Here is a 71,895-nt window from a genome sequence, read left to right on the forward strand (position 1 = left end):
CATCTAGGTCCTTTATTATTCCGCTCCAATGCGCGCATCGATGAACTCATGGTTAGATACGCAACGGAAACCAAATAAAGATGCCTGTCATACCCCATTGCTTTAGATGGTGTGGGAAAACTTCTTCGACGGAAACCATTTCCCGCAACTTCTGTACTAAATTATATTATTATCTTTCGTCAAGATGTCGGGTGAAATTCTATTAGTTGAGGTCCCTTCTGTTTATCTTTAGATTAAGCTAGCTGTAAGGTTTTCTATTGGTTTAAATCTTTTTTAAATGTGATGTCCATTCTTTTATTTTTTAAAACGTTTTATTTATTAAAACGGTCTTTTTACGAATTTCAGATTGAGAGTGCGCAGAAGAAGGGTTGAAAAATTTACCTGTTCCTGATAGTACAATACATCATCTCTAAGAATATTCCAGGAAAATTTTGCGTATCTTAATGACATTTTTATAGTATTTCTAATATTTTGAAGAACTTCTTTAGTAGAGGAAACAAGAAAATATCTTAAGATGCAAATTTTATTTATTTAATAACTTTCTTTCGAAAAATTTTGCATGGAATTTTTAAGCTGTACAGCTCTTGGAAGTCAGGTCGTAGTGTGAATTTGCACCACAATCCTCTAATATACGGTCACCATTTTTGCAGAGGTAGTATTTGCTCTTGTCAGTATCAGGAGCATATTCTTCATATTTTTTCGCCGCATCACTTGTCAAGAAGCTTTCGCAAGTGCATGAGCTGGGTTTGGTCTTAGTGCAGCTTCCGTTGTTGAAGTACGTTCCTGTGGGGCAAAAGTCTTGGCGTGGAGTCCCATCACCATTGCAATAAATGTAGGCATTGCATAACCTAGGATCCGGGATAAACTTGCTTTTAACTCCATTGCACACGGTGTCCCAGTCGATTGCTGTAGGGGTTGATGTGGACGACGATGATGTTTTGATTGGCTTGCATTGGGCCAGCGAGCTCTTGTATACACACATTTGTCTTGCAGGATCAAAGTAATATCCTTCAGTGCAAGAGCCTTTATAACGTTTGTCGTCGTCGGAACAGTAATAATAGCTGGCACAATCTGCTTTATCGGCTATGAATTTTTCTTTGTACGCTTTATCAAGAGAACATTTTGGCATAGATTCATCTTTTTCACAAACAACTGTACCTTTCGGAACACATTCCTGACGCATACGATCCCAATCTTCTGATCCGCTGTCGCATTGGCCATTTGGTGGATCGCAATCATTTGTAGGATTGCTTTCAGTATCTGATTCACCAGCTCCGCTACAACCGTCCACATCGCTCGTCCAGGTGCAACTTTCTGTGTCTGGATCGTAAGCCAAACCAAGAGGACAAGTAGTTACATTCCACTTTCCTTGGGGTAAACACTCAACGTATTTTTTACAGTCGCTGTCGTATTTGAAACGAACATATGCACCAAGATCCAAACATTGATCCTGGTAATCGTCTGGTTCAGACTGACCTGAAGTAGTTGAACTAGGTGAGGTACTTTCTGTGGATTCACTTGAACTGCTATCTGAGACTGAACTTGCAGATGAACTCTCAGGTGTACTCTCAGATGTACTCTCGGATGTACTCTCACTTACTTCTTCTGCTCTACTGAATGCAATTGTTAACACCAGGCACAGGAAAACGAATCCTTCAGTATTAAAAAAAAAGAAAACATTAAAAAAAATTAAGAGTATGACTTATTTGACATATGTATGTAAAAGTCTACCAAAACCATGGCCTTTTCAAAAAGATGTATCAGATGATATCATTCACTCAAACGAACCAAAGAATTCAACCCTGATCAACTGTCAACAGCGATCGGAGACAAAGAGATGCCCGATCATGCATCCTTTTCAATTTGACCTTGAAAACAATGATCCGTGACGTTAATTCAAGTTCCAGAGCCACTATCCTCCGTAAATCCTAGCTAGGTGGATTTGTTGGGAACACTGACTAACAATGGAACGACCCAAGATGAACAAACCGCCTTCATCCAGATCGAGCAGCTGATATGAGATCTTGAGGTGTACATTAATGAAGTTAAAACGAAATACGTGAAGACAACGTCAGCACCAAAACCAAAACTACCGGCATCGTCCAATAGCATGCATTGCTCAACCAACAACCTCTAACATGCAGAACAATGGTCTTGCCAGTCCTCATATATTCATCAAAGAATTGGATTCCAATAGAGGAACAACCTCTTAGCTATGTTCCAAAGGAGAATTCCCAGTCCCCTACAGGAAGATCGACGATTCCGTAACCTATATAATGATAGAATTTGTGAGTGATATCATGACCGTTTGGTTGTGGATAAAATCCTGTTCAAAACGCTGTGGTGGTGAGGTCACTTAATCCGCATGTGCGGGGACGATCCAGTCAAAAGAAAATACAAGCGACATACATGGTAGGAAAATAAGGCGTAGCCGACCCTGCCCCAAATGTAGCGTTGGCCTAGACGAGGACGCCAAAAATCTGGTAGTATAATGCTTCCTATTAAAGTCTATCCTACTTGATGGATCTAGGATAAACTTAAGGGGGTTCGCAGTGAAATCTTCAAAATGTAATAATGTACAATTATTAACTGATATCGTAACAGGAAGTACCTTGAGGTCTATATAAAATAGGCAGGGACAACCATAAGCTTTTTCAGATTTTTAGATTGGATAGTTTCTGAGAATGGGTCCTTGAAGTGATTGATCCTTTCAGACCGTCGCAGGTAATGTCAAAACTATTATTTAGGTCGAAAAGAACTAGTCAGATATCCGGAACTTATCGGATACCCCATGTGATTACATTCGGTGGAAAAAAAATTTTACACTCTCCTTTTGTATGGGGGGCCTTTAAAAACTCAAGGTGGAACAATGTTACTCGCTGCATGCAAGGGGATTCGCAAGTTTTACCTTCTCACCAAATATCGTATCAATAGGAGTAACCGTTTCTGAGGAAATGAGTGCGACCGGAAGCCGGAAGCGTGTCCCGAGTTCAAAAGGACGCTAAATGCAGTTGAAATTCCAAATCAACCGAAGGTACAAGAAACTATAATAAGCGAACCCTATGGGAACCCCAGCAATAATGGATGGGTGGCCGAAACCACAGGTGGGGCGGCTTAGTAGGCATGCGGAGACCAAACCATACAGAAATATATGAGACAGCCCACAAATGGCTTCAAATGGGCAAACATATTATAGATGGCATATACGTCTATAGTCGCTAAGCTACTTAAAGCTTGACGTTGGCTGAATTTCAGGGCATGTTGGACAGATTCGTCTCGGACGCAAAAGAACGGAAACCAAAAGTGATCACCGGTGACTTCAATGCATGGAACATAGAATTGGAAATCCTATTGACGAATGCAAGAGGGCGTTCTCTCTTGAAGCCTTTAACACAGTTGGATATCATATCGACTAACGATGATCAGCTTAAAACTTATCGGAAAGAAGGGACCGGTTCGGTTGTAGATCTTACTTTTATTAGCCCTTCACTAGCTCACAATATGACCTGGACAATCGTCTTTGACCTGAAAAGCAAGTCATACGATGGCGACCTGCTCGTCTACGAATGAGGAGAACGTCAGGTCAGGACACCATACTAGACACACCCTCGGAGAGAGCTCTCCATATCACGGAATGTATCGCGGCTGCATGTGGCTCTTCCATGCTGAGACATTATACTTTCCCCCGCAGAAGACCCAACTGCCAGTGGAATAGCGAATTTTCTAACCTTTGGTCGGTGTGTTATCGTGGCAGGCGAGCGGTCCAGAGAGCAATGACTAGGATTGAATAAGAGGTGAAGTAGCGGTGTTACAAGGAAGCTCAAAAAAGTCTGAAGCTAGCTGTATAGTGAAGTAAGAGGGACTCCTTCAAACAACTTAGCGCAGAGGCGGATACAGGCCGATGAGGAAGCGCCTACAAGGTTGTCCTGGGATGATTCAAAGGCCAGGCTGCTCCACAAATTACATCTCCGAACCTCTACTATTCCCAGGATTAGTTTTCTGAGGAGAGTACGAGCGGTTACAGTCTTCAAATATCTTCATATGAAGAAAGAAGAAGAAGAAAAAAGAATTACTAATTATTTGCGGTAGGCTGGAAGACAACAAAGCGCCGGGCCTCGACGGTGTATTAAACAAAGCCCTTATGTTGCATATATTTATAATTGTTTCAAGCATGCTAGGCTAATGGAATATTTCCTAATACATGGAAAAGACAAAGGCTAGTGTTACTGCCTAAACGTTGTAAGCCTTCTGGTGAACCCTCATCCTATAGGCCTATATAACTAATGGGGAAAATTCTGGAGTAAATAATCAGATGCCTCCCGGCTGCTGAGAGTCTGGAAGACTTATCATACCGACAATTCAGCTTCTGTACGGCTAGATCAACCGTTGACGCCATCAAACTGGCACTGGAAACGGTTGCACTTACAAGTAATACGCAGTGATTAGCCTTGATGAGTAAAATGCGCTCAACTCTACCAGTTGGAACCTTATAAGGAGATCTTAACTGCTTTTGTGGACGACAGAGAGAATAAATTTTCTCCGCCGATTTTCCACAGAGCTCTGTTCTGGGACCGCTATTGTGGGGCATCATATAGAATGATGTCCACAACATTCCAGCTGCTAACGAGAGGTATGTGAGTTACGACGATGACATGGCGGTGATTGTTATGGCAAAATGGCTAGAGATCTAAGGTGAAACGAGCAACGAGGTAGCCGGAATGATGCCGATCAACATTTTGGTCGACGAGGTGACGTGCATCTATGATGGACCCGAATCTTACTTTGATTTGCACTTGGAAAAATCCGAAAGGGAGGAATCATGGAGCAAGTGGCAACAACGGTTGGGACGGGTGGGAAAAGGTCGATGGACCCATAAATTGGTTCCCAGCATCAAGGTATGGATGCAGGAAAATAAATTATGATCTCATACATTTTCTTTCACGGGACATAGAGGATACCGCTGTTTGTGGGTTGGAGATATAGATGTATCCCTAATTGATCTTCTTAGCCATCTTCTTTTTTCGCTTCACGTTTACGAAGAGACTCACCCCGGTTTCATCTGTTTTCATATAATCCGTCCTCCATGCCGCCGGATAAAAGAGGTAAAAGATTCCAAAGATGATCCAGCCCTCAAAGTTTAGAAAGACAATAACAATAGTAGAAAAAGAAGACGCGGCAGAGGCCATAGACCAGGACGCCAGACAGCTGGAAGGAGATCGACAAGCAGGAGGATCTGAAGGCTTCACTATACAGCTGGAAGGAGATCGACAAGCAGGAGGATCTGAAGGCTTGACTATAGTTGCTTGTGTGGATGAGCGTCATGCGCATGACCTCCGGTACCGTCCTAAATAAAGCATAGCGTGCGCCGTAAATGAATTACATCATTAAGATGGTGAGATAAGCTAGGGCTAGCCAGGGTGAGAGGAACTAGCTTCCATTATGCAAGGTGAATAAAAAGATTGCGAGATTGCAAGGAGAAAAAGGTGGGGCAAACTACGAGCTAAGGATCCTCCTTCAATCGAATAATTCGCTTGCAAATAAAGCCGAAGCTTTAATAACTACGAACGCTATTCTTGGACCAGAGCCCAAGCTATGACCACAGGTTCGCCTCAAACTGATCAAGTGAAATAATAGGGAAGCAACGCAATTGATGAGAGAACTTAAATGGGGATACAAAGGGAACTCTGATAAATATTCCCATTTGGTGGTACCTTATACCAGAAATACCTGGGAAACCTGTGCATGTACTGACCCATTTCTATGATCTTAGTTATCTTAGACTAGAGAGAGGAGCTTAGTGTCAACACGAACAGCAAACAAACCACTAAAAGAAACTAACTAAGCCTTGCAACTGGACTTGTTGAGAAAGAGGAACCTGGAGGTTTCTTAAGAGAGTTGGGAATAGAGAAACTAACAAAATTACTGTGATCCAAAGTGTAACGGCCTCTTCGCAGAGGGTCCACCTTTGGTTAAACATAAAAGACTCAAAAATATCAATGGCCATCGAAGCCTTCTTCGACTGGCATAGAAGGGTGACATTAAAGAGTCTTCTACTCTTGAACACCGAATCATCTTTAGCAAACGAGGATTAAGCTCCAGAGAGACTTTTTCTTATTCTGACCCTGCAACTACGGAAAACGCATGGACACTTCTTTCGCAAATGAGATATGAAGCACAAGTAGAAACAGATCCCAGGTCACCTTTCAATTGCACAAAGGTTTCCAATAGAGCTGAAAAAAATTTCTTAGCCCAACTTTCTTGCCTAGGCGAAACCCATATCAAAAATCACAACCTCATATCATACCAAAGGACACTAGCTAGGGCCTAACACTTATCAGGAATTTCGCTGATTGAAGGACACTTCAAAGCAGATTGCGAATTAAGAAGGAGTTCTTTTGATCCCTCGATTTCTAGACTCTCTAGTTCATAGACTGACTAGAACCCTAGAAACCAAACCTACACCTCGAAATAGAACTCCACGAAACCTGACTAACACTTTCTAGGATATCCACTTTACTGACGATTATCACTTCGACCCCTTTCTACCACGACAAACAACTGAAAACTCAAAACACTCAAGATCACTTTCAGTACTTTACCTTTCCTCATTTTGAATGGCAATTTTCTGTCCTTTAAGTTGATGAAAGTTCCGCTTGGATGAAGACTCTTAAGCCCGGAGGCACTTGACTACCATCCTGAGTATTTTGGATGGCCTTATATACTTCAATCCCAGCTTATCCACATAACGCTGTTGTCTTCACTTTTAATCAACCGGAACAGCTTAATAACCGATGCATGAAAAGATAATCCGGAAAAAAAAGATATTCACGGTCAAAATCTGAAATTCGAATCAGCCGATAAAGGTAATTTTGAACATATGAAAGTGATTAGGCAATGTAGTCTTTGAAATTAAAGTGCGGAAATTGAAGAACACTAACTCTTCGGGCGACAATTATCTTGTGGTAGATCATGTTAGTGATTATACCAGGAATTTAATTTCCTCGTGGATGTAACCAGAAACTTCAGAAGCAATTTACTCTTAACAACTGGAAAGCTAATTTAACAAGGGCCCAAGTTAAAACTGATTTTTTTTACTGAACAGCGCCATTACATTCGAAAAGGCTCAAAGGAAGCTATTAGTGCTTCGTCCTTTTCAAAATTGAGAGACCCCTAAAGTCCTAAGCAACAAGCAAGCAATAGGTACCCGCAAACCTAATTGGTACTTTCCATTAAACCCCTGAACTCTGGAACCATTCTTCTGACCTTGAATATGGATCACAGCCATTATCCAAGTAAGTCCTTTTAGACTTTCAGATGCTCAAATTTTGAACCTCCATCTCTTCACGGCCCAACTCATTGCAATCTTTTTTTTGGTTTTGGGTAGAAAGGTAAAATGCATTTGCGCACAATGTACCGGACTCCTGTCCCAGACAACACTTCCCTGATGCATCTAGAAACCGTTTGACACATTACCTCAGGCAATGTAGCGAGCCTCAACAACTTCGTGTCTCTCCTATTCATCTCTCTCCTTTTGCCTTAAGAATGCCTTTAGGGAAACATGCTACTCTGCTCCACATGTTCTCGCTCGGCATCATAGTCTCATTTATGGTGTCCAAGGACACTGAAGACTCTTCCGTCAACAGGCAAGGGCGATAGCACTTGAACCTTGTGAAGGAAAAAATGGTATTCCAGGCTTCATCGGCCACATCCTTAGAGTAAACGCAGCCGAGCTTAATAAGATACGGGCTCCATCTACTCTTCGATTCTCTCTCCAACAATTGCTGATATGCGCTGAGGGTGCGAGCTCTCCTTTGACAACCGAAGGCTTCCTTGCTTGCCTCACCTTTTCTGAATTGTATAGTCCTCCAATCAGAAGCACGGAGAGAAGAATAAGTCCTGATATCACCATCACTACTGGCTTTGGGACGGTGCGATAGGCAGACGCAACTCACAAAGCCCTCGCCGTTGTAGTTGCATGGCGCTTGCCGTATATCCCCTTACTGCAATAATTTGGAACCGTAAACAAAAGTAGCCTAAACACACTCACCAATAAACGACGCCTACTGAATAAAAATCCTCCAGGATTGGGCACATCACAGACATTTTAGCTCCAGCCTTGTCTACAACGTTGCGAATCTGCTCGAAGAAGCTCATCTCCATGTCTATCATGTGCCACCGGTATCGACATGACATTGGTTTCACGAACCTGAATAAGGAGAACTGTGCGAATCCTCTCCTTGGTCAGGATGACTACTTCGGTTTTCTTCCGAGTTAGGGATACAGGGAACATCATTCACATATCCGAACATGTGTGATTCATCAGGCATCTCAAATCGTAATAGACTATCATATTAGGCTTTCCAAGGGTTCGGACCAAGGATAGAGCCGTGAGTTGCCCCTGGTATGACCTTCATTCTTTACTACCCTTCTCGGGTATCATAGAGCAGGTCGCTGTCTTCTAAATAGTCCCTCAATATCCGCAAATGGTAGCTTGAAATATGAAACAATTATCCAGCACGTTGAATATGTCCCACCCCCTCGCTAAATAGAAGGCGTTTCTTACATCTAGTGTCACAAGGAGCACCATTTTCTCGACAGAGGCGTCTCATCGTTTGGACCACTTCCTCAGTCGCATTCATTGTGAATCGCCCCGTTCTAAAACCATATTGTTTTGGTTGGAAGTCTTCCGCTGCACACATTACGTCAATCTTGGCTTGATGAGCTTCTCAACTAGTTCCCCCGTTATGTCTAATATTTTGAGAAAACGGTACACCAGCGATGCCTTGGGACCGTCTTGGCCCTTGCTTAACAGCACTAGCCTCGAAACCTTCCAGCGGTGGAAAAGCACCCAGTGTCAAGCATGCGTTGACTGCACTGAGTCGCTTGTTCAACTTATACTGGAATACCAGTGTCAGCACCTCGCTGGAAATACCATCCCTTTCTGATACCTTTTTGTCCTTCGTGGACCACTTCTTCCAGTTCCTTTGCAGGGAAAAACTGACATTCCTCAGTAATCTGCCTCTCAACAACGGCGTCGTCTTGGATGGAGTGGGCAGGAAAAAACGCCCGGACACTGTTTCCATGTAACAGGGTGAACGGCAGGCACCACGATTTTTGGGAACGAACTCATACTCGAGGCTCTCAACTCTTGTCAAGAACATGCCTTTCGGCCATTGATTTCGTAGCGGAGTCAATTTTTCGCTTTCTTCTATTCTATAGGCCTAAGTGATACCTCATTTACTCGCTAAGCAATCTATCGCAGTCTGAGGCAGTTCCTTGGTAAAATTGTATATTCAGCCTTCCGCAAGCACACAAGGGACTTCCTGTGACTGAGTCTCCTTTTGTAAGGATCATTGTTGAATCCAGTAATGATTCAGTCAGTCAATTCATCTGTGCGGGCCCGGGTCTTGGTGCTCATTTACCCCTGTGGATAGAGTTTGTCAGCGTCAATCCTCCCTATGTTTTACCAACTAAGTATTTGCCGGACTTTAGAACATTGGCGGGAGCCGTTTGTCAATTCGAAGGAAATGTACTAGTGATCGCCGGGGCCGTGAAGTCTCCCATTACCCTCCATCGCTGCACCGCTGACAATAACGGCTCCATTGCAAAAGTGACGTCAGTGATAGTGCCATAGCGACCAAGACCTCGGAATGTCAGAACGTTACTGATATTTAGAACAATAACTCATTCCCTGGCAGCCATCTCCGAAATTATTAAAAATAATCCTTGTCGCGGCAATCCAATTGAATCCGGGCCTTGATGTGTGTTAAAGCGCTTTATCCAATAGCGTAGCGGCATATAGAGGCCTACAGTACCCTGTAGGAGACAATATGGCCAGCAATGTGCTCGTCAATGATCACTACCTTGATTTGGCTCAGTTACTCATTCACAGCTGAGACGACTGGTAACCGGCGTCAAGTTACGATGTAAATCTCGCTGCCACCAGTGAAATTTGAACCACCCTCCCTATGACAGCCAGGCGCTGTAATGGCTGAGCCATCCAAACACATTTCCAAAATTGTTGTACCCCGAAAATTTGATTGAGGCGTCCCCCATTAGGCCTCGGGTTCCCTTCCAACTAAAGCTCTCTCCCCTTGTTTCAAATCCCATCCACTAAAGCGTCGAACCTATTCCGAAAAAATGTCACTTTCGTACAATGAATCCAAGCAAAGTTATCTCCTTGGCAATGGTCCCATTTCTTTCACACAGATGGCAACTGCGCTAGTTAGTAGGTCCCATCCCCTTACTGCTCAAGATATGGATTGATCATGGTACCTGCATGTTCACCTTTTGCATCTCTTCTTGGGTTTACCAAGAAGACCACCCTCCGGAGCCAGGGATGTGAGCCACATCACCCTTCTGCAGGGACAGTGACAATAGCCAATTTTTGCGCTCTGGAGTTGGACGGATGTAACTAACACCTAGAGGCTGCTTATATCTGGGTAACGCTTTTTTTATCACCCCCTCCACTGCTTCCGTCTTCCAGACCACCCCGCATTTCATTCTACAACCTACAACCTTATTCGAAAGGTCCATTCTGTCAATGAGATAACTTAAATAAATAAATAAATAAATAAATAAATAAATAAATAAATAAATAAATAAATAAATAAATAAATAAATAAATAAATAAATAAATAAATAAATAAATAAATAAATAAATAAATAAATAAATAAATAAATAAATAAATAAATAAATAAATAAATAAATAAATAAATAAATAAATAAATAAATAAATAAATAAATAAATAAATAAATAAATAAATAAATAAATAAATAAATAAATAAATAAATAAATAAATAAATAAATAAATAAATAAATAAATAAATAAATAAATAAATAAATAAATAAATAAATAAATAAATAAATAAATAAATAAATAAATAAATAAATAAATAAATAAATAAATAAATAAATAAATAAATAAATAAATAAATAAATAAATAAATAAATAAATAAATAAATAAATAAATAAATAAATAAATAAATAAATAAATAAATAAATAAATAAATAAATAAATAAATAAATAAATAAATAAATAAATAAATAAATAAATAAATAAATAAATAAATAAATAAATAAATAAATAAATAAATAAATAAATAAATAAATAAATAAATAAATAAATAAATAAATAAATAAATAAATAAATAAATAAATAAATAAATAAATAAACATTACTTTACTACCTGATAGCATCCAGGTGGGGATGTTGAGATTATTCTGGACTCCAAGTTGTGCCAGGACATCAGCACCATTACGCTCCTCCTCTGAAAGCCAGAGAAAGCCCTTTTTAAACAATGGTAGCTCAGAAACCCTCTCCAAGGTCAGTCGCGCACCCTCCCACACACCGTTACAGGAGGAGCAGTACAGTTCGTGCTTTCATCGACAAAGTTATCCGCAACATTTTACAGCATACACCTACCGACTCAAAACATAGTGTAATCCCTTGGAAAGATGCAATCCTTACAGCTAGAAAGAGTTTCCTCCTAAGTTGCTCCCACTGTTCTGTATCGTAACCGGAAGGATTGGTGTCGTTATACAAGAGCCATCCATTGACTTCGATAGCCTTGGCTGCAACGAAGACTTAGCCGTTGCGACCAAGCCCTCCTTTGCAGGCATTTGATTCGAAGATTTGGGACTGCTATCAAATTGGTTTATCCTTAGCTGCAGACCTCACAGATGATCCTTTCCCTTCAATATTGGCACAACCCAGGGGTTTTACTTTGCTTGAAGGCACTTTGCCCGAAGGTGGTTTGTGCGAAGACGGTTTGCCCGAAGGCTGTTTGCCCGGAAGCGTTGTTTTACCCAAACGCTGTTTGCCCGGAGGCTGTTTGCTGCCCGAAGACAGGTAAGACTTTAGCCTCAGCAAGTGGCGCCGAGTTAAGCCCGGAGTCAGGAATTCAGACAGAGACGAACTGTTTCGGCTCATCCGTTAAGGACTGGGTCCCAATAGGGTTGGTTTCCACGTGAATGAGTGTCGAATCTGAGTCTAGACTCAGATTCTTCATCGAAGAACTCATGGTTGACCCTTCGCTCGAGGTCGGATCACCATGACCAAGGTGCTGTTGAATTCTTTTGTTTATTAAGCCTTTAGTTTCTTCATAGTTGCCTGCCATACCCAGAGTTCACCGTTCACATAATCTCACTTTAGTTTGGTATTGCATGTAGCTTTACTAGCTGTAAAATTCTAAATTCTCACCATCAAAAAGCACTCTTTCCAAAATATTAAGACTGGTTTCACCAGGACTTTATTCCAATTAAAAAAAATTACATTTAGTCATCATTTAAAAGAAGCGGTTCATATTTACGATGTAGCAACGCAACTTTCATCGTCCTGGCTCCAAATTGTACCCGGCATACATGTCTTCTCCTGGCGCATGCCATCCTTACACTCCCAGTATTTATTTTTCTCAGCATGTGGAAATTTACCCGAAAGAATTTTACTCCAATCTTCGCAGGTACAACGACTTGGGCGTTGTGAAACACATTTCCCATCGTCAAAATACAAACCAGCTTTGCAAAAGTGCTGCTCTCCAGCTGTGCCTCCATTGCAGAGATAGTAAGCGGTACATATATCTGGATCTTCAACAAATGTTCCAGCTTTTTTTCCTTGACAAATGGTACTAGGAGAACTACCTTCAACGGAGCATGGCAAATTCTCTTTATAGGTGCAACGCTGTTGGACTGGGTCGAAATTGTAGATTTTCGCATCACAAGAACCTTTATAACGTTCGCCATCTTGACACAGGTAATATCCAGCGCAATTTGTGGGGTCTGCCACGAACTTTCCACCGTATTTATTTTTGTTAGTTTGGTCAAGGGTACAATCTGGTCTTGCTCCGTCTGTTAATTCGACAATGGTGAATTCTGGTACACACTGATCCCTCATTTTGTCTAAGATTGTACCGGGTTTGTTCTCACATTTATCAGGACCATTTTGTACAAAACATGTTGTAGCACCTGTACTAGTCCGCCACGAGCAAGTTTTAGTTTCGAGGTTGAATCCAGTGCCATGATGGCATTCTTCAGTACTATAAACGTTAGGTGTGGTCCCACAGACAAAAAACTCAGTGCAGTTGGCTGAATTCGCCTCGCGATCGAATGGCTGACCACTGCCATCACATGTATCAGCCTCCACAAAAATATATCTAGCAGTAAGCGCCAAAATATTGACGACAAAATAAATCAGGATACCTGCAAAAGCAACAAATTTAGATATATCAACTTTAAAATTCAGCATTAAAGGTATTTCATAAAGACAAACAATGGCGTATTGTGTAGAAATGTGATAAGATTTAACTGATATCGGCACCGACAAAGTCATCATCAATGGCGCAACAACCGGTATCCGGTCTAGGTCTGCCTTAATATGGACCTCCAGACATCCCGGTTTTGCGCCGAGGTCCACCAATTCGATATTCCTAAAAGCTGTCTGGCGTCCTGACCTACGCCATCGCTCCATCTTAGGAGTGACAAAGTGTTCGGCAAAAATTAGGATGAGGATGTCTAGTCTGGATCTGGAAAGCACTTTTCAACTAACATAATTAGTACGCTCGACATATTTAGATTTTGAAAACTTTTCCTAGATAGAAACGTCTGCGCAGAGTTGAGAGAAAGTACAACCTTCATGACATAAGTTGAAAATGCCCAAGACTTCAACTGCCAGCCTTGACACCATCTTCAAAGGGGATCCTAAAGAAGGACAGAGTCTCCAGAGCTCCATGATTAGGCTCTAAGGTTCGTTTTCAACCCCAATGAGAGGAGCAATCTGCAATAAGCTGCGCGGACCCACCTTCAAACTTTCAGATCTTTTAAAGCCAATCCAAAACTTTGCCAATGTCCGCAGGATGTTATTCGTAACAGGCGCTCGCAGATGCACTCTCCGTTCACACTATCCAATGAAAACTATTTCAGAATCTGTGAAAACCACGCGAATATTCTAACATATCATAATCAGCATTTAATACACTCAAAGTCTCCCCTGCTTCCCATAAAAAGGGACAAACGTTTGTGAGCCAGCAATATAGGATAATGATATCGAGGACCGCTGAACGCCCGTTTTCTCTTACTTGAGCGAAATTTCTCACAATATAAGCTGGACACTCTTCCTAAGCGAAATGAGATTGTAGGAATCTGGAGAGCACTCCCTTCCTCTTGCATCTTCACAATCGCGCCAATCAAAATGGTCCTAATGATCAAAAAAGCCTAACCCAGCGCTGGTTCCAAAAGGTCCGTAATACCCTTCCTGCATAGATACGCCCCCTGTTGACACCATCGAAAGCTTTCTCGAAATCGATGGAAAGGAGATGAAGCGAAGATCTAAATCTCGCGCACTGTTCCAACATGATCCGTAGAATGTTGATTTGGTCAATTCAGAAGGATCCAGAGCGGAAACCAGCCTACTGTATGCCGATCAAGCTTTCCAGACTTTCTTTGATGCGTCCCAGGATTACTTTAGCCATTATTTTACCACCATCGGGGAGCACGCAGATACCAATCCAATTGTCACACTCAAAGCGGGTACCCATCTTGGAATCTTAACGATCATCCACTTCCTCTATTCGCTGGGAAAAGTGTAGGATTCCCAAGGTTTTCGTACGAGGAGGAGTAGTAGATTTGCAGCGACTGCAGGTGCAGCCATAAATAAATCAATTGGGAAATCGTCAATCCCAGCAGCTTTATTCCGTTTGAGTGATCCGCACGCTACGGTGATTAGCCATTTTATCTACAAGAGGTGTTGCTTGTCATCTTGGATGAGAAGTCGACCCTCTTCGTTCTTCACAGGACCATTGAAATTTGCGTCCACACGCAAGGTATTAGATGGGGTACCGTCCGCTTCCCAAATCAGGACTACACCGAATTCCCGCTTGTCACGACGTGTTCAAGGAAGAACTTCTCAGGATTTCGCTTGGTAGCGAAGTTCTTGTATCGTATCGATCAATACTTCAACTCCTTCCGTTCACCGATTCACTTCCACGGCTCAGCAGTCCGCCAAGTCTTATGGCGCTCCCTCGGGACATGGCCACCGACCTGTGTATCACCCGAAAAAGGAACATTTCTAATGGCGGTCCAATACTTATCGATATTTTCAGGCGGGTTACTGTCTATATATGTCGTCCGATCAGCGAGATAGCTCTCAGACTATCGAGCGACAGCCGGATCATGCAAGTGGTCGATGCGAACGAAGGTAAGCGACTATCAGATACTGGTCTCTTTCGAGGCCGATGTCAGTGCCTCTCTTGTTACGCATATTCAAGAGACAACTCCTAAATCTACTGCTGACCGCGAAGTGATTGATTGCTCACACAGTGTCGATCAGTTGAAGTTCGAACAATGTGCAACCAAGGCGCAAGAAGGGCAAAAAGGAGAGGAGAACTCCCCACAGTCCCAGGCGCTTAGGCGCAGGAATGTCCAGCTTATATTATATGATAATAGTCAAGGCTCAAATTGCAAAATGAGTATTCTGAGGAGCTTCATTACCAATGTCGAGGAGCATGCACACATTCCAGAAATTACTCATAATCCGTTTCCGATAGCCAAAGATCTTCGGTCTAAGGTCAGTCCCTCCTCAGGGATCATCAGTGATCTTCAACGGGTCGCTTACGATACGGAGAGTGATATCCCCGAGGTACCCAAGTAAATCGTCATGACCTCTTAGCTGGCAGTATACCTACGTCCAAGGGAGTAGCCTTGTGAAAGCCTCTCGGTGAAGAGTGAGTCGCGAATGACCAGAACATATCGGGATACAATGGGAATCCTCGGAGCCGTCCACAGCTCTCCGCTGACGTAGGGCGATAAGAGCCTAGCTCTACCAGTGGTAATTGTGACGTGTATCGGTTCAGTGTTAGTAGACCGCGTTACCCAGAGCGAACGCTGATCCGTCCATGAGGTCTGGGATCAGCTAAGCGTAGGAGGAGTATCCCCAAAAGTAGACCCTTTCCTGACTATTGTGGTCCGCTCCCTTGGACACGATGCATTGGTGAAATTCCCATAGGGAATAATCATAATATTACAAAAAACATCAACCAAATTTCAGGAAAGGAGGAAGAGCTCGCTGCATTTGGGCGCAGCACAAAAATGCGTCGCTCAGCGCAACGACCAGCAAAAGAGACAGCTAGGGCTGAAATATCCGATGTGACTTACCAAGTGACGCGACTGGCGGTGTGAGGGCGGTAACTGCAATACCCTGTAATGTCATTGTTCCGGAAAATAACAAGTCAGAATCGCTCGTCCTGAACAGCTGAGCGGATACGAACCTTCTAGCTAGAGCCGAAGAGGAGAGGCTTATCAGGAAATTCACGAGAGTGGTGAAACGTATACAGTCGGTAACGTTCCTCCAGAAGAATGTCAGCAAAGGCGTCAAAAACGGGCTGATGGAATTGAAGGGACTTCTGGACAGCATCTCCTTCTACAGGCGAACGTAGAGAGTAGCGGAAAGCGAACTGGCTACGCCGTCAGAACCCCGAGATCTTGACTGACAGAAAAAGTTAACATGGAGGATTCCATAGAGGATGAATGTCCAGAGGTAACCAATGGACGGATAGTTAACACTTTTGTGATGTCCCTGAATCACTTTTGCGTCTGAAGCTCTAGCACTATCGGTGGACAGGTGACGAGTCCTAGAAGACTTCTCGGCAAGTGATCACCATTGCATCGCGTTCGAAGTGACGCTGCTTGTCGGCGTGCCCTTGCTCTTCGTATTGCAGAAAAAGCTACGATTAACGACTTCGCGGATGACCTGATTATAGTTGTTACAGCATAGCCTCCAAAGGATGTAGAGGCTAGATAGAGCTGACCTTAACGGATGCAAAATCGGAAGCGGTGTTTAGTGGAAGTCGATGGTCCTGAGGCTGATGGTTGATGTAAAATTTAAGCTCCAGGGAGTACCTAGAGTATGCATGTCAAAAGGCACAAAATTGTAGCCAAATATTACCAAGGTGACGCGTTCCCTTCTACTTCATGGGTTACCTGTGGGCGAAGGCATTATTCACTGACCAAAAATAGACGCTAGCACCCGCGAAGATGAATGGTTGGTTGGTTGGTTTTAGATTCTGACGGAAGAGTAGGGCTGCCGGCGCAAATTGATCCAGGATCGCAGCCACCATTCCTTTCTGCCAGGGCTGCAAAACGAATTGGACTGCGACTATGGCAAACGTCGCCGGAATTGGAGGCAATAAGACAACAACTGTCCGGAAAAAGGAAGGATTCGAAACGCTTCAACGTTCCCCTCAAGTCTCGACCTTCTTCTCAAGGCCTTGACTATGGAAAAGCTGACTTCAACGCGCTCAGAGGGAAGCATTTTTGTAGATAGTTTGGGCCATTAGAACTCGCAGATCTATACTTAAATGATCCAGGAAATTTTAAGTTGATTCTTGGAGTTGAAACCGTTGAAAAGGTTGTTAAAGATGTGTTGAGAAAATGTGATCCCTTATCAGCCCAAAAAACTGCACTGGATTAGATAATTTCCGCACAAATTATGAGGCTCGGACAATTTTAATCAACGGGAATAACATTCACAGCGGATTTCTGTAAGCAGAAGGACGATTCTTCGATGGCCAAGCAGAAAAAACCAAAAGAAAATCCAATCCAGCAGAAACGAGGAGAACTTTATTCCAATGAAAACCACATGAACAGTACGGAGCCCCCATCTAAGGGTAAACTGGGGGTAACAGATTTATACTCCGCTTAGACGCCGCCTTGTCATGCTGAGGTGGGCCTGTGGTACTCTACTACTCTAAGAGTGTCCAAAACGCATCAAGATTCAAGCAACGGATTTTAACTCTCCTAGTGGTAAGTCATAAGCTTGAAGTCCACCTGCGACAGGTCTCACCAAATTCACGTGCTCTCCACTTCAGTGAAAACCTTCACCCAGTGCTAACAGCGCAGTCAATTGAAACGGAGAGTTCAGCGATTCCCTTAATGGGAAAAACTGGAGAACCCGCTATTGCTGGTCAGTCGGTGCCACTGTCGGCCAATTCTTTCAGAAAACGGGGGAGGAAAATACGGCAGAAGGAAACTTCAGCCGCAAAGGAGATGGAACTAAGGACCAAACCTTGCCTAATAGAACCTTCTATTCCGCGTCTACTGGGAAAAGCGTAGAAAATGGAAGCTGGATGATATGGACCCAACTGGTTTAATACCAATAGATGGAAATGGATCCATACAAAGAGAAAGATTCCCAGCCGACGTCAGCAGAAGGTACTGTGAATAAAGGTGAAGCTTGTTGGGAATGAGGACATGGACGTTGATGCACACCCAAATGTGGCAGCATCCAAAGAATTCGGGAGCAAGCAGGTTACCCCAGTGAGACTCACACTGGACGCAGGTGACTGTTCTTTCAGTGGTAATGGGAACAAAAAGTGCATGACCAACACATTTGTGGTGGGTATCGCTCGGTTGTGCTCCGTATATGACCTGCTTCCTCCAGTCAACGAGGAGATCTCAACGAAACTGTTTCCTCTCATGGCAATATGAGTAAGGAAGGAGGAAAAGGAAAGGACATATGTTTCACTGCAGCCTCAATTCTGACGGCTAAAATGAGGATTGCTTTTAAGGAACCCAAAATTTCAGAGCAAGTCCTGTCCTTCGGGAATACGTATGTAAGTTGGAGCTTACACCAAGGCCATAGCTTAATAATCAAGTGTTTCGGGATGGGCTTCCTCATTTGGAGTCTACCTATGAGGTTCTTTTAAAATGACTCCAGCAGGGTATCCTAGCTTTTAATCCTAACACCGGCCCAAGTTCACTGTTGTAAATACCGAGCTGAGACATGTTGGTTGTTGTATACCCAGACCAGACCCCGGACAATGATCACAGACACTAGAGGGTAAAATACTGCCAAAAGGAACGTGTCCATAAATATGGAGTTTTTAAATTTGCTGACCAAACTGAACCAAAAAAGTCTAAAGGTGGTCAGGGACAGTCACCATATGCTTTACTTTTTCTTGGAAAACAAGAGCGTTTGTTGATGGGTACATGAGCAGTACTGCACCACCAGCTGCGGCTATTCTTAGAATAAGTGGATTAGAAGGGGATCGAAACTTTGACGGCACAGGACGAGGGAAACCTGATTACATGCCATCTAACTATTTTCTGTTGCTTATAATACTGAACGAAAACATTAAGATTGGTCAACTCAACCTGCAGCACCCCAAAGCCTTTTCCTTTATACTGACATCAGGGCTGGCAAAGTTCCAGGATTGTCCTTATATTTTTCATCTTACAAAACGATATTAACGGCAAGAGAAAATAACATCGGATTCTTTGTGTCCTCCGCCAATGCAAGAACTATAGGATATGATGGTGTATACAGAAGCAAACGGCCTTAACTATTAGCGAACGCTCAACAAACGCAATCCTAGAGGAATGAAAGTATTTGATTTCATTACTTAACCTGGTCTCGTGACTGCGCACGTAGGGTGACCTAACAACCTGCACTTCAGAGATGTTGCAGTTAAATAGAGACTGGCGATTGTTAAAGCCTCGCTGTCAAACCGTCATACAACGACTATATTCTAGGAAAATGGATTGGGCGAAATTCAATGAACGTCCAGGTAGTAAGGTACCTCCTTAGGCGACCAAAGACTTCTTTGGCGATAGGACTGGAAACTCGCAATCGCACACTTTTAGAGTGCTTCGAATAGGCTTGTACATGTCCCAAGTGGATTCGAGAGCTAGAAAACCCCAGAAAATGAACCAGACTTGTTCTGAACAAGAGGCTCCTAAAATGCTTAAGCGAGGCTCCTTTAGGACATACTGTGAAGGATTGGAACGAGAAAGAGAGACCTAAAGACTGTGCAGAATCCTTAAAAGAGATGGGTCGACCAAGTTGGACTCTCTTAGAAAACCGAACCACGAAAAAGTTGCAATGGGAGTCGGAACACTGCGAAAGCGGTGGTTACCAATCACGAAGCAAGAATTTTTATGCTGTCCTCCAAGCAACGGGCGTTCGTGGATATTAAAGGGACCTTTGACTGTGTGCCATTCGTTCATTGCAAACCATTCTTTGTCCGGAACTCTGCTCAGTACAAAGAGGTCTTTACTTTTAAAAACTGATGCAAAGCCGGAAAATGAGTGGTCCGTACACCAAAAACCCTGAAGAAACAAACTTTTGTACCCTTCAGAATATCTTTGGAAGTGAAGCATTGTGAAGTCTTCCGGTATAAACACTTTTCATCAGAGGGTAGGCCCTCCAAATTGACAAACAACCAGATGAGAATTGAAAATAGCACTTTCATCACCGATTACCAGATTGTACATTACCTTTCGCCATTTTTGATGATACAGTAAACTTCGTTTCTTTCCAGAATTTGAATCGAGTATAAACTTTCAGTAGGTAGGTCACTTCACTATTAATCCCCTTCCTTTGCACACCTTTTTATATAAAACCTAAACTTCCGATTATTCGTTTATCGTCATTGTTTTTGTTTCCAATAAACATTGACTAGGTCAATAGCCAATACTTCCAAATGGTAATCTTCAAAATCGAGGGTTGACGTCCCGATTATTGATTTTGTTGATTTTGTAGCCGATAAGCTTAATTTTCAACATTCAAAAATAATTAGAATGCACTTGGAAGTACGAATTTTCGTCTTTGTGTTTTCAAAATAAAACGGACAAATTGGGCAATCAGAATTTGTCCAGACATAATTAACTGACAACGAATATGTAACACCTTCCGCCAGACCGTTAACTTTGTAGGTCAAACAAACAGACATTGCAACTGTCGTTGAACAATCGCGTCAATCATTTGGAAGAAAGGAATTAATTAAGCTGGAAGCCATTGTTATCGTTTGTCTTTGTTTGAAGGACTAATGATGTGTAATGCAGAAGCAGTTCCGGAAGAAACCGATCCTGAGAGAATCTTTACAATGATAAAATACCAACAGTTACAATGAAGGTCCAAGGGGTTTCACGTGAGTACCTGCTATGTAGGCATAATCCAGTGGTCCTCTTTGGACACGGATTGATTTAGAGTCCACAATCAGAGACCTGCTATGATTGAAACTCATTTATTTATGAGTCCCGGCTCAAACCTCAGAACTAAGGAGTACGGCCCCCGAGTTGCATAGCGGAACTCCACGCTCAACCCCACGAGGAGGCCCGCCCGCAATATAGGTAAAACTACAATCACCATGAAACTCCCCAAAGCGTGCCAACCGGAAATAACCGGGCAAAGAACATATCTCCCAGGAATTCTTCCGGAACATATGCTTTACAGGACAATCCAGATTCCCATGGTACCAGTCGATCTTACTTTATTCAGCTTCAATTTCGGGAAAGGTATTGCTGATCTCATTTAAGGGTATGCTCTGCCTTCAGCGAAAATGGCGAAAGAGAAAGGGTTGTAAATAGATGGCTAATGTTCAGGAAAAAACACCCTGCAATCAAGGAGTGGTTGGCGAGAAAGCAAGGAAAATTAATTATGACCTTCGTAGCGTCCACAGCTAAGCGACAGGTGTAGTCTTTCCTTCGTCTTCTTCAGATCCAATCAACAAGGGACATCCTCCAAAATAATAGCCCCAAGATGTCAAGGAAGGGTGGGAACCTCAGAAGCCGCGCCTCACTAAACATCTGAGGGATGGATGACAATGATCGAGAAGTTGATCCTTCTTGGATCCTCCCTTCCAATCTCGGCGCTTGGGTCTGATTTTTTACAGCTCCACGTGCACGGTCGGGCCATCTTTTTCATTTTTATTTCCAGGTTTAGCTCGCTTGTTTTTATTTTATAAGGTGCACGCGAGTCCCCGTGTTTGTGTCTTTCAGGATCCAGTGCGGATCCATGCACCGGAATATTTGTAAAAATAGCACGTGAGGGATCAAAGCGCTCAATGGACCCCCCACATTTCCAAGCCTGGCTAGGACAGAGACGTGGAAGCACGTGTCAGTAGAGCGTTTCGGTGGAGCTTCCATATTTACGAGCGGACCTACACGGTCAAGTTAGCCTATTTTCTTAGGTTTTTGGGATAGTTCTTCACTCGTGGTCGTCTCCCGCCATTTAGGATGGTTTTTTGACTACATACAACCAATTTCAGTCATTATAACTCACCTAGCTTTTCATGCGGCATGATTTTCTGCGATGGAGTCCTGAAAAATCCTGAGCGCGTATTCATCCACTCACTAAATATCGACAAAAAGGCGACCAAATTAGATAATCCAAATCTCCTTTGAAATTTACAAACATTCCAAAGATGTATTTGCTGTACTGTCTGTTTTCGCCCCAACCGCTTGACCATAATCCTACTCAGGACTTCACAAAAAGTAAGGAGAGAAATATGGCCCTATACCCCCAAGCATTACTTCTATCCTTCCCCAGTAACTTCAGGAGCACAACAATCCTGGCAGTCTCAAAAATTACCAGAAAAGAACACCCCCGCCTCCATCCTCGCTAGCTGAGTTTCGATACCTGATTTTCGCCGGGCTTTACTCAATTTAACAGCACTGCAAGGTAGGATTTTTTTCTACTCCTTCAGCCTGATCGACAGAACATACCGAAGACCCGGATCTCGGAAGCAGTTCCTCAGTAATAGTCAAATACTATTATGGCATGTCAGGTTCACCTTAATTCATGATTTTTTTGACTTTGCATGTCTCAAAGACCCTTCCCCACTAGTCGTCGCTTCGCTCATTTTAAAATAATGCTTTACAAAGGCTCCATACAATACTTCTCTCTTCTTTTCTCTCTTCTAGGAGGGCCGAGTCCGCACCCATGCTCAAGGTGATTGGTATGCCACCTCATCATCCAGATATGCGACATACGGCTCTAAGTCACCTGTAAATCCAGGAGAATGCTGAGATAAGGTAAGATGAGTCGTAGTTTTGATTTCCAAAATTTGTGTAGATGGGGTACGATGACAAAGACCGTCTTTGTTTTGGAAAACCTCTTGATCCTTCTCACCTCCCTTATCAATTAAAAACTGGCTCCAAGAAATTAAGAAGACTTACCAGTAATATCAGTATCATGTTGCGCAAAAGCATAAAAGAGAGGAGTTGAACATAAAAGAGAGGAGAGAGAAGTTTAAAGAGAGGAATTACAAGAGGGGCGTCAAAATAAAGGAGCTAAAAGAGAAGAGTTAAAAGAAATAAATCGACTAAATCAAATACCAACATCAACAATTAATTTTTTAAAAATTTATTCCTTGAATTATTAATGATAGTGATTAAATCTAGAGAATATATTTTTTATCATTATTTCTAAGACCGCTTTTCAATTTTTTTGTATCAATGGCTTGACGTAAATTGCGATAACATGTCGCCATTGTTTTCAGCTTGCATTTACCTTCATTCACGTCCCAATGATAAAACGGTTCACAACGTTGAATTGTTTCAGCGCCATTCAGACAGAATATAAAATTTTGACATGCATTTGGATGCGGCATGAATTTTATACCTCGTTGGGGACAACCTCCTTCAGAACCATGGGATATAGCCTGTGAAAGGATTAGGAGTATTCCATTATTTTTTTTAAAGTGTTAAAAAATTTGAATGACTTTGGGGATGAAGGTAGTGAGGTAAGTACGAGTGGTAGCTCCAAAGGGCTCAAGACCGCCTAAGACCGCCATTACTGTGGAAAAAGAGAAGGAAAGCAGAAACTAGTTGACTCAGATTTCCAGAGACCGCCGTAGCATTCACGAAGAATAGTAGCTCCCCCACCCGAGATCTCTTTGGAGTCGCCAAAGAATTGTTTAACTAGTGTCCTATGATTGCCTCTAGCTAAAGCTAGGCGGGGTCTGCCCTCTCTGCGAATTGTAGGGTATGTGGAGTCTGACAGCATGGTCTTCTATAGGTCACCCATTTACGCTCACTCTTTTAATCGAGTTTGTTGTAGGAAGGTCAGTTCTTCCTTGACTTACCGCAAGTCCCCATCTGGAGGCAGTGGCTGTCAAGAAGTGCAAGCAAATTCCAACCCCTGCTAACGCAGACAGCACCCACCAAGGAGCCATCAACCAGCTTATGGCTATGTTTTTATGACAAAAAAGGCACCAAAAGCCTTTTGTTTGCTGCCAGGTCTTCTGAGAAGATTAACTTCCTGGAAACGCTAATTTTAAAGCACAAATTGGAAGATGCGAGATTGAGCAATGATTGACTCAAATGGGGACTAATTTTGAACGACCAACTAAACCGTTGAAACCATGGCTGACAATGTTTTGGGATTGAGGGATCCACTTGATGGTGAACGGAACCAATTTGGTAGAAACTTTCTCCCGCTGCTTCTGGTCAACGGACCCCTCTATTTCGAACTAGAATCTAACTTTTCAAAAACAGATGGCATATGGTTTCACGACTCCCTCAATTCCGAAACCAAAAATCGAGCTCTCCCTCGTCAATCTTACTCCTGAATCTATTACTATGCAACTCTTGTCCTGAATATAAGACCTCGGAGTCATTTTCAACAATAAGCTCCGCTTTGACATTGCCTCGATGTCATCAATCGAGCTGCAAAATTGTCAGGCTTAAACTTTGCTCCTCCTCTAATTTTGACTCCATTCAACCCTCCTTAGCTCTCTTCAATTCCCTCGTGAGGAATACCCTCGAGTATTGCTCTGTGATCTGGTCTCCCTCTCGTAACTGTGATTGTCTTGCCTTTGAAAATGTGCAACGTAAATTCACCCGATCCGCCTTCTTTAAGAAAAGCTTCCCTCGTGTGGACTGCCCCTCTCGCCTCCGCTTTCTACAATAGCGTAGGTCCTATCTGGATCTATGCACATTTTTTAAGCTTGCCTCGGGTCTGATGGACTACTCCGCCGCTGACGACATCACCTGCTGTCCTGCGTCTTATAACACACGTAGCGCAGACATTGTCAATGGGCCCTTCGCAGAGCTCGAAGTCTACTTTCATTCCCCCATTCCTAAAGTTTGCCGAAATTACAGCGCAGAACTGCTTGGTCCTTTGAACTTCTCTACTTTAAGTAGTCTTAAACGTAGGATAAGTTTTTCGCTTTCTCCTCCTCATGACGACAATAATTGATTGGAGTTTTCGCTGTTTATTTTCAGTTAAATTAAATAAGTAAATAAATGATTCATGCTGACGTAGTATTTATAAATATATATAAGGGACAAATAACACCTTGTCACCACTTTACGTTACGCTGCTCCCAGGACTGGCTCTAATCAGTCTACCCTGGATGAGCTCGTAAGTCGTCTGTATTATACCTTGCACTATGCTTCGGGAATGATCTCTCCCAAAAGTGGGCTAAAGACAATACCTAGTATTACCGAAAGCGCTAGTACCGAATTAGAATGGCATGGGTAAGACAGCCTTGAAATTTTTAAGCATTTCCAATTGAAGGCTTCTCTAGCTACTGAGACTAGATTTGTATAGAAGAACAAGCAGAGTTTGACCGATATCATCCAGTGATTCTTCGAATCAGATGTCAAATAAACAATTCGGAGGAAAGCGGTGCTGTGGCGAACACCCACTGTGGTTTCTGGGAGTAGACAAACAGACTCCCGGTCGTCAAAATCCCTCGACTTCAGTGCCTCTGTGGTGGGCAACTTGGCAACCCGAACCTCTAATGATATAACCAGCCTAGAAAAGGAGACGTTTAAACGTCGACCGACGCTCAGTTGAACGCCCATAACAAAAGCGCAAAACGATACCCCCAGGGGAGAAGGATCGGTGTTACAAGCCATAATAAACCTATAAAAATACCAGAAGTAAGTCGGCGATCTAAGATCTTCTTCAATATCTATTACGGTAAGGCACGTAGACCAGCGAGCTTTCTGAACATCACATAATGTGAAGAACTAGGAATGTGTGTTCTTCTAGCGCCGAAAAGAACTATTGACGAAAAGATTGACTTCGACTTGGACACATGTGCGGAGAAATCAAAGACCACGACAACAGGAGGAGGAACACCCAGGCAGCCTACAAGAACCAAGCTAAAGCCCAGAAAGAAAATAAAACACCAGCACCAGCAAGGAAACCGAGGTTCAACCAAAACCAACGTGATGGTTGGGCGAAGGTTGCCGAGCGGAAAAAGCTCTGAGTCGGTTACCATTTCTAGCTTATACAATATGTCCTCCGAAGACAAACTCCTATGCTGGAGCTGAAGAGGTCTCGCGAGAACAAAAGTAAGTGCCTCCACAACCAAGTGAAAAATTTAATTAGGTATCCCAAAGCATGAAATCTCTACCCAGTAGGAGGACCTAGAGCCTATTACAGCAGAACAATTTAAGCTGCAGTATTCACAGGGGGCACCTACTGTCGGCCTTGAAAAGGCTTATGGCGGCGGAGACCTTGGGAAGGTAAACATTGAATAGGTGGCCTATCGCCTTAGAGACCAAATGCTATAGGTATCTCTTGTACGAAATCCTGCCGAGAGAATGTACATGTGCTTTTGATCGACCTGAGTGATGCAAACAGCGAGGGGAAAGTGATCACATTTGGAGGGATACCAAGTACATGCCGTGCAATGAGAAGGGGGACCTAAACGGCAGGATGAAAGCGATAAACATCTTAAATTAAAAAGAGCTCTAACTGCCGCCGAAAAATGAGGTTGAGTCAAAATCCTCAATTACTGTAGCGTTGCTCAAAACATGCTCTGATAGACTACCAGCTGCAAATGGCTATAAAAAGCGAACCTGAATAAAGGTGGATAGAACTGAGTAGGGGGTAAAAGTGCTTGTCTACCGTCGACTGGCTTATAATGGCGAGATTCAAAGGCCAGACAAATTATCTGCCCCCACCTCCTCTTGAAAATTGTTCAGGGTAAATGGCCCCTGAAGTATATGTTCGATTGCCAAAGGCCTTCAGCCGTGGTAGTAATATCCAAAGCATCCAAGCCAGACTTTTTTATCAAGCTGTTTTGAGGCCTGTTTGGTAAATAGGATCTTCCTGTGCATAGGAACACCAAATACTAGCGTTGTTACCTAAAGCTGATGAACCTCCTGAAAGTCATCGTCCATAGTCCATAGGTTGGGAGTATGCTATTCTTCACCCTAGAACAGAGAATGTCTTCGGCAGGCATAGTTCCTTCTTACGAGTTGCAAGACTGACAGATTTCGGAGCGATTCTACAAACGATATTATATCGACTCTGAGGTTCTTGCGAGAGGATTAGTGATAGATGTGAATGCATTCTTAATTTTAATATTTTTCTAAAAATCGGATTAATCGAAACTTCCAAACAACTTACCCCACATTCAGAAACCTCCTTAGGGACACATTTCTTCTGTTCATTACTCCAGTGCATTCCCATCGAACATTGAAACGGAATCGGTTTTCCATGATAGCACAGAAAGTACAAAGAACAGTCCGTTTTATGCATCAAAAACGTTATTTGATCCGTATCAACTTTTGGACATCCACTGGTTTCCGACGCTGCTGGCGGATTCTGCTTAGGCGGTTTCACCACAGCTGGACTTTCGTCATCCTCATCATCATTTTCCTCAACTTTTTCCTCCGCTTCATCGTCTTCGTTGTCAGGCTCCTCTTCATTCGGTTCGTCTTCTTCATCCTCTTCGCCATCACCCTCATCGTCATTGTCATCTTCATCATCATCTTCATCATAGTCGCTTCCATCACCACGGTGGCCGGCATTTGCCGGACAATTTTTGAACTGAGGATCACACTCATTTGTTCTAGGATTGAACATGATCCCTGATGGACACTTCATTTCGATCGCTCTATTGTTGTCACATATCAAATAAACATCACAGTGTTCCGGATGCTGAAGTTTAGTATTCGGTGGTTGATTTTCGCATAAATATTCTCCAATCGTATCACCGGACACCGTACACGACTCCAGGATTATCAACGTGAATGATATGAGAACTGTGGAAAAAGGAGAAATTTCGTCATGATAGTCAGACACACAAGTGGTAAGCCTACAGCAGTGTCGCAGCACACAAATGAATACAAGCGTCCATGACGAACGAGGATTCGAGCCCAAGGCAACGATATCGAGGAGTTGACGGTCAATCAACTCGACCATCGTTCTGCCGCTGCATTTCTTTTTCTATCTCTTATCCCTTCCTTTGCATTAATTTTTTTTTTTCAAATTCAGTTCATTATACTGTGCAAATGATAGGCCTGCAACAACAGGACAAGCACAAAACTAGACATAAATATCCTTGCCCGTAACTGGAACCCGGGACAAAAATTCGTGGGACTATAGATAATCTACTTCCGCCATCACACAGCCAATCCCTTGGACTAGCGCGGAGTTGACAAATTATGTACCCTTTTGGGTATCAAAAATCAGATACCCTTTTGGGTATCAAACAAGAAACTTGGTATAGACATTTTGAATCAAATTCTATTTACTTTAAGTGGGCAATTTGGAACTCATCGAGACTATATTTATGGGGCCTAGAAGTGCATCCATACCCCTAGCGTTACTGTTCACAATTCAACTTTTAAGGTGAAAATCAAACCATTACTCACATATCTTCGCAAAGGGACCCATTTTAGATTCTCCACTCAATTATTAACACAACACTTCAATAACTCCTCACACTATCATAGCAAACTACAAAACTGAATCAGCTCCACCTTCCTCCAGGTCCTCATTCAGACTTAAATCTCGACCCAAAATTATTTAGAAAAGACCCAACGACTTTTATCTTCAGAAACCCAACAAAAGTACAATATTTTCTTAAAAACATTTCATTTCCGTCATCAACAAAGGTTAGAACGTTTGGGAGGTTCTTTTATCTTATCATTCACCGCTACTTGGGTATTTCCTTATAATGGAAAACCTTTGTAATGCATTGCCAAGCCTCAGAGGAACAAACATGTCGGCAACATATGAATTGAAAATAAGAAAATGTGAATAACCCGGTCATTTGCACTTGGAATGAGAGCAGGGGAAACGATGACACCAATTGGAAGTAACCAGAATGGATTTTATCTAGGAAGTAATAAAGTAATTGTGATTCTTGGGAATGGTAATAGTCGGGTACCAGCACGTGTCGTGTGCATATTCGATTGATTGAGACTCCCAATTACAAAATAAAACTAACTTCGGGAAACGTACCTGGCTCTGTGACGCATCAATTGCCTAAAAGATAGAAGATACTTTTTAGTGAATAGTATGAAAGTCTGGCACGAATGACTACTCAGCAGCAATTCCAAAACCCTAAAGTACTTTTTTAAAACCTACAAAAACTTCTGGAATCTATTAAAAGCGTCCAAGTACTATATATGGTTCCATAAACCTCTGTGTGAGACATAGGGCGTCAACCGTACCTAAGGGCCATCACTCTTATTTCCTAGCAATGTATTATACTTCAAGTTGCTCCACGATTTTCCGAAAAGCTTGCACTTCTCCTCCACTATCCTACAACTATGAACCGGCCTACTTCCCGGTCATCTGAAGTTGTCACTCTCTCGCAGTGTGCCACCTATCCATTGTCACTCCCACCTTCCCATCGAATTCCTCCTAGCAGGTTCCCTTCTTTCATCACGATTTTAACCTATCCATGGTCAATTTGTGTAATAATCAAAACCTCCCAATCTCTTGCAACTACCCCCTCTTCTTCCCTGCGACTCTCTTCTTTTATAAATACTTACTCTACACTGCTCTGCAATTTAATACCACCAAAAACTCCTTGGACCGCACTTTTGATCTCTTCCTTTCCAAACTCCTCGAGCATCTAGATATTTTCTTGTACATCCCCGTTTGTCAAAATCGAGGCTCACCAATCAGCTCCTAAATTTGAGGCGGACCTCTGTAGGTCTAGCTCTAATCCTAGGCAAAAATCAATTTCTGCAGAGCGACCTACAAAACGCTCATAACTTAGATATAGGATCAACGAGAATTGCATATTATCTAACTTAACGCGCGATTAAACTCTTAGTCATTTTCGCAACATCCTTTCCTATCTCCTCCCCTGTTACGCCCCTTCTTGGTTAGCCACGGAAACCGATAGAAACTTTCGACTGATAAAGTTTCCGTTTTCCAAAAATCCCACCGTCCTTGCTCAATTCAACCACCGTCGTTCGCGGTTATTAGAAACTGTTATAATCCTCCTAGTCCATCAATTTGATTGGACGCACTGCCAATTCCCCACAGCAACCGTGTAACCGACTCTGTTCTTACTTCTTTTCTGTATTTACCTCCTCGCCCCTGCCCCCTCTACACTCCTTCTAGGCACAGACTTTTCTAAATCACCCAATTTGCTTGCTCTTTCCTTAGCTGAGTTCCTCATTGATAAACTTAAGACCCATATTGAACCTGGTCCTAATGAGATTCCTAACATCTCTCTCAGGGGTCATCAGCGACATTTAAGGAGTCGCTTATGATATAGGGAATGGTACCCCCGAGGTACCCGAGTAATTAGTTCTGACCCCCTCTGACCGGTTCTATTCATTAAGCTGACGGAAAGCAAGACCTTTGAGGAAGTCCTTAGTCAAATTCACTACAAGATGATACTCAAAGATAACGGAGCAGAACTGTCTTGCATATGAAAAATCAAGGGTGGCGAAGTCCTCATTGAACTAGACCTGAAGACAACTAACAAGAGTACGTTCTGCAAAGCGGGTCAAAGGGTTGCTGGGTGAGAAGCCTTTCGATTCTAGTCTAGAACCTATATGCTCTCTATAAATACGAGGAGGCAATAAGGCGTAAATGTCCAGAGGTAACCAATGCAGCATGCAGGAGGACATGCGCCGATGCGGTCTGGCAAGTCACCAAGCAATGACCTACACTGAAAGTGAAAGTTGCGGTCTCCGCTGGGATCCCGGCGCGTCGCACAAACCGCAGGTTCGGGACGTTGTCCAATCTCTAGAACGAAACTAGAAAGGGCTAGGGCGCGAATAGAATGACCCGTTTTCTACAGATTACCATCCACCGAAATGCACCGCTCACCAGCTGCTAGCGCAATTCCCTGCGAGGGTAAAGGCTTATCTAGTGCCAGTCAGCGAGCAATACCGGAGCAGGGTTCAGTGGCATCTCAACTTACCGAGTACCGCTGGCATTTAGGTTCGGGATGACGTTAGACTGCATGTTTTTGCCCTAGGCCCAGGGAATGGGTTTGTCTGCATTCAATGTTTAGGAATAACATCTTTTAGGGTTTACCTGACGCCGAATGAGACGATGCCAAACTTTCGGCGTCGGTTTGATGTTCTGGCAGGCGGTGATTTTAATTCTAGGGCTCTTGAATGGGTCATGCCTCAGCCAGACTCCAAAGTGAAACGAATTCTAGAAACGAGACGAGAACCCCGAGAAGCTCGTAGTTTTAAACACCCGATCGACGCCAACGTTTCGTCGCCCAGGCTGCGAAGAAAACATTCCTGACATCACTTTTGCGTCAGAATATCTAGCACCATCCATGGACGGATGACGAGTCCTGGAAGACTTCTCGGCAAGTGGCAACCAGTACATCGTGTTCGAAGTGGTTGACCCTACTCACCGGCGTGTACCAACCCGCCACTTCCCCTGTCTGTGGAATGTCACGAGGTCGGGAAGGTCGTCGATGTTCTTGGAACAGCCAGAGTCGCGCTGCAGGACAGTTCGGGGGGTGGTAGCGTTGGAGCTGACATTGTAAGGCAAAACGAGACCCGGAGCTGCCGACTGCATACCGACCGCTATGTATGCTTGACACGGCCGGGAAAATGCTCAAAAGCTCATCATAAGTAGACTTGTTGAAGTGATCTGCGCTTCCGGGGACATATTTGCAAGGCGATTCGGGTTCAGACCAGGGAGATCCACGGCGGATGCCATTATAGAGGTCGCACAATGAAGCAAAATAATTACGGGTTTGGCCAATTTGGGGGCTCCTAAATATCTGGTGCGCATAGTCATAGAATTCCTCCGGGAGAGGCAGTTATGTTACGGTTCGGACGATGGACCTAAGACTTATAGAACAACCTGCGGGGTTTCACAAGGATCAGTCCTTGGTCTTCTCCTTTGGATAATGTATGATGAAATAACTATCGTAGCACAATATATTGAGGAGATTGAGGCCCGCACGAAAGAGGCAATTTTTGGAATAAAGTTTTAGCTAGAAAACGCTGGTCTGACGCTCGCAGAGCACAAAACCGAAGTAGTTTTGATCACCAAGCGAAGGGAGCAAACGTCATTAAATATCAGAATTGGCGAACACATAATACATTTCCAACCAAAGCTCAAATATCTAGGAGTCATGGTTTATTAAAGGCTGAAATTCAAGCCTCATCTTGAGAATTTAGCAACCAAGGCTTCCGGGGTTGCTACATTGTTGGCAAGAATGTTATCAAATGTAGGTGATTCTAGGCAAGACCGTCGACTCCTTATCTCGAGAGTTGTGAACTCCAGCTTGCTTTATGTAGCTCCACTCTGGGCATCGGTACTAAAGCTAGAAGTGAATAAATGGAAAATCGCAGCCCCATATCGATTGAGTGCATTGCGAATATTGTGGGCTTCCGTACAACATCAGACGAAGCAGCATGTGTGATATCAGGCATGGTCTCCATCGACATCTTGGCGAATGACCCATCATGTGCAATCGGCAATTAGTACGAAATGAAGCTATTTTGGAGTACCAGAAAAGATGGAATCATTCAACTAAAGGAATTGATTACTTGAAGGCACGGTGAAATTAGCTACGACCTAACTCAATTCGTAAGCGGACACGTAGGGTACCGTGCAAACCTTTATCGTTTCGGGCGTGACGACTTCCCACATTGCCCGACATGCGAGATGATTGTGGAGGACGCGATTCGCCGCACACTAAGCGGAGGCGTGGAGCGCTTGACACCCGAGAACATCGTAACAGTCCTGCGGAGTAAGCGAAGGAGAAGGAGGTGGTTTTAGTGAGTAAAAATCTCACATTTCGTATAGCAGGAGCCAGCAGTAGATTTTGAACCTTTCCAGCTTCCAATGTCAAAAAAGACCGACACAAATCCTTGAAAAGAAGCCCGACAAAGCATTCCTTCACCAACTTCGGTAGTTCAGCTTTATCAGCCAGTTCATTTTCGACATTCAACATGTAGTTGCTGCCGCTTTGTCACTAATTCCAGAGGTCAATATCCCCGTCACCGTTGATTTTCCGGCAATCGCGAAGGCATAGAAGGATGACGCAGTTCTTCTGAGCCTTGGGAACAACTCCAAATACACATTTATTGAATTTCCTATCTTCGACTCAACGTCCAATATATACTGCGATACCTCAGATAAGGAACTAAGGCCATATATTCCGGCCGATTTCCGTAAGAAAGTATTTCACAGCCAAACATCCGGACAACAAATCGGGGCAAAATATTTCTGGCCATCCATGAACAAGGACCTTAATTTTGTCCAGATAGTGCATCGCATGCCAGAAGTGCAAGACTACCAGACCAGGAAATGCACTTTTAATCCTTCCTTTTCGCATAGCTGGGCAAATTCATCGGCCTCAAATACCACCGGACAACCGCATACCACCCGCAATCCAATGAAATGCTTAAAAGCTTAGCCAGGACCCTGAAACCCGGAATAAATGCCCAAGACGACCTTCTTGATCGCAAGTGCTACCACTCGTTCTACTTGGCGGACCTGATGTACGGAAAGAACCTGGGACTCCCCAGCGAGCCTGTACTCGATATTAGGTCGCGACTAAACACCACCACCCGGCAAACGCGCAAAAATCTTGCCCAACGTGCCAACAGATCTCGACCATTGCAGCATGCATTAGGACGGACGCTTACCGGAGGCCACTGCAGCCACCTTGCGAGGACCTTTTCGGAGTCCGCGAGGAAGGCCCATGCCATTTTACCCTCAACGGCAGAGGCAGAGGGTATCTTTGGTCCGACTGAAGCCTTTCCGCCTGGAATAAAGCGAAACGTGGAGAAGAGACGCTTCCATTTTGACTTGCAATAGGTCAGCTGAGGGAACCGTGCGTCTGGTTCCTCACTGAAACCCCCTTTGGTTCACGATAGTAGTAATTTTAATGCGGGATAGTACCGCTGACTTGAGGAAAATTGTTCTATAGAATGGGTCGATTCCATGGACCAATTCTCCTCAAACAAGTGGTACTTTAGGCAAGCGTTTTCCCCATTAACTCAAAGAGATCTCGTTCTTATATTTTTATTTCTTTAGCCACCAATTCCTTTCGCATTTATCACAGTTTTCTTTGCTATATGTTAACTATCAATCTATACTGCTGTATCACAATATTCCTAGACGTTTAGTTACTTTGTACTCAGCTGAAGGTGGCCTTGGCCTCCGGCGGACGTAATTAGAGTGTCCTTAAGACTGTTGACAGTATCCTTCTTGACATTTGTCAGCCCGGTCTCATATCAGTCCGTCAGCTATTTCTACGACTCCGCAGCAGCGGAGGTGAATTCATCATGGCGCCTAGGTTCGCGCCTAGGATGTGCGACCACATTACTCCGCCCCCAGATGTTGAGCGAAGCAAGTTGTCCGCGTGATCCCGCCAATGGAGGTCACCGGGCGAATCTGTCGCCCCATGGGGGTCAACTCGTTGAAGGCCTTCAGTCTCGATAAGGGAACCCACTTAGGCCCGCCTCGGACATCGAGCTTCAACGAGTGCTGGCCACGTTGCAGAACTCTAAAAGGGCCTTCGTATGGTGGTTGCTGTGTACACATCTCAAGATGCCTGGAGGCGTTGACCTCCTGCGTCGCGTATCGGACCGGTGGAATTGGCCGCATCTTCGAAACCGTGTTCCTAAGAAGACGCAGTATTCCTGATTCGCTTAACCCTGCTCTAATGTCCTGAATAGGGTCTGCGGGGAGGCGCAGATTCTTTCCGAACACCATCTCTGCGGGGCCGGCCGTGAATCTTTCTCGTTGGACTGAACGGAGGCCGAGGAGAAGAAAAGGCAAGGACCGCGAACACGGCGGATGGCCACAAACCATTAAAGTGGCCTTCAGTCTCCGGTCCCAACGTCCCAGCATAGTTCTGTGCCATTTGAAGCCAAGAAGCTTGTCTAATTGCATTCCCTGGTCTGTGATGATACCGGCTGGAGCACCACAACGCGGAATCCACTCTCAACAGAGAACCTCCGCATATGGCATCTGAGGCATCTACGAACACAGCTAGGGGTGCATCTGGTTGAGGAAATGCCAGTTGTGTTGCATCAACAAGCTGCGGGTTGACTATCTCAAACGCATGGACGACCTCAGCAGACCACGCAACCTCGCGGGAGTCTTTAGTTTTGGGTCCAAACAAGTAAGCGTTCAGGATCACTTGGTGGTGAGCAGCCTTGGGCAAGAAACGACGATAGGAGTTTAACATGCCCAAGAGCCTTGCAGATCCCTTACCGAGTCTCGTAGGGAATAGCTCTTTATCTCCTCAACCCTGCCTGGGTCAGGCTGGATACCGTCATTCATTCGTCTTTCATTTTTACTGAGTTGCCATGCCAATTCTATTCGATAATTCAAGTGCAGAAATGTCTAGACCATAAAATATCCTACAATGAATCACAATGCGAAAACTGTCTCATTTATCTAATTTACTACATCAAGATAAAGATACAAACACAGATACACGCAGTACAAGAATTTCCACGCAATGAACTCCGTACTGATGATTGTTGCACCTTTCGATTACTTAAACTGAAGCGAAACATCTCGCAAAAACGCAGGTTAATTAAAACCTTAGGTCTTTATCAGAGCCATCAACATGCGTACGTACCGATTGCCATGTAGTCAGTAGTTAAAAAGTTATCAAGTCGCAATTTTCACTTTGATAATCGAAATCTTATATCTCGCTCGCGGCTATCAGGAGCTAAGATAAGTCGATCGTCACAGATGTTGAACAAATCATCTAAAATAGGAAATGCTGTAAGATTTTTATTGAGAAGTTGCAGTAATCAATAAAAATTTTGCTGTATCACGTGAAGGAGTCAAAATTTCCACGACCCCCGGGTCGTAAAAAATGGAAAAAATGCAAAATCGTCGTCGACGTCGTTCAAACCGGGAGGCAGCCCAGATTCAGAAAATCCAAGAATTTTGACGCCGGGGATCGTCCTCCCTGCACCCGAGAAGGTGCTAATAGGACCCCAAACCAAGGTGGAACAGCATACGCCGAGGGCTGCGTGGCCAATGGGGAGCTTGATCGCTCCGAGCTTGTATGCGAACTCTGAATACCTTGGGCACTTTCAGTTTCAAATAAGACCCTTACCCTGGTGGCCGGGCCAGCCAGAGTGGACATTCTTCCCGGACTACTCGTTGGACCAAGACATGGACTCAATTCCAGCCTGGAAGCCACTGCCATCAAACTGGGTGTAACGAGTACCAGACATAGTACTCCTGACCCGAAGCCCTCAGCGTCGGGGGATCCCTCTAAAGCGAAAACCGACAAGAATGTCGGCCCCCGGAAACCGACTAAGAAGCAAAGGTCCACGAGTGTCCTGCTCAAGAGCCAGTACCAGAAGGCCATGCATATTCTCAGCAAGATTGCTAAGAATAAGGAGGCCGGTACTGTCGACGAGCGGGATGAAAAAGACCTCGCTAAATACCAGGCGATTGTTGATGAATACAGTAGCAAACGCCTAGCTGACGAGCAGAAGGCGAAGCTCATCGCTCTAAAACGCAATCCATCTCAAGACGAGGTCGAACAAGATAAGAAGCGGAGCAGAGTGGGCAAGAGCGCAGACGCCCAACAACATCCGAAGGAAATTGTACAGCAACCGTCAGCCGACGGGCCACGTACTGCGAAGCCCTTCAGCGACGTGGCCAGGAGTCACTTAGGTGTGGCGCTGGCGGATGGCAATTCTGCTAGCGGCAAACTAACGCTGGAGGTGTGGACCAGTGTTGAGGCTAGGCTGTCGGGCATGATCTATGAGCATCTCCTGGAGACCGGAAGCAAACACCCGGGACTCACCCCCCACTTTGATTCATCTCAGGTGGTCCGTGGGTTCCACGTAATAGGTTGCATGGACCGGTTCTCTAAGGACTTTCTCGGTTCGTGTGTCGCTAAGATCAGCGACGCCAGGAAGGGCGTTAAGCTCAAGATCATCCCTTACGACGAGATTCCCAGGAGACCAGTCGCTCGCATCTGGTTGCCGAAGATCCGCATGGAGAAGGACAAGCTCGTCCATTTCCTGCGCCTTCACAACCCCGAGATACCCATGGACGACTGGGTTGCTATCAAGGAGGAGGAACCTCAGATAAACAGCCAGCCTGTACTACTCCGCATAAACGACGAGTGCCTGGAGGCACTGAAAAAGGCCGATTATAAAATGTGGTTCGGAGTCAGGAATGCCAAAGTGTGCCAAAGTGTTCCGTTCTGCAAAACCGGACGACGACCTAGACCCAATCGACGTCGCCAACGAGCTGTTGGAGGAGATGATGATCGACGGTCCGACAGGGGCTGACAAACCCCCCACGCAAGCAGATCATGCTGAGGGTAACGCAGATAAATCTGCAGCACTCAAATTGCCCCTCGGCTAATCTGCTCGTCTTCCTCTTAGAGGAAGACATCGACATCACATTAATACAAGAGCCCTGGATCGGAAGCGACCGAACCATCAAAGGGCTCCAAAGTAAATATTTTAATTTATTCCACAGCACGGGAGACGCTGATCAGGATAGACCTAGAGCATGCTTTCCTGCGCCCGGAACTGAGTTCCAGCGACCTAGTCGTGGTCAAGCCGGAGCAGGCGGGAGCAGAGAACGTGTATATTTCCTCGGCTTACATGGCTCATGACCGATCAGTTCCGCCAGAAGCCTACAACAGCTGACGAACACCATAGTAACAAAGAAAGCCAACCTGCTGATAGGCTGCGACGCTAATGCAAGACATACGCTGTGGGGCAGCTCCAAAATCAACGAAAGAGGTGAGTCATTCTTTGATTCTATTATTACTTCAAATCTATCGGTGTGTAACTGCGGCAGTACACCAACCTTTCATTTCCCCTGCTCGGAGAACTGTGACGGTTGGGAGGAGGTCCTTGATATCACCCTAATAACCGACAACGGGATTCTTAGGGTGGAGGACTGGAGAGTGTCTGACCAGAGATCCTTCTCTGACCACAGTTGGATACTCTTCAGTCTAGATCTCGCCGCAAAGGTCGCCAAGCCCTTTAGAGACCCCAGGAGGATCGACTGGAGAAAGTTTGGTCAGGTAATTAAGAACAAACGCTCCGGCGCGCAAATTGGTAAGATTGGCACGACAGACGAACTGGAGTCAAAGGTCGGGGCTCTAGAGAAGGCATTTGATACCGCCTTTAAAGTCTCGGTTCAAACGCACTTTCCCTCCAGTGAGGATGACTGTGAGTCAGAACCGTGCTTGGAGGGTTTGCGGCAACCCCAGCTGTGCAAGACTATCAAACCGGAAATTACCGAGTATAGGATCGGCTGGGCTATAAACAGCTTCTCCGCATACAAGTCTCCTGGCCTAGACGGCATAATGCCAGTCATGCTACAGAAACAGCAGGAAAGGGTTGTGCCGTGGCTTGTTGAGATTTACCGGAGCTGCATCACTTTAGGATACGTACCGCAGTCCTGGAGGCGCGCACGGGTGGTTTTCATTCCGAAAGCGGGCAGGCGCGGTCATGAGTCCGCGAAGGACTTCCGACCAATCAACCTGACCTCAATCGTGCTGAAGACCCTATAACGCGTCCTGGACATTCACTTAAGGAGGATTATGGAGAGAACGCCTTTCTCCAAGTCCCAGCATGCCTACCTCAAAGGAAAATCCACAGAAACCGTCCTCCACGAGGTAATTGGCACGGTTCAACGGTCGCTGCAGTACAACCAGTATACCCTTGCTGCCTTTTTGGATATAGAGGGAGCTTTCAACAACGTCAGTACCAATGCCATCAAGGAAGCCTTGACCGGTATTGGATTGGAGGGGTATTTCACGGATTGGATTATATCCATGCTGAATACCAGGATAATCCAGTCCGATCTGGGAGGCAACTACTTGACCAGAGCTGTGAACAGAGGCACGCCCCAGGGTGGCGCCATCTCAACGGTGCTCTGGTTAATAGTAATGGACAAAATTTTACGTACATTGGACACCAGCGGGGTGAAGGTGGTGGCGTGTGCCGACAACTCGGTGATATTAGTATCAGGGATGTTTCTGTCCATTATGAGCGACATCATGGAAGGAGCGTTGCGAAAGGTGTACCTGTGGGCCGCAAGATGCGGACTCAACATAAACCCAACCAAAACGCAACTGATGCTATTCACCAGGATAAGGATACCTGAATTCCATCTACCAAGGCAGAATGAACAAAGATTGGTTCTTTCCTCTAATGTAAAGTATCTGGGTGTGATCCTGGATCCTAAGCTAAATTGGAGGTTGAACATAGAAGTGAGGGTGTAAGAGAACCTTTGCAAAGAAATGGGGTCTCCGGCCGAGGATGGTTCTCTGGATGTACAACGCTGTAGTGCGTCCGATTCTGACGTACGGCTCTATTGTATGGTGGCAGGCTTTGAAGAGGAAATACAATAGAACGAAGCTTGCAGGTGCTACTGGGGCTCTGCTGTCCTGCCCGGCAGATGCTCTCAATGTACTCCTGCATCTCCTCCCCCTAGACCTCCATATCAAATATGTTGCAGCGTGCAATGCCGTCAGACTACGTGATGCTGGACAGCGAAGTCCTACGGTCCCAGCAACATCCTAGATGAAATACCTCGAGAAATCTAGGCATCCCCCACGGACTATGTCACACGCAAGCTGAACTTTACGAGAAACTTTGCTATGGACCTTCCAACCAGGGCAAAGTGGAAGACCGACGGCGTGTTGCAAGAGTATGACACGGTATTCTTTACGGACGAAAGTTCTGGGGGTTTAACGTGAGTACCTGCCGTCAAGGCTTAATCCCACGGTCCTCTTCGGACGCGGATTGATTTTGTGACCACAATCAGAGCCCCGCCATGCAGGCACAGCGGTCCTGGTTTATACTGAGTGCAGGCTCAGCATTCATACCAGTGGATGCGAGGCCTATCTAACACTTGTGCCGCAACTAAGGGGTACGGCGCCCGAGTTGTACAGCGCAACTCCACGCTTGAGCTCCGAGGAGCTCTGCCTGCGATGTAGGCATAACCACAACCACCATGAAACTCCCACTAGGGGGCCAACCGCAAATAACCGGGCCGAGAACACATCCTCCAGGAATTCCCCTGGAGCATATGCTCTCAGAAGGCCATCCCGATTCCCATGGTACCAGATAACCTCCGGTGAGGCTTCGTGCCAGAGCCACTTCAGATGAGTGCCTTGCAGACTCGGGTCTGATCACCCTCCTCGAGTACGTGGGGACGGAACTCCCCAACGGGTTAACTGGAATCAGCCCGAGGCGGAGAACCGCGTCGGAACCTTTCACCAGCTAACTACCGCTCTGCGTACAATTCTTTACGGACGAATCAAAGATGGCCTATGGAGTCGGCGCGGGGGTTTTCTCGAATACACACGGTGTATCCAAGTGGTATGGTCTCCCAGGTTTCGCCAGTGTATTCCAGGCGGGAGTACTGGCGATATTGGAAGTCTGTCGATCGGTGGAGCGAGATTCGAGCCCCAAGCGTAACATAGACATTCTGACCGACAACCAAGCGGCCATCAAGGTCTTGTACTCAACGACGACATCTTCCCGGCTGATGGGGCAGTGCAGAGACGCGCTCAACCATCTGGGCGGCACGCTCAATGTCACTCTCCTCTGAGTTCCCGTGCATAGGAACATAGAGGGGCATGAGCGGACTGATGGATTGACCAGGCAAGGCTCTGCTCTTGGCAGCCCCTCAGTGAATACAGTCGGTGTTCCGCTGGCGGCTGTCGGGAGCCGAGTCTACTCGCACTACCTAGCAGCCGCGGGACTGAGATGGCGAAGGCTTACAAGCTGTGCCAAGCCAAGGAAAATTTGGCCCGCTTATAACATAGCCCGATCACGAGAAGTTCTGTGCCAGATGCGTGCAAATGCATTCAAGATTACGGCGATCTGCACGGGGCACTGGCCCATAGGGGACCATGCCGCTAGGCTCGGCTTATCCTACAACTCGCATTGCCGAAGCTGCGGAAAAGGAAGGAAAACCCTCATGCACTTTCTCTGGTTAGAATCAGGCTATGGATACTGGGTAAACCATTTTTTGGAGACCTCAGTGAGATTTCTAGCTGCAGGGTCGGAGAGCTGCTTTCCTTCGTGAATGCTACGGGCTGGCTCTGAAGATCCGAGCCGGTTGGACTCTGCTTCCCTGCTCCCATAAAAACAGTCACAGTCTTAGGAGTTTGTGGCATCAAAAAGGCGGACCAAAGCGCTAATTGGGCTCCTCGGAGCGGCCACTGATACCTACCTACCTACCTACCTTTGACGCTGAGGTGCTACAACCGGGCAGAATGATGAGAGGACCGCATATTTGGCCACTTCTCACAAGTGACCTTGTCACCTGCCGCAGTTCTAAAGAGGATTGCGCTCCTCTGTTTCAAAGTTTATCAATCCAAGTGTGATAGGCTTATCGAACGCTATAAACAATGCAACGCTCATGCCACCCTTTAGCGGCTTATCTCTGTATAAAAATACCCATTTCAAGCCAACAACCGATGGCGCATTCTTTTCAAATGATATTGAGTGGATATTTTCGCAAGGTTACCCCAACATCCGACGAGAACCACTACCCAAAACTGAGCGAGCTTCGCAATGGAAATTTTCCCGGCTCCTTTCAGAAATCCTGCGCTATTTGACTTGTATCTTTTCTTATCGGTTTGAGGAATTAGTGAGGCATCACAAGACAATAACCAATTGTTTCCAATTTTCCCGATTTCGTCAAAAACATGCATTTGAGCCATCGCGATAGCAAACTGTTGTTAGTCCTCCTCAAATCTCATTTGTCCAATTCATCACAATCCAATAAATAATATTAATGAAAACTAGAAAACATGAAACGAGTCACATCGACAACGGTGTCATAGCTTAAAATTAAACTTGTTTGATTCCTTCCTTATTACGCTTGATTTATTTCGTCAATCCACTTCAGAAAAGGTAAATTTCAATAACAATTATTATTGTTCCAATTCCGAGAACTGGTAGCCTATCTTCCCAATTTATCTTGACACCATCACCGATAAGATTTAATTACGAACGATATTCCATTATCAGCGGTTCTTAATAGCAGTTATGGTGACAAATCACTCCTCACACGCGTTCCTCAAATATTTTCTTCAAGTGCACAAACCTGTGATCGACTACCAGCTTATAAATTACAATTCTCAATTATCTAATCCAATAAATTAATGGTCAATTGTAATGCCTTGGAGACTTTAATCTGATTTTGATTAGAAAGCTCATAAAAAAAAGAAATATTCATTCATGAAAATAAAGTTTATTTTTGTCCAGGTGACTGGCAACTAGAAAAAACACTGAAGAATCTTCGGACGTTAAATCCGGCCCGATAAAATCCAGGTGATCGTTCCATTTTTCATTAAGGGTGATAAGAAGGAGTTATGAAGACAAGAAAAACCCAAATTGATTGGGTAACTTATCTAGATTGCGGAGATCAGGCAGCTTTTATTTATATTCCCCCAATCGATCGAAACCAGTCCATAAATGTCGAATCCTAAATCTAAATCTAACTGCGCCACCGAAATTACTATTAAAAATCAACACTGGAATAGCGTTATCTGGTCCTGGAAAACTGCATGATCCGGGATTAGTGCTTTCCGGTACAGGTCTTAGTTTTGACATCAATTACAAAGAGGTCGAGCGAGGGGTTGGAAGCTGCACACTTGAAACAAAGCCGCATTTTCAGAAACCCCCAACCCTTATGCTGCCTTATATAACTTCTAAGCTTCCTTTAAGTTTACCATACAATCATAAGATTTTGTAATATGAGACATGATACTGGAAAGTTTGATAGAACTTCAACTAATATTAACAAAACTCCAGTAGTTTAAAATTATCTTTTTCAGGTAAATTTACTCAGCTCCCTCGACGATTACCTACCTTGACATGGTAAGGGAACTCAGTAAGGAAGATCCTCTAGGAAGCAAGAAGCGACACCTGAGGTGTGACTACCGTGCCGAGAGCTGAATGGTTACAGAAGTTAAGATGTGGCCGTAAACAATGAACTCTGGGCAGCAGGCGACCCCCAGTTTCAACTAGCCTTGTTTCGGTAAAAAGGGGCTCTGCCGAGATCGAGTCACTTTCCCAGATAAAACTGAGATCAGCTATGAATACAAAAAACAAAAACCTTTTAAAACACTAAAATTAAATCCCGATTCTGACGATCCAATCCCGAGTGAAGGGGCAACCCTACGCTCATCGATGAAGAACCTGAGTCTAGACTCAGATACTCCACTTACTCGAGTGGGAACCAATATAATTGGAACCCAGTCCTTAACGGACGAGCTGATGCAGGCCTCTTATGTCAGCACTCCTGACCCCTGGCTCCAATCGGCGCCACTTGCTGAGGCTAGGGTCTTGCCCATGGGTAAGCACCGCCTTTGTTAAAACCGACTCCGGGCAAACCTAGTCCGAGCCAGCCGCCTTCGGACAAATCACAACTTACGGGCTGTGTCAAGGTTGAAGTGAAAGGATCATTCGGGGCACTTGCGGCTAACAGGAAACCAAAGCGTCAACGGCCCTCGGATGATCCCAACTCTTCGACAAAAAACAACAGCAGAGAGAGCTCGGTCGGCAGCGGCTTGGCCTTCATTTACAGCCAAGGCTATCCAAGCCGATGGATGAGTGTTGTATGACGGCTCTGCTGCTAGGCAGCAGAACAGGGGGAAGAGCCGATAGGCCGGAAATTTTCCTCACTATCGGTATTCCCAAAACCTATGTTAAAAAAGTTCGGGAACACACGGGCTACCGGCTCTTCTACGGGCCAGGGACCGTCACGTTACAAGTGTTGGCTCCTAAAACCATTGAAGAGGACGCGCAACCCTCGGCGATAGCACTTATCAGTCGTCGGATCAATAGCTGCAAGACATTTATATACCTCATACAAGAACCGAGGGTTGTTGGCGGGGTAGTCAGGGGTCTAAACTTCCAACATGCTGACCTGCTGTTTGCCAATGGAAGTGGTCGATCCCGCTCCTACATTATCATCATCATCAACGGCGCAACAACCGGTATCCGGCCTAGGCAGGCCTAAATAAGAAACTCCAGACATCCCGGTTTTGCGTCGAGGTCCACAAATTCGATATCCCTAAAAGCAGTCTCGCGTCCTGACCTACGCCATCGCTCGATCTCAGGCAGGGTCTACTTCACCTTCTTTTCCGACCATAGATAAAGTTTCTGGGCCCGCCTATTGAGCCGGATTTTATCCACAACCTGACGGTCATTGTATCACTCATAGATTTCGCCGTTATGTAGGCTATGGAATCGTCCATCCTCATGTAGGGAACCAAAAATTCTTCCGAGGATTCTTCTCTCGAACGCGGCCAAGAGTTCTCAATTCTTCTTGCTTCTTAGCAACTCTCCGAGGAATACATGAGGTCTGCCGAGATCATTGTCTTGTACAATAAGAGCTTCGACTCTATGGTGAAACTTTTCGAGCGGAAGGGTTTTTGTAAACTGAAGTAGACTCTGTTGGAGGACAACAACCGAGCGCGGATTTCATCATCGTAGCTGTTATCGGTTGTGATTTTCGACCCTAGATAAGAGAAATTATCGACGGTCTCAAAGTTATAGTCTCCTATCTTTATTCTTCCCGTTTGACCAGTGCGGTTTGATCTTATTGTTTGGTTGGTTTTCGGTGCTGACGTTGCCACCGTATACTTCGTCTTGCCTTCATTGATGTGCAGTCCAAGATCTCGCTCCAATCACCACCTGCTCGATCTGGATGAAGGCAGTTTGTACGTCTCGGGTCGTTCTTCCCATGATGTCGATATCGTCAGCATAGGTCAGTAGTTGGGTGGACTTAAAGAGGATCGTACCTCTTGCATTTACCTCAGCATCACAGATCACTTTCTCGAGGGCCAGGTTAAAGAGGACGCATGATAAGGCATCCCCTTGTCGCAGGCCGTTGTTGATGTCGAATGGTCTTGAGAGTGATCCTGCTGCTTTTAACTGGCCTTGCACATTGGTCAGGATCAGACTAGTCAGTCTTATTAATTTCGTCGGGATACCGAATTCTCTCATAGCCATGTACAGTTTTACCCTGACTATGCTATCATAGGCGGCTTTAAAGTCGATGAATAGATGGTGGAACTGGTGTCCATATTCCAACAGTTTCTCCATCGCTTGCCGCAGAGAGATAATCTGATCAGTCGCTGATTTGCCTGGAGTGAAGCCTCTTTGGTATGGGCCAATGATGTTTTGGGCGAATGGGGCTACCCGACCAAGCAAGGTAGTGGAGAATATCTTATAGATGGTACTCAGCAACGTGATACCTCTATAATTGCTGCAATGTGTGATATCTCCCTTTTTATGTATGGGACAGATAATGCCTCGTTACCAGTCGTCAGGCATTGATTCGCTGTCCCATACCTTGAACACAACTTGATAAACCACTTGGTGTAACTGGTCGCCTCCATATTTAACTAATTTGGCGGTAATTCCATCGGCTCCTGGAGACTTATGATTTTTAAGCCGACAAATTGCAGGGACTGCTTCTCCTATACTTGGCAGTGGCAGTATTTGTCCGTCGTCTTCAGTTGGCGGGATCTCCAACTCGCCGAAGTTCTGGTTATTCAGTAGCTCATCGACCCATCGCTCCAATATGCCCATTCTGTCGGAAATCAGATTTCCCTCTTCGTCTCGGCAGGATGAACATGAGGTGTGTAAGGCTTCATCTTGCGGTTTGTTGGTAAAACTTCCGCGCCTGGTGCGGTTGCTCCCTGTAGTTTTCTAGTTCACAGATTTGTTGGTTCTCCCCGGTCCACGTATGTTTGTGGACCGCTTTCCGCGCAAACCAGGTATTTCCAACAACCATTTCATGCGATACTGCTAACTGAATAATCCGCAGTCCGTTATCATTGGTATCCCTATGTATGCTATGGGCTCCTTCCCCACTTGACTGTTGAAATCTCCAAGTATGATTTTGATATCATACTTGGGACAGGCTTCGAGGGTCCATTCAACTGCCTCGTAGAAGGTATCCTTCTCCCACTCTGCAGTCTCCTCTGTAGGGCGTGGACGTTTATGAGCCTTATATTTCTAAACTTACCTCGCAGACGCAGAGTGCATTGCCTTTCGCTTATATTTTCAAAGCCGATAACAGCAGGTTCCATTTTTTGGCTGACTAAGAAACCTACTGCGAACACATGGTTTACTGGATGGCCGCTATAATATATGGTGTAGCAGCTCTTTTCCAGGAAACTGGCCCCTGTCCATCGCATCTCTTGCAACGCGGTTACATCAGCCCTATATTGGGATAGAGTACCGGCTAGCTGCTCAGTAGCATTCGATCTGCACACGGAGCGCACGTTCCATGAGAAAATGCGCAAATCGTTAATCCGTTGTCGTTGCCGGCTTCCTAACATCGGTTTTCCGTGTAGAGTTGTCAGCCCTACCCAACCCCTAACCTGGAGGATCAGTTGGTACATTTTGTCCCGTTTTTAAGCGCGGGAGACTCGCCTTCATCCTTCTCCGTCTACAGGGTTCCATAAAGAAAGAACTCTCAGCGATCGCCAAGAGATAAGGTTTGGTAGTAAAGCTGTTGCTGTCGGTTCAGCAGGCCATTGTGGGTACCAATCCACGTTTCGCCCTGGGACCTATACTACCTTTTGACCGCTAATACATAGATGTATAAATATGCAAAATGAGCCCAAAAATGACTTTCGGAGTATTTGAGGCTTTCCCTTAAAAACGATGGAAGCAAATTGCATAGTTTTAGGCTTTCACGTAGCTTTTCAGCTTCGCTCCTACATCTATAAAATTAATTATCGCAACTGATACGAGTAAAAAGATTACCCATGATTTATTTATTGAAGCATTAGGTAGCATTTAGCAATTAAATTTTTAGCCAAATGATAACAACTTGAAGTATTATAGCTAATTGATCGTTAACCACTAAATCATATCTACGTACAAATGATTCGCAAAATTGCCACTGAATATCGATTGTATCTTATATCTGAACAAATTATCTTAATATTGAAATTCCCCAAAAGAGTTCAAATTGTCCTAAATTCTTGAACTAGTTACTCATGTTCTTGGCAGTAGTAGCCGAACTGAAACATAACTTAAGTACCTACTTGATGTAATGTTCGCAATGAAAGATATTTATCTGATCTTACCACCGCAAGGTAATATGTAGTTTCACCTGTACATGGTTTGAGAATTCTATCAGCAATTTTTGAGTAAAGGGTGAAGAAAATAGAATAAAGTATATTTTTCCAATATTTTTAAGATGGTCTGCTCTATTGAATCGAGAATTTTTCTTTTCCTATATAAGATACGCAATTTACAAAAAAAATAGTCCAATCGATTGTTGGTAAATTTGGTGGAATTATGAGTGTATGAATCCTTAAGCCGGAACTATAATAAGCATATGCGGCGACATACTTGAAATCCCTCAATTAAAATTGAGTGTGACTGATTATATTAGACGTAGGTCATGAAATGTTCCCCTCCGACAGTTTCGTTAAAGTTCCGTTAAGCACAGAAAATTCTGTAGTAGCCGTATTCAGCATAGGAATTGTCAAACAGATGTGAGAGGAAATGTCATTCGAAATTGGTTTTTCGAAAGTCGTGCAAATAAGTAAGAAGTGAGATTTCGAAACATCAACTCAATATGACAAGTATTCAAACGAGTCAATGCCATTATGGGCGAGAATGAGTTTTGACAGATTTCTAATTTACTTTCGTTAAACTTTTGACATTATGATATGCCCATTATAGTTCCGGCTTATAGCTAGTTGAAAAGGGGCGACAAGGTATCAATCAGGACCTCAAAACCTTCATACCCCAGGCACTAAAAATCTCCCTTAATGAAGCAACGAAGGGTAAAAGTGGATTTTTGAAAAAGTTATACAATGAATATAATCAGTTGCCGGGCTGACTCTAGGATTTCTTAGAAAACCGTAGCTCCACCTTTATTTTTCTATAAACCGGCGCATCAGTCATTTGTTCGGGATAGTAGGTTACACTGTAAAGCATAGTCAACAGTAGAATTGCCCCTTTTCTTAATTTATAACCACCCCGATGCTATTTTACGCACGCCATCGTACAGCTTAAGCCGCAATCAGTTTTTTCGACACCGTTGCCCCACTAGGAAGCAGCAACACGCGTCTTCATGTGTGAGATAACACTGGTACGCTTAAAGAAGTCTTCCCTTGGGCGACGACTGGTTCGCGTTCTCTGGTAATCACCCATCGGTGTTATTTTCATGTGAGAGATAATGTTTTTGTTATAATATGACGTTTTTCATTGTAACAGTTTAAAGGGATACTCGAAGTGATCCCAAATTGGTGGCGGACGAATTCTGAACACCCGCGGGTCTACAATATTGCGCAGATCTTCTTAAGACATTTATCCGCTTCCCATAACACGCTGCGCTTTATTTCCTTTGAAGCAAAGGAATGTGCGCATTCCAACAGTGTTCACTTTGTGTGAACCAGCGCAGGTCGCCCTTTCTACAGAGAGGCAATTTCGAATTTTTTGTGGTGAATCAATAGAATCAATGCGGAGTGACATCACACGATAAAGAGGATGCACATTGGCAGCAGACGCCATTGTATCCGACAGATCATTACAATACGCAGGTAGTCTTAACGATCGCCAAACTACAGGGTGCCGAAATTTTGAAATTCTACCCCACAACTATGGTTTAAGCAGATCGAGTCAATCTTCAATGTAAGCAGGATAAGCTTTGACACATGTGTGAAAATATGGCCTAATTGTATCATATTTAAACCGGAAGGTTATCCAGAATATTACAGGCGTATTTCTTGTTCCTCCGGCTGTTGGAAAGAATGAGCACATAAAGACCGCCATTCTCGATCACTTCATCGATTCGGGGGACGGCCAACTGCTAGAATCCTTACAGAGCTAGAGTTCGACGATAAAAAGCTTTCATAGCTCTTGCGACAGATACGGACATACGCCAGGAAGGCAATTATAGCAGACGTCCAGCGAGTCAAATGGATGAACATGGACAGCGTTAGCCGGCTCTTAAAAGTGTTATAAGCCTCAAATCTGGATGGTCAGGCCAGCCTCGTATATGAGCTTACTGCGAGCGATCCGTCCACTTCGCACCCAACCCTAACGACAACATCTTCGACGGGGTTATCGGGCCCTACCTAACTGACAAACTTCCGCAGGAATTGCCGCCTTTCTTCTCAGCATGGCGCAACTCATCTCTCTCACAGGACAGACCCTGCAGGATTGAATAACCCACAGCCACACTGCAGAAGTTTTCAAATTAGAGCAACTAGGCGTCAATGTACCCAATACGTACGTTCCAATACTCCAGTCGTCATTTTGGATTAGGCTTGGTATCACCACACCACACCGCAAGTACAGGCAGCCCTGCGCTTGCCCATTCTCGAATTAGGAAAACCAATAGAACTACCTCTAACTCAGGCAGCCGAGGTCAATAGCACGCGTCCAGCGGCAAGTCTCCCGCAAATTTTCAATTCATCTATATCATAGATTCGGGATTTGTTATTTCACTACTTCCAAAGTCTTCTGTGAAAAGAAAGCAGCGATAGCCTCTTAGATTTTCTAGCGCAACATGCACTAATTGATGTCAACGGAAAAGATTGGTTGGATCGCTAACTGACAACATTTCAAAACGTTTCGTTTTGCTGGCTGACGCACTGCCTAGCGGACTAAGCGTCCAATACTCAACTTTGATGAACGAGTTTTACAACATATGCTCGCCACACACCATCATCTCATTGCTCAATCTTCCCCTCCAGCATAAGGTCGACACCTATTTAAAAGCAGCTAAGCAGCGCCCCTTATCAAGTCAGAGGGCCACCTTGTTCCGAAGCCAGATGCTGCCTGACGATTTACGGAGGACTACAGACATCTTAATCCCTGTACTACCCCGAATCAATACCCACTCCCGATCGTTGAAGATCTACTGCAAGAGATCAGAGCAACGTTTTCTGTGTCATAGATCGTCGGATCACTTTTTATCAAATCCTCAAGAGGGATATTCCAAAGATGGCTGTCACGACCCTATTCGGTCTCTTTGAATTTACACGTTCAACAATGGGCCAACGCAACCTACCTCATGGACTATCCATTTGCAAGATGCCACCTTGAGCGACCAAAAGCAGCACCTCCAACACCTGCGTCAACTCTTCAAGATTCTACGCAAAGCGAGACTTCGCCAAAACCCCGACACCTTCGATAAAAGCCAAGTCGAATATCTCGACTACATCGTTTCCGAGGATCGAATCAAACCTGCGGCATAAAAGATCCAGGCTATCGAAAATTTCCCAATGTCCGAGTCCTTTTCGCGACATGTTTACTTTCTACTGCCTTTCCCAAGGCGGCGAGAACCACGGCTTCACGCAATTACCTACTTAAAGACCTGGTAACCAAACCAAAGAAGGCTCGTTTAGCGTAGACAATGGAAGCAGAAACAGTACTAAGCAAAGCACCGATTTCCGCAGCCGCCACGACCGCATTCTTGAAACCAGAAGCTCTATTGTCTTTGAGGACCTTGGAGCCATTGGTGCAACACTTAAGTACGAGTTTCCTTCAGGAACCTGGGCGCTATTCAGTTTCTTCTCAAGAATGTTGACGGATACTGGAAGGCGTTATAGCGCGTTAGCTTCTCACTGCAATTAAACAATTTTTCCGTTTCACCGAAGGACGTCTTTTCCCGGTCAACACGGACTATCGCCCTCTCATATATGCAGCACAACAACGGTTGCTAGTTGGGTTCCATTCTGCAACAGCAAGCCACCCTGCGTTACATTAAGAGGAAGGACAACATCTTCGCTGATGCTCTTTCACGCACGCACAATTGGCTCCCAGACGGTGAGATGCCTCATCTTTTCAGCTTTGCTTCGCTAAACCTTTAACCATTAATTATCGACGGTCATTCCATATTGTGTGACACATTAACAGGTATTATCAGGCCATACCTCTCACTACACAGCGTTCGACGTGCCCCACAATAGGACCCATACTAGTGTCAAGGGCCTTATGACGCAGGAATTCATCTGGAAGGGTATTCAAAAAACATCGCACAATGGTCAAAACAGTGCAAGCTTTGTCAGCGCTCCAAGGTACACCACTATAATTCCTCGGTCCTAGGAATGTGTGTGGACCCAGTTGCACGTTCCGACTATTTACACATTGACCTTATTAAGCTTCCCTTAGTGCAAGGATATCGATATCTCGATAATCGACAGATTCTCTAGATGGCCCCCATGTCCCCCCAAATATCCCAATATCCGACCAGCACGCTTAAACGATGGCTGATGGCTCTATTCACGCAGTAGATATGCGTTTCCGGCTCACTACTTATTTTCACTTCGAGCAGGACCAACAGTCCTACTCAGCCTCCAGCCGTAGGAGTTCTTTGCAACGCAACAACATACCATCGTTCCTCCAGGACCTAAGACGTCTCACTGAAATCATGAGGCTTTTCCCGCCCTCCAGCCCCGCAGAAACCTTTTATGTTTAAAGACATGCAGAACTGCCCCCATGCACATAGTTAGATGGGTTGACGTTGTGAAAAAAACCATTGGATCCACCATATTCAGGACCATGTAAAATACCGCGTCGAATCAGTGAGCGAGTCTTTAATATCGAAGCCAATGGACAGGTACAGTGATGACACTTCGCCCTCGATTAATCTTTGATCGATTGTTGCTTTCATTGGCGCAGAACTTTCCCTACATTGAACACTTAAAAAGGTGATTTTTTCGTTACACAGGTTCCTTATTTCTTTGCATTCTAGGAAAAGTATCCGAAAAATTTCAGAACTTCTAAAACCGAAACCTCTTTGACAACTACACGAATTTCTTGGCATGCGTGGATAGTAACATCGTTTGGTCCTGTAGAAGTAATCCTGTGATGTATTATTTCTTACATTTTTCATCTCTATCATACCAAGTTAACCAGTTTTACCTCTTGCACTCTTAACCTACCTCCAATTAGTCCTCTCAGCTTCTTCGTGAGAGACCTCTAACTCTCCCCAGGGGTTCAAATCTATCTCCACAAAAATTTCGTTGAAACTTCTCTGTTTGCTGGTGCGAATGGCCTGCCTAACCTCACTGTAAACTCTGAACTGCAAAATTACTGACACAACAGACGATGCGCAGTTCCTCGTGTAAAAAGAGCATGGGAAGCATCACCCTCTCTAGGCATTTGACCGTATGCGACGCAAAGATCTAGTATATTTTAATTTACCTACGTCACCTAACTTTAATACGGCTTACTGCCTGACCTGTATGGGATAGTGTGTTCCCCTGTATAGGATAGGCAGCAGTGGAATCGACGCTTCTTCTCAATGTCTGACCTACCCACTGCTACTCTGACCCATATTCATAGAAACACTATTGGAGATATTAACATAGTCATTGTCAAGATATTGGCATAGCCATTGGAACCGCGAACTTCCGCTTCGACAGTCCAGCTTCCGACTACTTGATCCTCCTACACTCATTTCCTGGTTCCCATGCTACAAGTACGGTTTCGTGACCGAAGCCGCTTTAAGTGAGTCCCTTGCAGACTCGAGTCTGTTGACCTTAAGTAAGCCTACTTCATCACGGCCAGTAAGCCACAGTGAGCACAGCGTTTCCCGGTGTCACCACGTGGAGCTTCTCCTCGGACACTTAGTGTTGGTCTGCCCGACGGAGTGGTATCAGGATCTGAGTTGCCTTCAATGTCGAATTTAATTATTCTGCGATAGAAGATTCAACCGACACCCTGCAGGTCATCAGCTCCTTCAGTGTTTGGAGCTCTTCTCCAATGTGGGAGCATCGCCCTTCTCCTCCAATATGACACTTCTATGCGTTTCGCTGTCAGCTCTAGAAGGCCTGGAATGGTCGTCCAGCTTCTCCTCTTCTCGGTCCTGCCATTTCAGTCCCCGCAATTCCTTCGGGGTCCTCTGAAGTATCCTTTCTTGGTCTCCCCCTGGGCACGTGTGTAAGTAGGCTACCAAATCTGGAACTGATGAAGCCGTTACGACATTTTATTGCCGCTAGGTGTCGGTTGTCTACTCCTGTCGTGAGAATTTTGTTTTGCCTGAAAACTCTTCATAACCGCATATGGAGATCCATTTTTATAGGAGGCGTAGAAACTTCCCAATCTCAACCGCTGTGGCTTTGGAAAGGTAGGCAATCATCATGTGTGCCCCTGGTATGTCATCCCCAGCACATGTCAACATGTTCGTTCACTTTAATCCTGTCAGTTTAGAGACTATAATCCTAAGCCATTCTGCCATGTGCGTCGTCGTGCAGTTTACCAATATAGGACACAGTCGCTAACCACTGAGCCATCCGTGAGCATTTTCTGCGGAAAAACTTTCAGTAGTATGGCCAGCTCAATTGCCTTTACCACATTAGCATAGTATAATCAACGGCGGGTTTCCTGGCCTAATCTAACCTAATATTTTCTAACCCCGAAATTTTCCCTCTCTTGAGCTCGAGTTTAGGTTCCTTGGGAGCGTTTCCCTCTTGCGTGCTGAAGGTCTGCCCTGAAACTCCTTAAAGGGCCCTCCTCCTTCAGATAGCGCAATCATTTAGCACCTCCGCCGCTGAGGCTGTCTCGTTTTTGACGTCTGATATGGTGACTTCAGATGTACCTTTGCTCGTCCCTGCTTTTTGAGGGGGCCAATGTTGACCTGGTCTCCACTGCTTAACCGCCCAACTTCTCCATTCTTGAGTGTAATTACCTGGCTCTCAGTGCATGTATGTGCTTACGACTAAAGCATCCAGATTTGCCTGCAGGGAAACGCAATCCATTAGGGACAACACAGAAGAAAACAGCCTGAGGTCATCGGCGTATAACAAGTGATGACAGAGGGAGGTCGCTAATAAAGAATAAAAATATAAGAGATCCTAGAATGGATCCTAGTGGCACACCAGAGGAGGGAGCAAAAAGACTAGGAGTGCAACTTTGAAAGGGAACGCTACAGGTTCGGAGAGAGAAGCAGAAGGCAAGCCATGTAATAAGTGATGGACGAATGTTGAAAGAGGCAAGTTTAGACAATAGTATCTCGTGATTAACGGAACCGAAGGCCTTAGAAAAGTCAGTTTAAATGACGTGGACTTGTTGCCGAGAGTTGAGGCATTTGGGCACAGAATTGGTGAAGTCCAGAAGATTGGTAGCAGTGGATCGACGTCTTATGACGCCGTGCTTCTCCTTAACTATAAGGTGGCCGAAGTGAGTGGTCAACCAGTCATTGTCTACCTCTTGAAAATCTTGGAGCAGGATGAGAGGAGTGAATTAGGGCGACTGAGGTGATACAACCATAGGGGGTAGAAGATGCAAAAAAGATAGATTCCCCGGGTAGGGAGAACTTAACTGCTATCAAGGCACCTCCACCAGCTAACTTAACTGAAGCTACGCGATCTCTGTCGCAGTGAAATACAGAGAACTCTTCGAGGAGCTTAGAACTTAAAATTCTATCATCCACCCAGCGATACAGATGAGATGGTGTTGGAAAGCCAGGGCAGAAAAATTGATAATAAAGATTTGAGCTGCTTGACAAGTTGTTTTGTATTGATTTTACTTTACTCCGCTGATAAGACTTAATGTGTACTTCTTACGGCCAAAAGGATGGTCAGTCGACGGCATCGAAGTCATGTGGATACGTCACTTTGAAGCACGCAATCCTTCGTCAGTTTCACGCACGAAAGAGGCGACAGAGATAAGCCAGCTTTATTCTCATGTAATTAAAAACTTCATCAGAAGAACTAGAATAGGCAAGTCTGGTAACGAGAAGTGGTGATGCGACTTCCAGCAGAGGGCCACCCGAGTGCGTAGGGATGAAGGCGGCTGATGTCTGGTACACTGCCGGAAGGCATTGATAATCCGGTGGAAAGATAGCACGCTGAAGACGTGTTAGCGACTACTGCAAGAGCTATAGAGCTACCAACTTCTATCGATGGGTGAACAGCAGCCCCTCCTGAAGAAGTACGTTGGACGGACAAAGTTTGGACTGGAGGGTTCGCTGAGAAGGTCGAAGCTATCGGAGCCGGATCAAAACAGCGCGAAACAACTGGAGCAGGCGGGTTACGTGCATGGGGGGACTTAGGTATAACACCCGTATTTTGCGCAACTTTTCCGGGCATGCTAGCCGAAGCTCGTAGTGAGGATGATCCAATGACCGGTGATATATTAACGCCAGATAAAGCGCCAGATAGTGGAAGTATGTCCAAGGATGCACCTGATCGCTGCAAATTGGAGTTGGCCTTTCCAACTGTTTAGTGGATCGCCGCAACTGCTTACCGGATCACCGCTAACGCCACTGTGTTCTGGGGCAGAAGCTGGGTCGCATCAGTATTGGTGTCCCCGTAGAAGATCTCTGCATATGAATCGATAGATTTGGTTGCACATGAAGGCTTAGCCGTTACAGGAACAGCCTTCTTTGCTGTTGTTTGGATTAAAGAGTTTGGATCATGAGAGGACCGCTTCGGTTTAACCTTGACCGTTGATGCAGGCTATCCTTCCCTTCAATCTTGACGTTACCCGGGGATTGTAGTTCGCCTGGAGGCGGTTTGCCTCATGACAGTTTTCCCGGTGGCATGGTTTTACTTAAAGGTGGTTTACTCGAAGGTATATAATTTTCCCGTGATAAAGACTTGAAACTCAGCAGATGGCATCGACTAGGTCCCAATTGGGTTACCCTCAAAATGAAGGCGGGATCGATACCTTCAAAATTTAATTTTAACTTGCTTCTGATTTTGCTATCTACTGGCTTATGATTTACTGCCAAGGCCTTGTTTTACTGGGGAAAGGAAATCAACCGTCAGTTGAAACTGGAAAGCACCTATTACCCAGGATTCAACCTTCGCAGCAACATATTAGCACTTGAAGACCGTGCAACTCTCGGTACACAAGTCACACCTTAACTTGGGATTTAATTACCGCTTAGCTTCAGGGTTCTCCTCTGATTCCCCAAAGGATTTTCTTTACTCGTCTCAATAGGGTCCTCTGACTTGAGACAGTAGCAAAAGAAGGACTTCGCCGACGTAAGGGCCAAATAACAGCAAACCTGTTGACGGAAAATCTCGGAGCGCCAAGTTTTTCTTTACGCAATCCTATCAAGGACTTACTTGTCCTTTCCCTCACTTTTTTAAGGTATATATGCATTTATATCCTAAATTCAAGCCAAATGACTCAAAATGCCCATTTTCAGTAGCTTTTCCTCAAAATTAAATATCACAGTCAATTTTTCGGGAGTATATGCCAATCAATCAGCAAAAATTGTTCATTAGTATTATTATTACTTCTGGAATATCAAAATTTTATCATTTCTCGCGTTTTCAAGATAAATAACGTTACCTTGATGATGGTAATGATACATGACCACATTTTCCCCCAAAATAAGAGTAAAAAGTTTACAAGACAAAGTTGCAAGAATACAGTGTTCGAGCGTTGACTCAAAACAGTGATTTTGTTAGTGCCAAGGATCTAGTTCGATTTAAAATATGGAAAGAAGTAAGGATAAAGATACTGGAATTAAGATAGCTCCGTCAAAGTAGAGGAAATTTCCCAAAGTGGAAGAACCGAAATTTCAAAGCAATTTAGAAGGAGAGCACATTATCAGTGCCATGCTATCTTTGACCTTCTGGAGCAAGTATAAAAAATAAAATTCTTCGAATATTTCTTTCAGATACAAGAATCTTTTGGATAATTTCTATTCACGTTATCCTGACCGTTTTCCTATCCCACGAGCAGCAATTTGATCCTTGCGAGAGCGCGGAGGATGGTGAAATGGTTCGTGGACCAATAAACTGTTCCCATTATATAGTATGCGATGAAGACGAGCCATATCACGAATTCTGTCCTGATGGGTTGCTCTTCAATCCAGACATTCAGGATTGTGATGATCCTGACTACGTCGACTGTGGCAACGAATATTACGATAGCGGAGAATATGAAGACTATGATGACTATTCAGAGGAGGAGGAGGAGGAAGAAGATGAAGAAGAAAGTCCTGAAAATGAAGTTGATGATCGTGATAATGATGATCCTGGAAGTCCATGCCCACCGAATGACAATCCGACAAAAGTGGTGTTTGCTGCAAGTAAAACAAGCTGTTCCGAGTTTTTCCTTTGCTATCATGGTGTCGCGATTTCTATGCATTGCACGGACAGTCTTCACTTCAATTCGATAACGAAAAAATGTGATTTCCCAAGGAATGCAAACTGTCGAGTAAGTCGAATTTGCTATGGTGGAGTAACAACTCTACTGGTCCATCCCACTTTGTATCCTACTATACTATTTCTACCCCCGCTAAACCTCCGAGTAAAAAGGGTTTTTTTTTCCTTAGGTTGATGGTGATATCATTCCGAATGCACCTCCAAAATGTGATCGAAATGTATTCATGGAAGTTTATCCTCATCCCACAAAGTGTGACTATTATTATTTCTGCCGGAAAGGATATCTGTCTATCCAGCAATGCCCGTTCTACTACTATTTCGATGCAGCGATGAGAACTTGCCGATATAGCAATGGTTATCAGTGCTAATTTTCGAGATGATTTTGTGTTTTCGATCTAAGGTGTAACCGTGTAAAGTGCCACATACATATATATATATATAACCATCCCAACTTACAGCAATAAGGGATTTTCTTTTTTTCTAATATAAATAATGCCAAAACATTCGACTTATATCTATCTTTTGCTTAAGGACTAAACCGTTCTCAGTCAGCATCCATTTGAAAAAGAGCCGAACCGATTGGATCCTTCTGTTTGGGGTAAGCGACTAACTTTTAAAAAAAAGGACGACCCCTGGTTCATCCTGTTCCAAGGTAACTCATCAGATGCTGTCTCACCTCTGCGCTAGTTACAGCGTGATTGAAGGCAACTGCCACCCAAACTACTAATTTCAGACCTAAGTATGACCGAAGCAAGCCTGTTCGTTTAAAGGTTAAAAATTTGCAATTGCAAGACGGCCTTCTTTTTAAAGAAAAATGTGCACTTAACCCAAGAGGCAGATGGACCATAAAAATTGATTCGGTTCGTCATTAAATGGATACAGACTCAGGATCCCTCAGTTTTCCAGGTTATCAGTTACTGATTTAAACGGTTGGTCAATTTTACCCTTTCCCAGTCCACCCTATTACTCTACCATGTTTCAAATTTTCTATCGAAATGAAACTTCATTATCAAACTATCCCCCGGTATCAGTGATTCACCAAGAAAAGATTTCAATCTTCTTTCGGTCTAGGAAGCTCTTAGTCTCAGTGCTACCTCCAAACATTCTGAAGTTGAATTAATCCCAACAAGACCTCCAGAGTTGTCACTGGACATCTTCTCATAGCCCCAATTATGCACTGACAAGCAGTGCCTGAAATTATCAATTATCGGCCTCATTATTGCAGTATACACCCAGCGTAACAGTTTCAGGGTTCACCTGACCTCTGTTTCTTGTTTAGCTACTATGCCGTGTAATCTGATGGACCCAAAGTGATGAAGCTTACGCAACCTAGCGGATATACCATGGTAGCCTTGACTCGATTGATGTTCAGTCCCATCGTCCTGCAATGGTTGCTAGTAATCCTCGATCCCTTTTAGAATCCATCAGTTAGGGTGCTCTCATATCTACCATTAAAGGTTAATACAATAGCCTTAGCCTTAGCCTTTCGAATAGTTCTAGGAAGGTAGCATCTACTCCAGATGGTAGAGTAGCAAAATGACCAGAAGTCATGCAAAACTGTGGGTGCTAGTTCCTAAACAGAAGGTAGGTGAGAACGCCGTGAAAAGGAGTGGGGCCCGTATTAGCAAACCCTTTGGTGCCCAGCAACCGACCAAGAAGAAGAAAGTCTCTTCATCCAAGACAATTGACCCGCCGAAAATTCCAGAGAAAGGTGGCTATTCCTCGATCAGGGCCTTAATGTTAGCAAAAGGGGAAAAATTGGTATACCCTGAACAAAAAGAAGATCCACCTGGAAATAATCATTATTTACAAGAAAGGAGGTATATGTTAGCACCAATATCCTTCGTAAAGTGAAAGCAGATCCGGAATTGACAGATTCGGGTAGTGGTATAAGTCATACCAAGCGAACGCAGAAAGAGGACCTAAGGCTGGAACTAAATAAATCCAGCGAGAAGCCAGTGAATAGTTTCGCGGAAGATGGAAAAGTTGCTTAGTGAGTCAGCAAAAGTGACAGCTTGAAAGCAAGAGATAATAATGGAGTACAAGGACCTAGATAAGGTTACATCCAGGGAAGATGTCTATGTTGGACCAATTTAGCCTTAGCGGAATAGAAAACTACGCTATAAAAAGGCTGAAGAAATTATATGAGGATAAATAAACCGCTTGTCTGCCATTGGAATTACCGGTTAAGCCGATTATCAAGATAAATCGAAAGCGTGCAAGAAGTATGGAAAAGAAGGTCTCTCTTGGGAGATTATACTATGCATATTGTCCAAAGGTAAATAGTTAGTGGGCGACCGGCACATTGCAGGTGATACAAAACAACCTCAACCATTCCATGCAGATGCTACTCTCGAGACTACTCTCTTCGAGAGCGAGAGTCACATGTGAATGCGGCGGTAATCTGCGAACCATATGGAAAGGCACATCTGGAAACTCTGTGGTATAGGCCAACCAATAGTATTCCTGGGAACCGGTTTTGTAAGGGTAAAAGGCAATAGTATCCGTATCTATCCTCCTAGTGCAACACAGTGGAGATGCTGGACAGGTTAGTCTCCAGAGACCAGAACTCGAAAATTATTGCCAACGATTTCAACGCATGAACCTTGAACTTGGGAAGCCGACTAATGAACATCAAGAGCCAAATCTTATTTGAAACCTTTGCGAAAGTGGACATTGTATTAGCCAATGTTGGGTAAGTACACCCCTTCTGAGGTAGACGGCCAAGCCCGATCTGACTTATCTCAGTACCTCGTTGGCGAATGACGGTCTTGCGAGTCAATGAACGATAGACCATTTTTCTCGACATTAAAAACGGGGAGGTGACTATCAAATACGCAGCAGAAGCGGGTTGGCTAGTCTACTGGAGCTTTCGGAGAGGAGACGTTCCTGGCGGGTTGAGAAGGAGTTCACGACCAGAAAGGAATGGCCCCGGGAAAAGCGAGTCATCTATGTCAACAGGTCGCATGCAACTCTACAAGACCGCGATGGTGTTTCCACCACAGTAGGAAACCAAGCTACTGATGGAAACAGGAAATCTCACTATTGAGATTATCGTGTCTGTGAGCGACTTTGTCAAAGGCCAGAAGGGAAATCAAATCATTGCAATATTACGGGAAAGTAAGTGGAATTGCTACAGGCAGCTGGGTGAACCCATCGCGTTCTACCCACAACATTGTAATGAACAAGACTTGTAAGCGAAAATCACCTCAAGTAACGTGCCGCCGAATCTTGTTCAAAATAATTGTAGCTCTTTTCCTATAAGACGAAGATAGTGGACCTCAACCAACAGCTCAATAGGACGAATCCTCAATTCCCGGAGCGACTGAAGAAAAACTGCATATGAACTGTAGATGCTTTATGGATAATAATAGTCCGGGATTCGACTGCATCCCGAACGAAGCCCCGAAATTGGGTGCTGAAATCAAGTCCCCTGAGTTCACAAGCTTATTTGAACCGTGCATGGTGGAAGGAGTGTTTCCAACCCCGTGGAAAAGGCAAAGGTTGGTCCGCTGCCAAACCCGCGAAATCTACTTGATGCAACCTCTTCACAAAGCCTTATCTGTCTTTTAAACATTATGGGGAAGATGTTGGAGTGGGGGAAATACAACGGCTGCCTCCATTCTCTCTTCGATTCCTTCAGAAATTTCGATAACTTTTCCACCTAATGTATCCTTTGAAGTGCCTTTCTCCTCTTGCACGTACAACGGGATATTAAAAAGGTCTACAATTGATACAACACTTTTTGCTTTCTATCGCCTCCGATCAGTCCTCTACCTACATCAGAAGGAGCTTTCCTTTGTCTTTGATCCTCTCCCCACAGCAGTGGGCTGAAATTTAAGAGATTTAAGAGGCTCAGAAGATCATCATCTGCCTTTGCCTCTACCGAGAGTTGTGCCCCTCCCCAGACTGGCAAATTAAGGAATATGGTCGGAAATTATTCCACCCTGTCCTTTATCCTACTGGCCTCAGACTTGACTGATAACGTATGCCACTGAATGCAAGCTCGGCCCTCTACCCCTTATACATCTGCCGGACATTGAAATTTTCATAACTTCCCACTTCTCATGGATGAATATTTACTTCGGAAGGGATCCGCATAGCATAGCATCCCTTGACCCTACCTCGTGGCCTCTCCAAGGTTTTCTTCTTTTTGAGTTCGAGCTTGAGTTTCTTAGACCATTCCCTTCTTGTGGACTGGCCTTTGCTGCTCTCTCTTTTTCAGTTGAAGGACGTATATCCTGAACCTTGTTTAAGGCGAACTTTTGCTCCAGGCCTTCCTTCAGATATCGTAGATACCATTTGTCTACTGCTCATTTGAAAAAAAGGATAAATCCACACAATTTCCACCCTGGGAACGGGTTTTCTGGATAATACCAACCAATGAGGAACCTCGATCTGGGATGACTAGCTCTGATCTCGCTACTGTGGTATAGGAATTAATTGCTGCATAGGGGCGGAGTTTGAAGAGTCTTGTAGCAATACAATCAGCAGATAGTAAGATAACCTTATCATCAAATACACGAATCACTGAAGACGATGCCTGCGTTAATGAAGCGGCTTGCATATCCCTAGCTTTTTCCAATAAGTGAATGCTTTCACCTATTTGGCGAAGCGTCTTTAGCTGCTCAATGATGAAAGGCCCTCAAGGAAGAGTTTTGTTCCGAAGGGTACACCCTCCCTGACCCTTTCCCTTCAGCTCGATGCGGGGGAAATGGCTTTGAACTTAGATCGAGTGAGGGCCCAGTCAACGCCCTCTGTCATAGCTGAAGAGAGAAGGCTTATACGGAAATATGTGGCAGTTGTGAAGCGCATACAGTCTTCCACCTTCGTCCACAAAAATTTCAGCAAAGGAGTATTACCTTCTACATTCTGACATGATTAGCAAAAGCACATAAGGAAAAGAGAGGCATCCTATGGGAACACCGTGCTGCAGATAGTGTTGTTCAGACGGAAAACGAAGGCTGGCACAATCCTCGTTGAGTTTGATAAATTTGAAGGCAAATGGCAGGAATTCATTCTGAAAGGCAGAGGGATTAATAGGGAAAAGATATCCTTCTGGCGTAGAGTATATTTGCTATTTGGAAATTAGGGATCTTCACTTTCCCACCACATCAAAATGGAAAAGGTTATCACGCGTGAGTGAACATAGGCAGCTAACACCCAGATAGAATTCAAATCTCCAAATTTTTGGGGTCGAAAACACGTTGTAATGGAAAGTCCCGAACATTACTCGATGAAACTTCCTGGCAACAGAAAAATCCGATTTAATCAGGTAAGATAAATTAATGGACCAGATTCAAGAGACCTTAGTGGTTAGAACTGCTGCTCCCCATGGTTTCTTCGAGTGAACAATTTGTTGACAGCTGGTTAAAGTTAAAATTAGCCAAAGGGACACTTGGCTAGAAATCGTGAAAACGACGATGAATGCAACCGCACCGTAAAGTGCATTCAATATATACTGAACGAGGCGGAAGAGAGAATCAAACTCGGTTTCAAACCCAATCTATTAGCTGGAGGAGAACAATCAAATGAATGGGATACAAGTATCCCAACCAAAAAGTGTTACTGTAAACTGTGGACATACGCCTCCAATCGACAGGAGATCTGATAAGAGGACAGAATGCCACTGATATGGGCTGTTAACTCATAGATTGACTTGTTACGAGAAGGAGAATTGCGTTCTCTGCAGGGATCATGCCGTGTCATACTACGGATACGGATAACCTGATCGGGATCTTACACACGGAATCACGAATTGCTAGGGAATTTGCTACGGCGATAAAAGCGGACCTAGTACTAATCTGAAATAGTACGGGAACAAGAACCCAACTTCGAGACGGTACTCGATTTCAGGTTCAAACACAAGATCAAGGGTATGGCCCGAAAAAGCTACATACGAAAAATTCATTTTCCTGCATATTGCTTGAATTTTTATGGTGAAAGAAAAGCATTGCACAAGTTGCACCTTCTATGATCACTTGCACGTGAAAAATTTAGCATATTTACTCTAGTGTTAGTAGCGTGTATGTAATGCAATGAATTGGCGTGCGACCACGTGGTTGTGAGCACATGACTTCAAGCATAGCTGTTTATGATTTCCACATGGGATATATCTGCTTTTCATAAGAAAATCATCGAGACACCATTGACGACCAACCAACGCGGCAATACATGAACCACAAAGACTGCCAGGCAGGTACGAGGCAGGTAACTGGCCCATGGTCCATGAAACACGCAATGACATTCCGTACCCGCAGAAACTTTATTTACTCTCCTGTGTGTAGTTTTTTTTGGAATAGCTTTGTTTTGATCAAGTCTTTATGGTTAACGTTTTCCAGAGGACGTCTAGAGTACTAGAGGGCGAATCCTGATGGAAGGAGGCGCTAATATTAGTTGGAGGAGATGTTAATGTTAGGGTACTCGATTGGGCGTGCTTCATACACATAAATTGCAGAAAGATATGGATACTAGAAATGTCAAGTTATAGAAGGCATCTCAGCAACTATCTGTCATCGCGCTCAGAGTAGTGGACGCTATGTTTCAGGTACATGCTGAACGACGCTCTCCCCGCCCGTGGTGGAGGAACATCAGCTGACTCAATCATAAACTCAGTTATGGACGTGATCATCATCTTCAGAACTCTCTGGAAGGCAGTCAGCCAGGACACGCCTTCTATGTGCTGGTGGACAGCGACAATAACAGAACTACGAAAGGAGTGTTGTATGCTTCTTCCATTGGCGCAAAGCTCAAACAACCGAGGCACGTACCAGAATGAAAAATTAAGCAACGGCATAAATAAAAGCAAAATCAATGACCAACGAGGTGGTTATAAACTGGCCAACAGAAAAATCTAGGGCTCTGTATAAACCCCGTTCACCTCCGTATCCTGTTTAGATTGATGTCAATAGTATCCAAAGCACCGAGGATTCTTCACTTTTTTCCATAAAATAGCTGAAAGGGGCAGTTCATTCTATGAAAAAAAGAATAGTGCCAGACAGACCATATCATTACAGGGGTACACAAATTGGTTTACCCTTCCCCGAAGGAAGGTATTTGTTCTTGTCACTGGAAAGTGCATCAGCGCACGTTGACCAGCAAACGGAAAAGATGTTAGTTGACTTCTGCATAACAACCACTCTGTATGCTTGATGCGGCCTGGAAGGTTCCCCAAAAACTCATCAGGAGTACACCCGCTGAATCGATACGTGCAGCCGGGGATTTATCACCAAGTCAGTTTAGAGCAGGGAGATCCACCGTGAATACCGTTATGGAGGCGGTTGATGCGGTTTATCGAATTGATGCAGACAGCCGCCGATCTCGACAAGTTGTCCTCCTCGTAGCGCTTGAGGCCAGAAATAATTTCACTTCCGTAAGAATGATGAGCTTCTTGCGGATATTCAGAGATTATCTGAGAAGCCACTCCCGACTCTACGAGATGCTAGAGGTCCAGAGAGGATGGAAAGAACGTCGGGAGTAGCACAGGAATCCATCCTAGGGCCGAACCTCTGGAACGATTTCTACGATTATCTACGAAGACTCGACATGCCAGAAGAATCGCCTCTGGCCGGATATGCAAATGACGTTGCGACACTTCCTGCAGGGCACGCTGTTGAATAGACGCAAAGCAAACTTACCAAATTGATACGATGCGTAAGCGGATGGATGACTGCCTTGCTCTGGAGAAAACCAAAGTAATCATCTTGACAACAAAGGAAATCTTGACCATGCGTCCCATATCGATAGGCGAGCTGATTGTAGAGTCAAAATCAACGGTTAAGTACCGAGGATTGACGTCGGTTAGAAAATGAACTTTTTAGAGTAAACCAAAGCAGCAGAAGCAGGGCTGCAGCTGGAGTTTTGACCTTAGACCGTTGGGCTCGGGAACTTTTAAGGTCCTACATCAACCTGCAGACATCTTCTTATGAGTGAACTGCAGGCCATTTTTGTAGGGGGCGCCTGCATTTTGCGCTGTCTTAGATCCGGCTGCATTGTTATCACGGGAGTGATCCTCCTTACGCTCCTTGCTAACGAACATAAAGCTATGTACAGGCGCGAAGGAAAAGACGCACGGGATGAGGCAGCTCTTGAAGAAGGCCAACGTACACTAATTAAGAGGCAACTCTCTTAGCAAAGTTAGCCAACTGGGGGATGAGCTGCGCGGGCCATTGTCAATTTAAATTCGCGCCTGAATGGAAAGCATGGTGAAGCTGTTATTCTCCTATCTACCTTCTAAACAGGCATGGAGGATACCAGTCTGACCTGAACGAAATTGGGAAGGGACTATCTTCTGATTGTGTTTTCTGTAGTAGTAGCGGGGACCGCGCCGATCGCACATTTTTTCTTGTGGAGGGTGCAATGGTACTTGTCAGTAACTTTTTTCAGACACAGAGAAGGACTGTCTAGACAATGTGGTCAGAGAAATGCTTAGGGCGCCGGCAGATGGACCCATATTACGATCGGGTTCTTCTTGATACGAAGAAGATTAAGCTCCATCCATGAAGGGATCCTATAATAAGAGGATTCCTCGAACTAATAATTACCTTCCCCGTCTTCACAGCCGTTCGTGAAAGGAACTCCTGGACTTGAAGGCTCTCTAAAGCTAGCCCGAAGTAAGGTATTCCAGGCTAGTTCTTTGGCTACGGGAAGGTGTTTTGTTGGTAATTCAAACGAAATGCATTCACCAGTCGTGCCTAAAAAAAAACGTTGTTTGCTTGACACAGCGAAGAAGGTCCTCGAAGCGCTCATCAAGAGGAGACTTGTTGAAGTGATATATGCTATTGGGAACTTATCCCCAAGGTAATTGGGTTTTACAGCAACGAGATCCAGAGTGGTCGGGAGGTCGTGAGTGTGAAGTGTAGAAAACTCAAAAGAGGTGGTTACTCGTAACGAACGATGTGTGGCAACCGTCCTTGGAAAACGAGTCCAGAGGCAGATGGATTTTTCGGCTCATCAAAAAGTTAAGTCTGTGGCTGAATCGAAAACATGATAATGTTGATTATTGAGGCCAGATTCAGTCTTACCTAAACGAGATCTTTTCGATCGATCGGTCGATCCCCTGAGTGTGTATTTCACAATGGAGCTTGTTATCTCAACGCAGGACTGATCCATTAAACGAGAAGCAAAGATGCTTATTTTTTTAGATTTTTTCAAATTGTTTTTCCTTTTAAGTATGAAATTCCTGCCCTTACATTCTAGACCTTAATTTATTCTTAACTTAGATTTACATGAAACATATCCTTACATCGATTGAAAGAAGCACCAAGGATCAAAATTACACTCTCCTTATTTTTGTAGCCCTATATTGAATTACAAACGCAAGAATTGAATTCAGGAGGTAGATCAATTAGTTTGCTGACGACGTTTCTTCATTTTTTTGGAACTGCTCTTGTATTTAGCTCTGTCGTCCTCTGGATCACTGATACACTTGGCTCGATTCTTCCATTGACAAGACTGTGTTTCCACGTCCCAATGATGATAAAAGGGACACTGCTGGAGCGATACATACCCATTGATGCAATAATAGAAGTAATCACATTCGCTGGGATGCGGAATTAGGTCCTTACCGTGCGCAGGACACCGTGGTTTTGGCGGTTGTATCTATAAACAATAAACTCTGGGTTATACCACGCCTTCCAAATAGACTAGACGAGTACACCGCTTACCGAACACTTAGCCTTGCTCGGGAAGTCGCATCGATTCTTTTTCGGATTCCAATGTAGTTCAGTGATACACTCCTGTTTGAAGGCTCGTCCATGGTAGCATAGGTAATAATGCCGGCAGTTTACCTTGCTCGGTAAAAAGGTGACGAATGTAGTATCATGACTGGGACAATCGACAGGTTCCTCATCGAAAGGGGAGTTGTCATCGTCCTGAATCACACAGTTGACATTCGATGGAAGGTCACAAATGCCCTTCTTGGTATTGAACCACATACCCTGCGGACAATATACTGATGTTGCAGCCCCTGTGTGGTCACAGAAGTAGAACTTCTCGCAGGCTTTTGGATCCGCTATGAAGCTGCCGTAATCATCAACCGTGCAATGCACTTCGGCATTAACACGCGACTGAACGAACCATTGAACCGATATCCAAATGATCCATCCTAAGGGAAGAATAAATCAGGAGTTATCCCAGGATGGAAGCACTTGAACTATGTAGAACCAGGCTAGGGACCTATTCAGTAATAAGCCTAGAGCCCCGTCCTGGTACTACCCCACGCCTTCCACTCACCAACTTTCAACATTATCTCTCGCTTATTTTCCGGATTTAAATGATTAACAAACGAATTCTGCACATTATTTTAGCAAAAAAGAAGTGGCACAAGCTTCCACCCCACTGCCGGGAATATATCAACTAAGGAATCACCGAAGATGCCATCCGAATTTTGATTTCGTCAACACGAGGAGGAGCTTCTGGGGCGAGATAGGGCGAAACTGACAAGAAAGTATGAAATGTTGGTAGCAAAATGGTATCAGTACGAGTGCACGAATTACACCCTCTCCAATCAAAACATTATCATAGTATATCGCGTTGATAAAATATGTATCACGCTTTGTATCTACTACAAGCATCCAATTACACTGAAATCATAATTGGATCGCACCACGACAAAATAGGTGACATACGTTTTGAAAAAATCAGCAAGTAAAGGTGGTAAGTTTTTTTTCTGATGATTCAGGATAAAAATGTTTATCAATAAACATTTTCCTGTTAACTGGGGGACATTTTTGTTTTTTTTTTTTTGAATTCTCATTTGCTATTTCGCTAATTTGATAATTAATTAAATTGAATTTCTGCGTAAGGTGCAGGAGGGTGGGGTAAATATTTGGCTTTGATGCTCGTAAACATTCGGGAAAAGGTCTCCAATGTTAGAAAAATAGAGCCAACATTGTAAAAATTTTAGGTCGCAATTGGCGACAGAACTCAGAACAGCATGTTCGGAAAATAGGACAATGGGCATTGTTTTGGGTGATACCAACTGTAAACAAACAATGAGCAACCTTGCTCTACTTGGCTACTTTCGAAAATTGGCTACCAACATGGGTTTGTTCTTTCCGAACAATGTGAACAATTATTTAGTTCAAAGCCCCCAATTCGAAATGGGTCATACCCATAAGGGCATGTCTTGTCTGAAACTGCAAATTTTGAAACTTGATTGCTACCGAAACGTCAACAACGCCTCGGATAGGGACTAACCTCACGCACACGACCTTTGACTATCAAAGAGGCTTCTCGACAATGGTAGCGATGATCCTCAGAATGCTCGTAAAGACAATGGTAAGAGGCTCATGGATTTCTGCAACTTCCACCTGCCCATTGGTGTGGTGGCACATTGTTCGAGCACAGAGCCTGGCATAAGGTAATTTGGGTATCCCAGGAGCGATCAGATCGACTACTCTGTGATCAGGAATAGATTTAGGAGTTGCCTTTTTTTTGGAATAGGATGGAATAGGATGAATGCGTTTACGCACAGAGTGTTGGACTCCCGCAACAGTATGCTGTCGGACTACCAACTGAACACCTCCCTGTCATCAGAGAACTAGCCTGGAAATCTTTGACATATTATTGCGGACTAGCCCTCCCGCTCTCCCGGCTTTGCGAGCCTTCTAGTCAGGGAATCTCTTTCACTAACGGGAGGGGAGGGGAGGAAGGGAGTTGTTAGTTCAGGGAACCCCTTGCCATCGGGTCCCTTCACCGGTCGAGTTCAATCTTCCTCGCAATAAGAAGATCCCGAACATAATGCGTAACACGATTCCAGCTGCCAGCACCCTTCAGCACCTCTCTGACAATGTTGTCTAGAGAGAGCTTCCCTGTGTCTGCATAAAGCTGCTGACGAGAGCCCTCCCACCTCTCTCAAGAGAAGAAGGTGTGTTCAGCGTCATCCGCCACTCCATTGCAGAACACACAATCAGGAGATCGCACGTTCCCAATCCACTGCAGGTAAGACTGAAAACCTTCATGCCCGCTTAGAAGTTGGGTAACGAAGTAATCAACCTCACAGTGCGTTCGGTTTAGCCACGGCTAATTTTGCCAAGAGAGTTGCCACTCGGTAAGGGTGTGTTGACGTTCTTCACCTCTCTTAAGTTCTCGCCCTTACGGCGGTAGATAGTTTTACGCCACTTGGCCAGGAAGGCAATGGAGATCACTCTCGCGATCATCATCAGGGCCGGTTCGGAGACAGTCCGATAAGCAGACGCCACTCGCAAAGCTACGTACGGGGAGGAACGTACTCTTGCTAGTTTTCTTCGAGCTCAGTTCGGCAAGGACTCCGACACTCCCCGTTTTCCGTATGGAAAACACCTCTGCTCCCTTATTTTCGGGTTTCATCCTGTACCTGAGGACTTCCGCAGATGTTTTGCCTTCCGTCGGTTTAATGAGGTCTAGTCCTTCTTGATTTCCTCGTCTTTTCTGCTACAGGCTTTTGATTTGCAGCCTCCTTGTCGGCGTGGTCAGTTGTTTCCTTTTTTCCATCTCCGCCTTCTACTTTGATAAAGTCCCCTTCAGGCACGTCGTCCTCTTTCCGATTTTTTTCCAGTTCGCTTTTGCAGTAGACTATCTGCGGTCTGTTTGGCGCAAGCAGCGGTATCAGCGGGAAGTGCGGTTGTTCCTGCTCTCCAATCGTCTTTCACTGCTCTCTACGTTCGCCTATACAAGGAGATGCGGTCCAATAGACAAGGAGGGCAATGGGGGTCACTCCCGCGATCACCATCACGGCTGGTTCGAAGGCAATGCGATAAGCAGACGCCACTCGCAAAGCTCCCGCCTCTCCAAGCGTTGCTCCTATAAGAAGACATCTCCTGGTAGATATAAGGCTCCAATATTCGCCATTAGCCGACTCAATGCCCAGACTCCAGCCCTGTCCGCTGCTGCTTTGATTTGCTCGAAGAAGCTGACATTCAAGTCAAGTATTACACCAAGGTATGTAACTGCTGGTTTTGACTCTATAGTCAACTCGCCAATTATTATGGGGCGCAGGGTCAAAATGTCCACTTTGGTTTTTTCTAGCGCAAGGCTGAAACGATGAGCAGTCATCCATCCGCTTACCTGTTGCATCAATATGCTAAGCCTGCTTTGCGCCTGTTCAACAGCGCAACAGGCGCGAGTCTTCGGGCATATTAAGTCTCAGCAGACTAGCGTAGGAAGCTTTTCAGAGGTCTGGCCCTAAGATGAATCCCTGGGCTACTCCCGGCGCGATTTCCATCCTCCTCTGGTCCTCTAGCATCTCATAGAGCAGGGAGCGGTTTTTCATATAATCCCTCAATATCCGCAAGAAATAGCTTGGGACGTGGAATGAGTTTTCTAATGTGCCTGGCATATCTGTTCATTTGACGGCATTGAAGGCGTTTTTGACATCAAGCCTGATGAGGAGCACTATCCGTTGAGATCGGCAGCTATGTGCCTCGGCTCGATAAACCGCATCTACGTCCACCATAATAGCATCCACTGAGGATCGGATCTCCCTGTTCTGAATCGGAACTACCTTGAGGATAAATCCCGACAGCGCGGATCGCTCCAGCGAGTCTATTCCTGATAAGCTTCTCGAGCACTTTCTCGACTGTGTCAGGCATATACAGCGGTCGGTATGCAGACGGGAGGTCTGGGTCTCCTTTACCCTTGCTGATCAGCGTGAGTCTGGCCACTTTCCAGCGGCAAAGAAAAATGCCCTCCTTCAAGCAAATGTTGAACGCCCCAAGCAGCAAGTCTGGCCGTTGGCGGAACACCAGTATGTAAACTTCCGCCGGGATGCCAGCAGGACCTAGCGCTTTTTTATTTTCATAGTGAGAACCGCTTCTTCGACCTTTTTCTGTGTGGAAAAGGGGCAATCCTCAACGCTTTCCGCGCTATTGACATTAACCCGTACAAGATGTCTGGGGAACAATACCCGTACAATGCGGCCATCTGGCCGATACTTAGTACGCAGGTCTTCCGCAGATCCCCGATTTTCCGGCTGACAAGCTTATAGCCAAATCCCCACGGGTTTTCATTCGCCTCGTTGACAAGGTTTTGCCAGCCGCGAGCTTCGCTTTTATTTAGATGCGAAGTCTCTTTTTTGCTGATCTATACTGTGTTTTTATGGCGCATGCCTCATTGTTGGCGTGCAAACTTTCTGCCAAACGGCGGAGCTTGTGACACTCCCTCCATAGGTCGGCAATTTCTGGCGTCCACCAATATATAGAAAACTAACCGCAACCGAGGTCCCTACGAGTTATGGAAGCGAATTTACGACGGTGTCAGCTGCGACGCTAGCACCCCCCGGAGCGTTCTCCAGCGCGGCCCTGCTTGCTCCAAGAGCCTCGACGAACTTCCCGATGTTTGCCCTCGCTACATTCCACAGGCAGGGGGAGCGTCGCGTTGGTGCACGCCGGCAAGTAGCGTCAACCACTTCGAACGCGATGTACTGGTGATCAGTTGCGAGAAGTCTTCGAGGACTCGCCACCCATCCACCAATGATGCCTGAGATTCCGAAGCAAAAGTGTTGTCAGGAATGTTCCCTTCATAGCCTGGGCGCCGAAATATTGGCCTAGATCCGATGGTGAAAACTACGAGCCCGGTTCTCGGCGCTACTTCCAAGAACCCGTTTCCTCTGGAGTCTGACTGAGGCATGTCCCATTCAAGAGCCTTGGCATTAAAATCACCGCCTCCCAGAATTCACCCCCTCCCCCCAAAGACACGAAGTCGAATGTCGTCCAGAACACACTCCCTCTGCTAAGGAATTTCCTCGCATATTCCTCGGGGACTTCCACCACGGCGATTTTTTGCCTTTGAGCATTTACACAGGCGATACCTATCCAGGCATTGGTTACCACTGAGCATTCACGTTTCATCGCCTCCTCCACTT

The 71,895-nt window shown here is 44.7% G+C and overlaps 5 protein-coding genes across 5 annotated transcripts; 1 reads left to right on the forward strand and 4 right to left on the reverse strand.

Annotated features, from left to right (window-relative positions):
• Nucleotides 1–515: 515 nt before the first annotated feature.
• On the reverse strand, nt 516–6,731 carry LOC119650298 (peritrophin-48-like). Its single transcript, XM_038052936.1, has 2 exons — nt 6,600–6,731; nt 516–1,653 (listed from the first exon to the last, which is right to left on the reverse strand). Exons 1-2 carry the CDS (start codon nt 6,607–6,609, stop codon nt 569–571), a joined length of 1,095 nt encoding a protein of 364 aa, XP_037908864.1. The 5' UTR covers nt 6,610–6,731; the 3' UTR covers nt 516–568.
• Nucleotides 6,732–12,220: 5,489 nt separating this feature from the next.
• On the reverse strand, nt 12,221–20,350 carry LOC119648708. The gene is made up of 2 exons (XM_038050515.1): nt 20,269–20,350; nt 12,221–13,200 (listed from the first exon to the last, which is right to left on the reverse strand). Exons 1-2 carry the CDS (start codon nt 20,276–20,278, stop codon nt 12,311–12,313), a joined length of 900 nt encoding a protein of 299 aa, XP_037906443.1. The 5' UTR covers nt 20,279–20,350; the 3' UTR covers nt 12,221–12,310.
• Nucleotides 20,351–23,125: 2,775 nt separating this feature from the next.
• On the reverse strand, nt 23,126–28,549 carry LOC119648118 (probable chitinase 10). The gene is made up of 3 exons (XM_038049641.1): nt 28,393–28,549; nt 27,143–27,780; nt 23,126–23,435 (listed from the first exon to the last, which is right to left on the reverse strand). The coding sequence occupies exons 1-3, from the start codon at nt 28,412–28,414 to the stop codon at nt 23,172–23,174; spliced, it is 924 nt and encodes a 307-aa protein (XP_037905569.1). The 5' UTR covers nt 28,415–28,549; the 3' UTR covers nt 23,126–23,171.
• A 27,712-nt stretch (nt 28,550–56,261) lies between these two features.
• LOC119648121 (E3 ubiquitin-protein ligase SINA-like 5) lies at nt 56,262–57,508 on the forward strand. Its single transcript, XM_038049643.1, has 3 exons — nt 56,262–56,388; nt 56,564–57,105; nt 57,224–57,508. The coding sequence occupies exons 1-3, from the start codon at nt 56,379–56,381 to the stop codon at nt 57,419–57,421; spliced, it is 750 nt and encodes a 249-aa protein (XP_037905571.1). The 5' UTR covers nt 56,262–56,378; the 3' UTR covers nt 57,422–57,508.
• An 8,711-nt stretch (nt 57,509–66,219) lies between these two features.
• LOC119648122 (peritrophin-1-like) lies at nt 66,220–67,495 on the reverse strand. Its single transcript, XM_038049644.1, has 3 exons — nt 67,287–67,495; nt 66,719–67,158; nt 66,220–66,653 (listed from the first exon to the last, which is right to left on the reverse strand). The coding sequence occupies exons 1-3, from the start codon at nt 67,297–67,299 to the stop codon at nt 66,396–66,398; spliced, it is 711 nt and encodes a 236-aa protein (XP_037905572.1). The 5' UTR covers nt 67,300–67,495; the 3' UTR covers nt 66,220–66,395.
• Between the last annotated feature and the right edge of the window lie 4,400 nt (nt 67,496–71,895).

Source organism: Hermetia illucens, chromosome 2 (assembly GCF_905115235.1).
Source record: "Hermetia illucens chromosome 2, iHerIll2.2.curated.20191125, whole genome shotgun sequence".
Lineage (NCBI taxonomy): Eukaryota > Metazoa > Arthropoda > Insecta > Diptera > Stratiomyidae > Hermetia > Hermetia illucens.

Bases quoted from the DNA above. Each gene is read 5' to 3' on its own strand.
- LOC119648118 (XM_038049641.1), bottom strand. From the start codon at position 28,414: ATGGGTCCCTTTGCGAAGATAT. The intron at 27,781-28,392 runs GTGAGTAATGGT...CTTTTTCCACAG, and splicing joins GGGTCCCTTTGCGAAGATAT to TTCTCATATCATTCACGTTG. The intron at 23,436-27,142 runs GTAAGTTGTTTG...ATCCTTTCACAG, and splicing joins AGGAGGTTTCTGAATGTGGG to GCTATATCCCATGGTTCTGA.
- LOC119648121 (XM_038049643.1), top strand. The intron at 57,106-57,223 runs GTAAGTCGAATT...TTTTTTCCTTAG, and splicing joins CAAGGAATGCAAACTGTCGA to GTTGATGGTGATATCATTCC.
- LOC119648122 (XM_038049644.1), bottom strand. The intron at 66,654-66,718 runs GTAAGCGGTGTA...TATTGTTTATAG, and splicing joins CGAGCAAGGCTAAGTGTTCG to ATACAACCGCCAAAACCACG.